The sequence below is a fragment of the Thalia democratica genome, chromosome 5, assembly GCF_965202585.1.
Source record: "Thalia democratica chromosome 5, ktThaDemo2.hap1.1, whole genome shotgun sequence".
Classification (NCBI taxonomy): Eukaryota; Metazoa; Chordata; class Thaliacea; order Salpida; family Salpidae; genus Thalia; species Thalia democratica.
In genome coordinates this window covers 76,126,486-76,198,574 of record NC_139169.1, presented here as the reverse complement: position 1 = coordinate 76,198,574, position 72,089 = coordinate 76,126,486, and the positions used below count along the sequence as shown (strand labels likewise).

The 72,089-nt window shown below is 25.0% G+C and overlaps 7 protein-coding genes across 7 annotated transcripts in view; 5 read left to right on the top strand and 2 right to left on the bottom strand.

The window, feature by feature from the left end:
* LOC145836193 (synaptotagmin-1-like) overlaps nt 1-2,594 on the top strand; it is a 15,023-nt gene extending 12,429 nt beyond the window's left edge. Inside the window, exons 8-9 of the mRNA XM_082944011.1 lie at nt 972-1,076; nt 1,601-2,594. Of these exons, the coding sequence (XP_082800137.1) occupies nt 972-1,076; nt 1,601-1,783 (288 nt within the window). The 3' untranslated portion in view covers nt 1,784-2,594. The remainder of the gene's footprint in view (nt 1-971; nt 1,077-1,600) is intronic.
* Nucleotides 2,595-12,436: 9,842 nt separating this feature from the next.
* On the bottom strand, nt 12,437-27,296 carry LOC145835825 (uncharacterized). The gene is made up of 21 exons (XM_082943555.1): nt 27,178-27,296; nt 25,139-25,227; nt 24,997-25,058; nt 24,604-24,708; nt 24,069-24,179; nt 23,672-23,842; nt 23,150-23,282; nt 22,589-22,741; nt 21,939-22,041; nt 21,305-21,419; nt 19,755-19,890; nt 19,301-19,568; nt 18,785-18,961; nt 18,279-18,415; nt 17,457-17,539; nt 16,824-16,954; nt 16,508-16,601; nt 14,507-14,639; nt 14,068-14,152; nt 13,311-13,450; nt 12,437-12,714 (listed from the first exon to the last, which is right to left on the bottom strand). The coding sequence occupies exons 1-21, from the start codon at nt 27,292-27,294 to the stop codon at nt 12,603-12,605; spliced, it is 2,655 nt and encodes an 884-aa protein (XP_082799681.1). The 5' UTR covers nt 27,295-27,296; the 3' UTR covers nt 12,437-12,602.
* Nucleotides 27,297-28,884: 1,588 nt separating this feature from the next.
* Nucleotides 28,885-39,577, bottom strand: LOC145836913 (transmembrane protein 26-like). Its single transcript, XM_082944686.1, has 12 exons — nt 39,543-39,577; nt 34,568-34,688; nt 33,902-34,092; nt 33,451-33,589; nt 33,026-33,224; nt 32,630-32,715; nt 31,665-31,845; nt 31,166-31,251; nt 30,814-30,969; nt 29,931-30,062; nt 29,530-29,665; nt 28,885-28,991 (listed from the first exon to the last, which is right to left on the bottom strand). The coding sequence occupies exons 1-12, from the start codon at nt 39,575-39,577 to the stop codon at nt 28,885-28,887; spliced, it is 1,569 nt and encodes a 522-aa protein (XP_082800812.1).
* A 6,977-nt stretch (nt 39,578-46,554) lies between these two features.
* LOC145836912 (14-3-3 protein sigma-like) lies at nt 46,555-47,319 on the top strand. The gene has a single exon (XM_082944685.1). It carries the CDS (start codon nt 46,555-46,557, stop codon nt 47,317-47,319), a length of 765 nt encoding a protein of 254 aa, XP_082800811.1.
* Nucleotides 47,320-54,707: 7,388 nt separating this feature from the next.
* Nucleotides 54,708-57,927, top strand: LOC145836911 (14-3-3 protein beta/alpha-like). Its single transcript, XM_082944684.1, has 3 exons — nt 54,708-55,342; nt 56,447-56,574; nt 57,341-57,927. Exons 1-3 carry the CDS (start codon nt 54,708-54,710, stop codon nt 57,925-57,927), a joined length of 1,350 nt encoding a protein of 449 aa, XP_082800810.1.
* An 8,582-nt stretch (nt 57,928-66,509) lies between these two features.
* Nucleotides 66,510-67,193, top strand: LOC145836910 (14-3-3 protein beta/alpha-B-like). Its single transcript, XM_082944683.1, has one exon. It carries the CDS (start codon nt 66,510-66,512, stop codon nt 67,191-67,193), a length of 684 nt encoding a protein of 227 aa, XP_082800809.1.
* Nucleotides 67,194-68,570: 1,377 nt separating this feature from the next.
* LOC145836909 (uncharacterized) lies at nt 68,571-68,987 on the top strand. The gene has a single exon (XM_082944682.1). The coding sequence runs from the start codon at nt 68,571-68,573 to the stop codon at nt 68,985-68,987; it is 417 nt and encodes a 138-aa protein (XP_082800808.1).
* Nucleotides 68,988-72,089: the final 3,102 nt, after the last annotated feature.

Genomic DNA, 72,089 nt, shown 5'->3' with positions numbered 1-72,089 from the left:
TAATAGTTTGAAAAGAATCTAAAAGTGCACCAAATGATAATTTAGAACTACCTTTCTTAAGTTGAAACACAATACAGCAAAAAATGTTAAAGCATAACCAAAAAAGTAACACTTATTTTTAATGTAAGATGTTAATTTTAGATTTTTTTTTCTGTTACAAAGTTGTTTTTTAGTACGAGAAAAAGTACGTGTTACTAAAATGATAATTTCAAAATGTAGTTTTAATAAAAAAGTGTACTTAATTAAACCCAAAATATTTTATCAAAATTTTTTAAATAAAAGTTCAACCTTTATATAGAAAAGCTACACAAAAGTTAATACTTTAAATGCCAACAAAAAAGAAATCTATTTTATTTGGTCAATAAATACTAGTTTTAATCGATTAAACACGTCAAATTAAAAAAAATAACAAACAGTGTAAGCCGATTATAACATGTTGTGCAATTTTCGACTAGACTCGTACAAATTAATCAAGGAAAACTTACTTTAATTATTCAACTTATCGATTGTGTAATTAACGTTTAACTCTGCTAATTCACCGGATTAAGACTGAATTTCCAATAATCTGCTTCTTGTTCTTCCACCTTCACTTTTGATTTATTTTATTTCACAAGAACTCAAGTTGTAAACAAAAGTTTCTCTGAGTTGCTACAACAAATTATCAAGTTTTTAGTTTTTTTGATCCGTTATTTTCAAACTTGGCAGCAAAAAAAAGTTCGTATCTTCAAATTTTAGAAAACTTTTGCTCTTTGTTTGTTATTAAACTTTAACAATTTTCAACTTAGTTATAGGATTTTTTTAATCTTCAAATGAAAGTGTATACCCAATGTTTTAAATGTTGTTTTAAAACTTCAAAAAAAATATATTTTCGTTTCTAAACTTTGTTTTTGTATAGTTTTTATCACAAATTTTTCTAACAACCTAAGATCATGCTTTTTAAAAATAAGTATAAAGTTTGAATAATTCTTCAGGGTGGCAAACGACTTAAGAAGAAGAAAACAACAATAAAAAAGAACACTCTATGTCCTTACTACAACGAGTCTTTCAGTTTTGAAGTTCCCTTTGAACAAATACAAGTTTGTTCAAATTTTTATGTAGTTTTGTAATAAAATTGTAAAGAGATACGTATATTTTGAACTTGTAAACCAATATTATGATTTATTTTAAATATTTAAACAAGTTTTTCGTTACAGACATGTTTTATTTTCTTGCAAAAGCAAATAAAATTTTTTAAAACTTAATACAGAATTTTTAACATTATTAAATTATTTATTTAACCTGCTTTTTTAACATGTTGTTAAATGATCAAAACATGTGTTTTATGTAACAGAAAGATTTAACAATATAAGTTTGCATAAATCACAGTAAATTTGAAACTTAGCTGCTTTTTTTTTCATTCAAACAATTCCTGTTAGCGAGAATTTCACAATACCATACAAATATTATTAAACATTTCATAGTATATTATTTTTATCAAATATAAAATAATAATTTTATAAATATACAAAAACCTTTAAAGTCCGTTCTTTCAACTGCTGCACCTTGTTGAAGCTTATCAGCTTGGAAAATTCCAAAAAAAAAAAAATTAATCAACTTTCAGAAAGTCTCTCTGCTCGTGAGCGTGTTCGACTACGACCGGATGGGGAAGAACGACATGATCGGCAAGATACTGCTGGGATGCAACGCGTCCGGGACCGAGCTCAGGCACTGGTCCGACATGCTCGCCTCGCCCAGGAGGCCCATCGCGCAGTGGCACACCCTCCAGCAGGCCGAGGACGGTTAAAATGGGGGCAAGCGGACAGTTGTCGTGCCATTTTGGCGTTTTTATTATAGCTTTTTTATGGCGATTAAGAGAGTTTGTATATGTTGAAGCTTGATAACAGAGCTTCATTTACCTTCGTTTAAAAATTCAAAAAACAACTTTTTTTATGTACTAAAGCTTGAAGACAAATATATATTTTTATTTTTTGGGGCTTTAAAAAAAACATGTTTAGTATCAAATTTTATATATGCTTTGAAAAACGCTTATAGCTTTGAATGTAAACTTTGTTTCAAAGTTTAACTCGATATATCTATACATAGTTTTTCGATTTTGATGTGAGAGGATACTTTAATCTTGCATAAATACTTTTAATAAGCCTTTAACTCTATAATCTATAATCTATAAGCTTTAAGCTTAATATATATGCGTGTAAGACTGCTTGAAGAAAAATATACTAGATTATTAGTTCATAAAAACTACAAATAACTTTGATACAACAAAAAGCACAGTAAAAATATTTAACTTTGTTAAATTTTAGTTACAAAGCACTTATCGGATTAAAGTAATTCCGACACATTTTAACTTTTCTATTTGCTGTTATCATTTAAGTGCGGTATTCTTGCAATTGTTCGATTATTTAAGGGGGAGCTATATTTTGCAATACAAATAGTTTTGTAAAACTATTTTTGTAAATAGATTGTTTCATTTTTTATTCGTCGTTTTCACTTTTAGCTTACTATTGTGCATGTTTAATTTTACAAAACATTTAAAATAACTTTTATAAGTTTTAAAATTTAATGTTCTTGCTTATTATAATGTTTTATACTGTAAGAAATCCATTGATTTGATAGACCGTTTAAATAAAATATCTTAAAATTTCTTATTTAATTTTACTGTATAAAACTCTTTAAAATGTAAGTATTTTCTGTTTGTTAATGTAAATATGCATATATGTTTTTTTATGATTTATTAAAAGGAAACTTGCAAATTCTCACTCCATTATTACCACTATCAAATGGTAAAATTTGTAAATATTTTCTCTGTGTTTTTTTTCTCAATCATCTTTCATTTTTGTTTTTTAGAATTTTAGACGTAAAAAAATGTTTACAAATTTTAAAATAAAAATTTTAGTTATTTATGTCACCTTTATCTTTTGTTCAATAGCTTTGTTAACTTCTTATAAAATTATAAGTTTATTTAAAGAACTCTTAATAAAAACTATATATGAATAAAAACTATTTTTTAAACTGTTTTCTTTTTTTCTTACAAATGTAAACGTCGTACATTTTAGCATGTTTGTGAATTTCAACATACTTGGTCTTTGCACAACCATCTTGCTTAAAAGCAGGTGGTATTTTTTTACTGTACATTGTACTTGCAACAGTTTGTTTTTTGCTTAGAGTTTTCAAGTTTTGTCGATTTTTCACTCAAAACAGTTTTACATTTTTGTACTCTTGTATTTATGGCTCACACTTTTCGGTCTGTTACTTTTTTTATTGTTACTCTTAAGCTTTGTTATAAAAACTCACTTAATAAATGTCATACGTTTTTTCAAGGTATAGATATGATTAAACATTTATAATCTTGTTTAATAGATACCATGTATTTTTTTTGATTTTAAGGACGTTTGTAGTAATAACTTTACCTAAAACTAGAATTTTTAGATTTTTATATATAAAAATCTAGTTAAGTTAGTAATCAAGTAAAATAAAACATTGTCTACAGTTGACAGTATACTTTTTAGAACTAGTACTTAGCTATAAACATTTAAAACAAATGACTTAGTTGTGATGTTCAAAAAAGGTGTTTGTAAGTTGATGAATGTAAAACAAGTTTGGTGTTTGCAAACAGAGTTAAGGTTTCTTGCAGTGTTTAAACAGCTTAAATGTGTTATAATTTATGGAAACTAAACAGTGAAAATAAATCCTCAGATTTGCAACATCTAAGTATCAATCTTTATTATACATATAATAAAAATCCTTAACCTTTAGTCGACTATTTTTTTGACGTTTGCCTAATCATTGCCTTATATCAACTAAATACTAAAGTGAAAGCAGTTAAATTTATGTAAACTAGTTATTATTTTTAATAAAAATGTATGAGTCTATTTAAAACATAACGATCAAAAATAATAGCTTAACACATAATGACTACAACTTACTTTCACAACTTTTTTCCTTCTAACTAGTAGTCAGCAATTAAGACTTTACGCACATAAGTGATTAGTAACCGAAAACTTAAGTGGTGTATTTGAATATGCTATATGTTTTGTTTTATATCATGTTTTATGAATCTATATCTCAAGAACAAAAACATTCATCATTTATTTATCAATATCTGAAGTTAAAAGGGTAACTGTATGTACATTTTCATCAAAACAATAAGGAAAATTGTATCACTAACTAACAAAATTTTAGTAAAAAAAAATTAAAAGTACAATGATATTGTAACAAGTAAAATAAATTTAGAATTTAAAATTATTATTTAAAATAATTCTTGCTATCGCTGCAAGTCCAAAAATAAAAATTGCTAATGTACAATTGAGAAAAAACTCTTTGAATTGTGCTGATCAGTAAGACGCTTCTTCTTACAAAGTTCGACACCCAAAACACATTTTTGTTGCTACTTGGGGCAGTCCCCTCGAAAGTGATTTGGTACAAGTCTTTGTTTTGGTCGTAGTAGAAATAAGCGATGTTGCTTTTTGCTAGACCGGGTTTGTATGGTCTGTAACATTTGGCGGCTGAAAAATTTAAATGTGGGTTAAAAAAAGTTAACTGCGAAGCTCAAATAAGCACTCCCGTGATAACATTAAGGCAAAGGTCGGCATTAGCGGCGAGCAGAGTGTTTTCAGCCAACACAACTAGCAGAGTTATAGTCAAGCATGTAATTTATGATAGAAGCTTGTGAACATACATTTTTTGATTGTGAGTAAACCGTTTTCTACATTGTGTTTATAATGACTTTTATTCATGTTATTTAACAGTAGTCACTCGTGTATATTTTAATGATTTTTTTTTAATTTGTATGTACCACAAAAGAAATTTTTTTAATTTAGCACAGAGAACTTTGTAAGTAAATCTTATTCGTTCCTCCTAAAAAGCTGTCGACCCTTGCTCTAAAATAGTTAATAAACAGATATACATTAACCTTTTTTCGTAAACAGCTAAGCTTTATTTCAATTATGGTCTAAATCTAACGTTAAATAAATATGATAAGCCTCTACATATTGTTTGCTAATAAACTAACTTAAAAGTTAAGTTTAACATACTAAAAAGTTTTGATTAATAAAACTAAAAAAGTACTTTCAATTTCTAAACCCGTCTTCCGTGTATAAATAGAGTAAAAAGTAGAGATTTTACTATAAAAAGTTAAAATACTAGAACTAAAACGAATGAGTTACTGTAAAATTGAGCAGAAGAAAAAGTGTGTTAATTTTTTTTTTCAGTAGCAAGAATAACAAAAGCCCTTAACTTCCTTTTATCCAACAAATATAACTCTTTAGTTCTTATTTTCAGCATATTAGCTTTAAACCTCGTTTTTTCTCAGCCTTAGAAGTTTCAGTTATTTTCTATATATTTTGAGATTCTACACTACCTTGAAAAACATAAAAAAAAAGATATGAAATACTTATTTATAACAATATTAAAAGAGGTTTTTTTAGTTTAAGCATTTAATAATAGATATCAAACCACCTTCAGTTTCAGTAACAGGTTTAGTTGGAAAAATATCTTCATAGTTGTGCCTATCAGTAAGACATTCCTTATTACAAGATTCTACATCCCAAAACACATTTTCGTTTCTCTTTGGGGGAGTTCCCTTGTAAGCGATCTAGCACAAGTCTTTATTTTAGTCGTAGTAGAAAGAAGCGATGTTGCTTTTTGCTAGGCCAGGCATGTATGATCTGTAACATTTGGTGGCTGTAAAAAGTTTCTAAGATAAAGCTAAAACAAATTATATAAATAATGAAAAAAATGATCTTTTTTAAAACAAATGTTTTATAGTACTTATACACCATTTGCAACTTATTATTAACAGATTACTCAATTTGTTTTTTTTTATTTCACAAAGCTTTTCAAAACTATACTAGATTCATTCTCAAGTGGTAAATGTTAAATGAAATAAAAAAAAAAAAAATATTAGTAAACAGCTTAAAAATAACTTTAAATTATGACGTATGAATAGATTCAAATTGATACAAAATTTTAGAGATTTAGCAAGTAAAACTAAAGTAAAGGTATGTTTATTAATAAATTGTTAAAAATTTTTCTTTTTCATTTAATGCTATTTGTGTATTTACGTTAGGTCGCTCTTCCTCAATCAATGTTGATTCCAGGCTGTAGAGTTCGCTTTGTTTACATCGTTTCAACACTTTAAAATTTTGAACTATGACAGAGTTTTGACAGGATGTGCAATAAAAAAGATGTTCAATTTAACCTTCTTAATAATATGTGTTTAAACGGCTATAATTATTTTTTTTCAGATTGTCAATATTTGTAAAATTTGGCCTTAGTTGGGTTTTTTTATGAACTTCTTATTTTATGAGTTTGAGTTCACAATTCATAAAATTTATAAAAAAAACCCAAGTTTATAATATGTTTTTGAAGCGTTTTTTTTTTCCTGTATTTTTCCTAAATATTTCAACTTTAGCTGGGTTTAAGACAAATCTAAATTTTGTATGAGTTTTTTTTTTGCTATTTCTATATGGAATTGGGAAAATTAACTGTATAATAATGAAATTACTTTTCCTCACTTTTCTCCGGTTTGTCAAAAAACCTGGAATGCTGGAAAAACCTGAAATTTGGCAATTTGTGCTAAAAAAAAACCTAAAATTTGAGTATTTTATTATTTATCTGTAATGGATTATATTACAGGTTGAAAGTACACTATAATCGTACCTACAATTCTATATCGGATATAGCAGTTTTTAAATTTCATTTTTGTTTATTTACTGAATATAACAAATTACAATCTAGTCAACAACATATTGATTTGGTTATTTTTGTTTGTAACTATACAATAACTCTTAGTTAATCAATAATCATTCAATTGTGTACTTATAGTTACTGGGATGTAAAGTAGTACTTAAACAAAAGATAATAAACGATGTCATAGTTTAACAAACAGTTTAAAACAACTTTAAATAACAGTGAGTTGGATTAGCTTAAGGATTGGATTAGCTTAAGAATAAGTAACTAATTAATGTCTTGCATATAAAAGAAAATAATTATTGACTTCCAACAGAATAAGAAATTATAGAATGAAGAAGTTAGAATTAATTTTTCTTGTATTGTTATTTGCTTTTGGATTAATTGCTGTTACATCAGCAAAAACAGGTAGACTTTGTTGTTACTTTGATTTTTTCAATATTTTTTTATTATTACAATCTATAAAACCTATGTAACTAATTTAATTCTATAGTTAGTTATATAAAATGTTACTATTGATGTACTGATAAATTCATTGTTTCAATAGATAATACTAAAGCAATAAATTGTCTATAAACTGTTGAATATTATAATAAACTGAAAATTTTAAGTTGTTTTTTTTTTTTTTGCTTTGCACTTGATCTTCATGCAACTAATGCGCAACTTTTCTCCTTTTTTAATTATAAAAAAAGTCAATTTTAAATTAAACAAACATATACATTAGCTTTTACCAGAACAAAGACTTTCTACCTAACAAGTTTTTTACTTTCAGTGTACACAGTGCCGGACTGCGACAGTTATATGCCAGTAGTTTTGAAAGGTGACACGTTGTACCATGACAGCTAGATGTTTTGTGACTTTTGCGTCCCCAAGGGAACCTCAAACAACCTTTATGAGAGCCAAGAAAAATGTTTAACCCATCATTTAGGGGTAGTGTACTGGTATGGGAAGGCAGAAGGTGGGCCAGTAGATAGTTTGGATTGGTAAAACATAGAGTGTACAATTTGAAGTTCTTATTTATTATTTTTTTAAGAAAATAAATTTCTTTTCAATTCTGATTTTGCAATAAACCGTAATAATTGAAGAGTTTAATTGTTTAAAATAATTTTTTTTTTTGTTTTTTATTATTTTTTCAAAAAATATGTAAAACATGTTAGTTTAATAATTACAGTGCGAATCTAAAACAATCGAAAATAAACAACACACCGTGTTCAAGTCTAAAGAAATTATAATCGGTTTTACGAAATTGAACCTTTGTGCTACTACTTACTGAATTTTACTTATTTTAACATTGTTAAAAATGTGTATCTTATAAACAGCTACAACGTCTAATAAACTTATCTATCATTTAATTCAAAACTTCAGCTTGAAAAAGTTAAAGTTTTTTGTTAAGTTTTTCATATCAGTTTGTGTTCTCAAAATATTCTCAAAATTCTATCGTGCTATTGGTTACTTTTAAAAAGTAGTTTTATTTTAAGTTTTAAGACAGCAAAAATTTTGAAATTTAAATACCAATTAAATTAAAAGAAAACTTAATTTAAATCCAAAAAAATCAAAGTTCTATCCATCAATAAAAATAAACCTACCCCTATTAACCTTAACTGAACTTAACTTTTATATGAAAATATGAAGATAAGTAATGTAAAATTTATCCTTTTAATCAGAAAAAAAACAATACCTATAACAATAATGATATAGAAAACCACAAATTTCCTTCTATTTTAAAATATACTCTTTTTTTTGAATACTTGTCCAATTCTAAAACTGTAATAATAGAAAGTAGCAACATTTGCAAACACAAAAATTAAAATTTTTTTCTTTGATTTCCTTAACTAAAAAAAAGAAAGAGATTTTTTAACTTAAGATTGCTTGGAGCAGTTATCTTAGCTTACTATTTAAATGTTTTCTCTAAAGTAAAAACATATATAACTTTGTTTTTACATGTGCTTGCTAAAAAAAAATGTAAGCATAAGAAAATAAAAGTTTGTAAGTATTTTAAACTTAATTCAAAATAGTAATCTTAAAGAATAATCTTAAACAATAACCAGATAGAAAATGCTAAAACCTGGACTAAACTAATGTTACTGTTACCAAGCAAACCAACTTTCGAACAAAAAAAAAAAAGATATTAAATAATAAATACTACTAACTCCTTAAACAAAAGAAAATAGACGAGTAGGAATGGTTACTAACGACCTTGAGAATAACTATTTAAAAGATAACTTTTATGTTCATCCTTGAACTTTCCAAAATGAGTTATATTTTCCAAACTTAATGGTAGCTTAATCCATAACTTACTTTCTTGGTAGAATAATGGTTTATGACCTAATTTGCTGTTGAATCCAAGTAAGGTTTGTTTCTGAAGACCTTGTATGATAGTTATGGACACTTTTTACACTTTTGTAGTAATTTTTAAAGTTATCTGGTAAAAAGTTATTGTTAAACATAAACAGACCTATTTCATATAGATACATACTTTCAACATCTAATATCTTTTTCTTGGTTTTTAATTCTCTTACTTACACTATTATCGAATTTCTTATGATGTATGCATCTAAGAACTCGGTTTATGAGAACATTGATATCATTTATACATTTTTTAATTGCTCTTCTCCAGCACAACATTCCATATATAACATTAATCAGAAACAAAGAATTAAAGATTATATATAATACTTTTTCATTTAAGAAGTTTCTGGTTTTATATAATTAACCCAATGTTTTATAAATATAATATCCCTAAGAATAATTTTCTTCGCTACGATTTCCCCCTACAGATTATAAATTTCTATATATAATTTTTTTTAATGTGTAATCTTTTATAGTCAAAACAAAAGTTTATATATGTAAATTAATTCTCTTTTATTTTTGTGCATACTAAGTTGTATTTAATCATACAGGATTGTTTATTTGTAATTTGTTTAACAATGCTATTTTTAGTTTTATAATTTTCATTGAATGAAATTTGTTTGTTTCTTTTTTAGTGTGTATTGTTTCCAAGAATAAAACTCCAAGAATAAAACTGACTGTTTGTATGATCTCTGCAATATGCCTTATAAAAAGCAAAACGCAAAAATTATGTATATAAATAAGTGTTCTAGCCACCAAAAAAGTATTATAAAACAAATACCAAATATATAATTTATCAACGATTTAGTAAAAGATCAAGAAAAAAAAATACTTTTTTAATACAAAGTACAATTACGAGTTATTAATGAAAAAATGCGATTACAATGAAAAACTTAGTTTTGAAACAACGGAGCGAAATACTAAAACGAACAATAAAAATAAAAGAAAGCGTAATATAATTTGGTTTAACCCCCAATTCTGTAGTTCGGTCAAAACAATTATCGGAAGAGAATTTATAAATCTAGTGAAAAACAATTCAACAAAAATAACCCATTATCAAAGATCTTAACAAATATAATATGCGAATCAGTTATTCATGTATGACGAATTTATTATTATTAATGTTATTATTGGAGTTTATTGTGCAAAGATGGAATCGGGCATTAAAGCCTGAGCCGCTTAAACAATACACAATAAAAAAGAAATTACATTCAATGAAAATTATAAAACTAAACATAACATAGTAAAAAATTACAAACAGATAGTCCTGTATGATCAATATAACTTAGTATGCACAAAAACTTGGAGAGATTAATTAAGTCACACAATCAAAGGATTTTAAACAAAAGTAATTTAATCGAAAATCATTGTAACTGCGCTTGTGGCTGTAAATATGATTTAAAAGGGTGCAATTGCCGTTCGGAGAACATAATTTACAAGGCAACAGTTAACTCTGACCTTGGAAAGATGTTCGACATCGACTTATGCTCAACTCAGTTCAGATTTCGTTATGCTAACATAAAAATCTTTTAAAGGTGGTGTATACGAAAATGAGACTGAGCTTTCAAAGTGTGTTTGCAGCCTAAAACGCAAAAACATCGATTTTAAATTAAAAAGGGAGGTGATAAAAAGAGTACAGGTATAGCAGATGGTAATAACCCTGTTTGTAGGCTGTGCTAAAAAGAATCAACAGCCGTTGTGTATGCGTTCTAATAGGAAGGTTGTTTAAATAAGAGGAGTGAGTTCAGTCGTCTTGTAGACATATGAAAAAGCTCCTTTTAAAGTACAATAAATTTTAAAGTGTTTTATGGTCACTTAACTGTTGTTTTTTGTGAATTTTAGCTGTTTGATTAGTTAGATGGAAGTTTAATTTTTTTACCGAATTTTTGTAATGTACAGTATTCAAATCTTATGTCGTAATGTTTTTTGTTTTTTTGTAGAATTTTTGCATTTCTGTTTACCAAAGTCTTTTTTATATTAAATTGAACTAGCTGATGATTAAAGAATTTAGTTTTATGAAACATATGTACTAGTATCTTTAAAATCGTATTTTTCTAATAAACTTTATATATTTTCTATATATACAAATATATATAGTTTTGTAGATTAGTTATAGATATATATATATATATATACATAAGTATAAACATTTATGTAACCTGTAATTTTACTCTATTTTTTAATTTTAATATATAACTGTTTATTTTTATCTTATTACTTAATTTTTCTTATATATTTAGTAGTTTAACACTAATTTTTAGTTTTATTGCACAGTTTTTTTATTAATAATGACTGATGAAAAGTTAAAACGGCGTCCAATAAACTATAAGTTTGCAATGTGTATCTCTTTAAAATGGTTAGAAACTCAAATATCCCCTCTTGTACTTTTTATGATTTAAAACAAATTTTGTAACTTGATAAGTATTATCCAAACTTTTTTTTTTGTTCGAGTGTAAGAAAATTAAAAATCAACGATGCTATATTTTATTCTCTAATTATGCTTAGAAGGTCATCATTTTATATCTCTTAAGTTTCTTTTTTTATTAGATATGTATAAGAAAATACAACCTTGTTTTAGTTTTTTCAAAAAATTTTACATTGCTATGTAATTTTTCCCAAGTGTTAAAGAATTTTTCCCAAGTGTTAAAGTGGGTAGTAAGTAAAAATTTTGTTTAAATTTATTATGTATACTTTTTTTTTCACAAGCTTTTATAATTATAACTTGTTTATAACTATGAAAACAAAATTTCCTGTCGAATAAATATTATTATTAAAAAAAATATAATTTAATAAATTATGCTAGTTTTACGACACAAAAAATCGAGTTGTTTAGATTTAATTCAGTTATCGTTAGATCCTCAATGTGATTTTACATGATGAAATTTAGTTTATTTGTCGATAATTTATTGTAAACTAACAAATAAGATAAAAACAATATTCGTCGATTTGTTTGCTTAGAAGAGCAATAAAGTAGTAAGTAAAAGTAAAAAAAAAAGTTTAAAATTTAATATTTTTTTAAAGGAAATATCATTTCTCAACATTTACATAACTTTACAAGAGTTGGAAATTTCACTAAACATTTAAAGAAAAAAAGTTCAAAACCAAATAGTTTAAATTTGCCTACAGAATTTAACACAAAGATCATTATGATTATACATTTAAAAATGAGCTTTAAATCTCAACTTTAAACGAGGACTTAAAAAGCAGGTCAACAAGTTATTTGTTTATATTTAAAGCTTAATATTTCAAAAGTTACGGATATTTTAGTAAAATGTGTTTTTAAAAAATAAGTAAACCGAACAAGAAATATAAAATGAAGTTTTTTAAAACTAATAACTTTATTTTATTTAAACTCGTTTTAAGGCAACTTTTGTAAAAACTCTAGACAGTGAGAGCATAAATTATAACAGTTTTACATAAATTAATTTGGTAATTTCATTTTAACAATCTACAGAGCGAAAATGTTAGTGTACAACACCAAAAATTTAAAAGATACCTTAAAAATAAATTTCAAAAGAAATAAAGTTAATAAATACAAGTGTTACCTACAAATTTTAACAAAATTGTTACAGAGACCAGCTAGTAGTTAATATCATTATTGAAATTAGTGTGAACAATGAAATGTTTATTTTTGTTGAATTGTTTGGGCAGCAGTAGGCACTTTCCTCCACTCTAGATCTGTAAGTAAAAAACAAATTAGTAAAAATAATGTTAAAATTTTGCCTACTATTAAGAAAAAAATTACTTAGATTTTTTCTACTGGTAGGTTGTTTAGATGATATTTGGTTAAAAATTTTAATTAGAACTGTTAAGTTTGAAATAATTTTTCATTGTTCTATCATGAGTTCTTATAAAAATATTTTTTACAGTTGATGTTTTAAATATTCAACAGCTTATAAGTGTTGTATAACTAGTGTATGGTACATTAACTGTAAAAAGTACTATTTAAAAATAAAAGTATCAAATTTGCTTCACAGAGATAATTACAAACAGTCCCTCATGGCTCTTACACGAAAACATTTTATTAACTTTATTATCAATTTTTAAATACATCTTACAGGACTAGTTACTGTTAAATATAGATTTTTCAAACCTGACAATAATAGTTTCAAAAAATTTGTATCCTTATTTTGATGACATTTGTATCCTTATACTATAAATTTTATTAATTTATATATAAATATATTTACCTCACAGGACTTGTTTCAAAAAGTTACTCATCATACTTATATAATATTTGTAAAGTTTATTAATATTTCTACAATTTTGTTTACCTGACAGGACTAGTTTCGAACAGTCCCTCATGGCACTTGTACCCCTGCCACGGCTCGTCATTCTCATTGCACTGTTTCGACATCCTTATCATCTTATTCTTCTCGTGGAACCATCCCCAAGTCATGTCCTTGTACGTTGACTGTGGAGAAAAATATAACATGAGTAGTGTGACAAATACCTTTTAAAAAAAACCTACTTTAGTAGGCTTTAGCCTTTGAAAAAATTAAGTGAGAAGTCTTACCGGTTTATTAAAAAATTCGATCAAATGATGATTATACTATCATAAACTTAACTTTATGAGACAAGTCTCGTTTGAAAATATAAAACCGGAAAAGCCAATTAATTTTTGTTTGAATTACTAAAATCTTATAAGCGTCATGTCCTAGTATATTTACTGTTTAAGACACCATGATGTTTGATTCAATAAAAACGGAAATTTATTGAAAAAAACTAATGAACATTAAAACTGCAAAAATCTTTTATGAAGGATTTTAAAAAGTCATAAGAAGACATTAAAAAGAAAATTAAGTCAGATTTTTATTTAAAAATTATGCAAAGAAAGTTTTGTTAGAATGGAGTGCTTAATATAGTTTTATTAATTTGCAACAACTGCAATTGTTTAAAGTTACTACACTCCAAAACATTTTTTACATGCTTACTTACGTACTTTTTTTTTCGAAATTTTGTGTAAATTTATACTGAACAACAAGCAATAATTTACTTTGTCTGTACATAAATAGTTACTAAAATACTAACATGTGTGTACACGTCAAACATATCCGTATAAGTGCACAAATGATGATCGTGTTTCCTGCATCCCACGTAAGCTTCGTCGTGTGTCCTGTGCAAAATAGCTTAAATAAAAAGTTTCTTGATAAAACTAGTTGTCAAATTAAAACTTTGCAATACACATATTTTACCAAAAAAATTGAAAATATTGTTATCTGTAAAAACTGCTTGATAAAACACTTTGTAAATAAAAAAAATTATTTTTATTTTGTTTATAATGCAGTAATTTATATCTTATAGAGTTCATTGTGTTGTCAATTAACAATATTTTACGCACTTATTTAGACTTGTGTATATTTAAAGTCTGAAACAAACGAGTTTGTACTATAAGCTAAATATAAAATAACAATTTTCAAAGGTTGTCAACTACTTGAAATAAAACAATAAACACTGTATAATAACGTACATGTATTTATCTTTAGTAAGGATAGCATCATTCACTGTGGCGCAACAGAAAGATTTGAAAGCGTGGTTCTTTCTGATCGGAGTGTGGATTATGTCCCCGTTGAAACATTCCATTCCCTCAAATTTAACATTTCCTGATGAAATAAAAAATACTTTTTGTTGTGTTTGGAAACAATAAGTATATATTAGACTAAACACAAAAAAAAAATCTTTAAAATAAAAGTATCTATGATTTAGCTAAGTATCTAGTTTGAAATCTATCTGGTTTGATAACTTTTTAAATAATAGATCACAAAGAGTACTCATCAATAATACGCTTTCTGACTCTTTAACAATCTACAGTGGAGTACCACAAGGTGGTGTAGTTGGTCCCCTTCTCTTTTTAATTTATATTAATGATATTTGTTCAAACATTGATATTAAAAGTGAGTTAAGCTTATTTGCAGATGATGCCAAAATCTTTAGTCAGTCAAATACTTCATTACAACTATCTTTAGATAATATTTACATATGGTTAAAAACAAGAAAACTAAACTTAAATCCTAGCAAATGTAAAATTCTAACCATTAACAAAAAAGAATCTTCTCCAACTGACCTCTTAATCAATAACATCAAGTTACCAGAAATTAAAGTTTTTAAAGATTTAGGAATTTATATTTCCAAAGATTTGAAATGGAATGAACATATCAACTATTTATATAAGATTGCAAAAACTACATGTTATCAAATATTGAAAAGTTTTAAAACTAATTCTGCTTCAATTCTGACAAAACTATTTAAAACATACGTTCGCCCTAAACTTGAGTTTAGTACCCAAATTTGGTCACCCCATTTAAAAAAGGATATTAACAAAATTGAATCTGTGCAAAGGAGTTTTACCCGTCATATTTGTAATCGTTGCAACATATCTTACACGTCATATAATGATAGAATGATTAAATTTGGATTGAAATCACTGGAATATAGAAGATGGGAATTTGATTTATTAATTCTTTACAAAATTATCAATGGCAAATATAAAAGTTTTTTTGACCAGTTTTTTAATTTTTCCCAAAATAAATATCAACTAAGAGGAAATAATTTGAAAATAAAATGTAAACATGATTTTCAAAACAGTCAGTGGCAAGGCGCATTTTTTCACAGAGCAAAAGCTATGTGGAACAGACTACCTCAGGATATAGTATCTTGTGAGAGGGTAGAACAATTTCGTTTAAAGCTAAAAAGATTTGACTTAAATACGATAAATACCAGTAAAATTAACTAATTTTCCACTGTAACAAAAGGAAAAATATTCGTTTCCCTACGCCTCCCCCCTACAAACTATTAGTTTACTTATATATTTTGTATTTATGAATATTGTTTTATAAGCCATGATTTTAGACAAACTTCTTTACTGTGTGTACTAAGCAAATTATAAATTTGAATTTTTTGAACTGAATTTTCAATTTAGTTCATTTGTTTATCATATTGTGTTTAACTTTGTGTTTCCATTTAAATTATGTTTGTATATATATATATGTATAATTTATCTTAAAGTTTTGAATATAAGTTTATTTTCTTTTTCTCTTTTTGTGTGTCCTGTTTAAGTGGCTCAGGTTTTGATGCCTGAGTCCAACATTGCACAATAAACAATATAATAATAATAAAAAATGATAGAACAATATTTTATAGTTAATTAAGCAAAGTTGCTTAACTTGAGTTAAAGCTATTGAAAATGAAGTTTTGTAATTACTTTTAAATCAGAAAGTCTTTATCAAATTCAGAAAAATTTACTTTTTATACTTTTTAGCAAATCATACTTTTCTCCAAAAACTGCTACTTTTAACTTATTTTATTTTTAAGCCAAAGATATTATTAGTTTAACACAAATATACTTTATTTCAATCCTCAAAACCTTCATCCGTTTCACTAAACTTTACTTTTTATAAACTTTTACTTATTAAAACATTCAAAATCATATTACCCGACGCAATATTGATAATTATAATTCTACTTGGCTAACCTGGCACACAACTCTCCAGCTTGGCCGCCCTCCCCCCAACTTCGTACCATCCCCACACGGTGTCGGGTATCACGTGCTCCACAGTAAGCGCGTACTGAGAAAAAATTGTATAAAAATGTTTAAATACATCTATCATTATATTTATTTTGTGCCTGCTTAGGAAGGGCGAAATTTATTTTTGTGTAACATCAAACAAAACACTTAGCTGATGAAAGCGTTTCGATGCAGAAACAAATGTTCCAGGCAAAAGTTTATTTATCTTAAATTAATTATTTCTCTATATATAAATGTTTTAGATATAGTAGAACTTTTTTACCTGCAGCTCCTTCAAACTGCACAGTTTCCTGTCCATAGCCTGACAACTGACAACCGCTATGTCGTGAGTCTCGTACAACGCGTTGGTCAGTTTCAGGTACTCCGGTCCTTTCTTGATAGCTCTGTAGTCCGCTGTAGATTTTCATAACTACATTGATAATAAAATATGTAAGATGTTAAAGACAACTATCAAGTTATTATTTAATAGTTTTAGGTATTCAGGCCTTTTTTGATGGATTTGCGGTCCGCTGTAGTGTTAGGTTTTGATCTATTAAACGATATGATACTTTAATAAGGTACAATAATAAACGAACAAAAATGCTATATCTTAAGTGTTTTTTACACTTGTATCTTTTTATTATGATTGCCTTGACAACTCTTTTTTAGGTTTTCAAATACTAATCTCAAATTAACTTTATCTACTAAATTTTTTCGTGTATTTTCAGGTATACTTTTTTTAACTTATATTATAAGATACTTTGTCTCGGTTATAAAAGCTAGAGCTTAATTGCTTGAAATGTTTCAAAGCTTTTGTGCATTTTCTAAAGTAAAAACTACAATTTTAATGCTTACTTAGTTTCAAGAACTTACGATTGGTTATTAAGTCCAGATAAATAAGCAACATCAGTCTTACCTAAATTAATTGCATCAAGAAAGTTAGTCGTTCTCTCTTCTGTAGTTGTGATCGGTGTTGATTCAGTTGCTTTAGTAGTGCTCCTGTTATTCAAAAGTTTTTTTAGTTCTATTGTCACAAGGCTCCAAAAAATGCACACTGCTGACCAACACACCGAAATATGTGTGGTAGAAGACAATAGGTACACAGTAAGATCAAAAGACAATTAAAAATTGCAAATAACAGACAATGGCGAACTTCTTGAATTTATAAATACTACGTGCTATCTATCAAGTAGTAATAATAATTAGTTTTTCTAAACAGAGTACACAATTTATATATGCAAGACACTTAATATACTTTTATTCGGTACCATTAACTTTTCACGTTATTTGAATGTAAAACTTGATAATAGCTATCTAAAGTTTAGTAAAATGTTTTAGTTGAGTTTAAACTTTGAATTTTTTATCAATGTTTTGTAATGAACTTCCAAGCTGGAAAAATACAGGAAAACTAGGTTTTAAATTCTAAATGAATGCACCAATAAAACACTTAAGTAATTAGAACAGTAAAATTAGTATTATTTGCTTTAAAAATTTAAGCTCTATTTACAAGAGTAAAATCTTTGGCTGTTCTCTAAAATATGATTATATATGTGATTTAGTATAATTATTAACAATTATAAAAACAGTTTTATTTACATGAAACATATTAAAATCGGTTTAAAACGCAAAAATGTAACAATAGTAAAAAAGTTAAAAGATCGAACTGAACTAAACTACGCACAACTATCATATAAAAACCGCTAAAATATTTCATTGTATATAAGTAATTAAAACAAACTTGGTAGTTACAGGTGTGACCAGGCTGGTCGAAGGCGGGACCACGTAAAACGGTTGAGGGACTATTTGGGGTTGCATCATCTGTCCGAATGGGTTGAAAGGGTTCAAGAACGGGTTCGGCATGTACACTGGTTGTGGCTGGAAAGAAGAAAAACAAATTATGTCTTAGGTTGTACATGTTTGATTAGAATTTAAATATGATATCTGTAATTATAAGACGATTTTAAAAGTTTCAAATCAATACAAAAAAGCTTTGTCTGAAGCAATAGTTAATTGGAGTTGTTTTTTGACCCCGGATTACGGCTTACCTGTTTTCTTTCTTTTCAAATCAATACTTTGCTATGTGTGAACTTAGTATTAAAAATAAAAGAATTAACAAAAAAATCATTACAAAGTATTTGGTTTTGTAAAAGTCACTACTTGTTAAAGTTTTTGATTGACACTGGTAAATAACAAATTTGTAATTTTTTGAACTTATGGGTTTCTCCAATGATACGATCAACTGACTTGAACATAGGTCGGCTGCTGGGGAATAACTTGAAACTGAGAATCAGGTTGTAATTGGTTGTTAGTTTTATTGGTTGTTGGTGCTTGGGTTGGTACGATTGGTTGCGGGTTGGCTGTTTGCTGGTTGACCACTATAAATGGCTGCTGATTAGAAGCACCACTACTAGCTGTATCTACCTGTTACAAAATTTAAAACTTTTAGTTGGAGAAGTATTAAGTGATTAGTAACATTGAGGAAATAAGTTTGACTTGTAAATAGCCATCTCCTTATAATCAAACTTTTAATGTTTTGTTAATGCAGAATAACGAATAAATTTTTTTTAGCTATTGAAAGTCTAGTATATAACATTTAGTTTAGATAATAGAAATCTTTTTTATCTTGAATATTTAATGATAAAAATTAAGGTTTTAAGGAACAGTTAAGCAGTTAATGTTCAGATTTAAAAAACTTAGCTAGTAATAACATTTGTTATATTATATAATTTAACAAACATAACGAAAATATTAACTAAGAACCTGATAAACAATTTGTCCGTTTTGCATCCTACTGTACGGCTTAGCAACTACAGTTTGTTTTCCATTGAACAAAGTAACTGGTATGTTCGGGTTTGCCTGATAGCTGTTAGATTGGACTGGATTCTGTATTTTGTTCAGAACTTCTGTTTTCACTTCTTCTTTTTTAACCTCTTCCTTTTTGGTTTCTTCCTTTTTATCCACACCAGGCTTTTTAGTTGCTGTTTCTTTTTTATCAGCCGTTTCTGCTGGCTTTTTCTTTTCTCCGCCTCTAAATATTTTAGTAAATGTGTTTTCTATGCTTTCAAATGGTTTTTAAAATACATCTATGCACACTTTAAACAAATAATAACTAAAGATTGAAAGTTTACATATTTGAAATGTTTTATAACTATAAAGAGTATTGTAAATATGAGGTAACTATAGTTTAAAATATTATTAATCAAAAACAACTCACTGAAAAACAGGCCCGCTACTAATGGATGGTCTGTAGTATGGAGGTCGGTTTTTGATTGGTTTATTTTTAACGGGTTTCGCTGAATCGTCATCGACCAATGCTGACGCGGGCGGGTCCGCCGCCGATGTTACGTAATCTGTTTGGAAAAAATCAGTTTAGTATTTGTTTTTATAAAATTACCTTTATTAATTTCTAATACCATAAATTAATGGGACTAAGGCGACAAAAAGAACATTTACGAAAAATAGATTCTTTAATTTTAAGCAGAAGATATGCGTAATCCGTTCAAAAGATGTATTATTTTAATATTTTGTTTCAATTTGGTTGAATATTAGTCTTGAATTAAGTAAAATGAAATTTGTGTGATAAAAAGAACTTTTACAATGAGCAGTTACTAAGATAAGCAAGCTGCAGATTTTGAGTTTGAAATATAAAAGTATGTTAAAGTTGTTGCCCAACAAAAAAGGTAAACACTTTATATAATAAAAAAATGAATTTTTCATAGTTTAAACTTTAATTTTGCTGAATGTAAATCTTTTATGTTGAAGAATTGAGTTTAAAAACAAAGATGAGACTTAAGCAAGACAATAAACAGTTAAGTATTTCCAGTTTGACATAATAGACTTTTATTGATTATTACAAAATATTCGATTGAATGTTTTATGTTTAAAAGTTCGATTAATTTGAAAGTATAGAACACTTATGCAAGACAATTAAATTTCATACTAAACAAGTTTGTAGTTTATTTACAGATTAAAAATTATTTTTGTCTTCAACTGGTAGAAACAAGTTTGAAGCATTATTTGGTGTTTCAACCTTAATAAAACGTATTTTTACCTAAAACAAGCTTTATACTTTTTTTTTGCACACTACACATATATTGAACATTAACAAACGCATAATTGAGTATTATAAACGTCGTATTATGCTACTGTTTGAAAAAATATAATCAAAAAATCAAATTCTACTAGTTACACTACTAAAAAACACAGCTAAACGTTATGAGTATTTTTTATCACAGTTGAAATCACTAATGAGTTTGTTAAGTATATTGCGGTCTGAACTGATACGATTACAAACCGGTTGTACTAGAAGTAAATATTCTTTATTTTAAAAACTTGTAAGTATATTATTAAATTTGATATTTTAAAACCACAAACTTGCCAAATAGTTTAAACTTTGAAAAATTAATTTATTTTTGAGTTTATCTTAAATAAAATGTATAAAAATAAACTCTTTTAAGTTAGTTACCTGAGTGGAAATTATACGTTAATTTTAAAAGTTTTTTAATTTGTTGGAATAAAATAATTATTGCTTTACTTATGTACGATAAAGTTTCAAAACTTCTGTCGATCTATAACTTACAGTTTTTTGATCAATTTGTAGAAAATCAGAGCTTTGAAAAAAGTTTATTGACTAAAAGTATACTGATTGAAAAAAAAATATATAAATTGTAAGTGTATTTATAAAATATGTTTACAAAGTGTTTTTCATTGTCCCAAGTTAAAATTATTCAAGTACAATTATTTTATTAATCAAATAACAGATACCATAAGCGTATATGTGCAGCTTGTTTCCCTGGGGCACGAATATTTCCGGGTACGAATCCCCATTCAGGTCACCGATCCAGGGGATACCAACAGCTCCCACTGTTGCTACTTGCATCTGGATTGTTATTTTTTTTTTTAGTTTCAAATTATTTATCAAGTTGTAAGTTTAAATTTTTTTCATAAAATTGAAAATACTGCAGTAAAAAGCGCACAGTGTTGAAGAGTTTTTGGCTTTAAATTATCGCACAAACATCATTTTTAATGGAGGTTAGAAGCTTATTTACTAAGAGAAAGTAGTTTCATATATTTCTTGCAAAGATTTAGTTCGAGCAATGTATATAAACTTGTTTTTTTTTTACTTGCTAGTAGCACAAAATATTGAATTGTGATGTCTTGCAGTTTTTAAGCTTAATATAAAATAAGCACAGTGTTGAAAATTGTTTGAACTGATTTTTTAGAATTAAGGTTAGAAGGTTACGTAGTAACAAAAAGTAGTTTCTTTTTTTTAAGATTTAATTCGATTAATGTACATAAATGTTAGCTAACTTGTTTTTGTTTTACTTGCTAGTAGCACAAAATATTTAATTGTGATATCTCGCGGTTTTTACACTAACAATATATAAAATAAGCTCACATATGTTTTAACGTAAGTCCACCCTTTGGTTTTCGGTTTAGGGGAAAGAATGAAGAGTTTACCCGAAGAACCGCCCGTCAGGAATATAGAGGGTCGTTCGCTTCTGAAAGAATAAATAAAAGTTTACAAACCAAAGTAATTCATCAACAAAGGTTTTTAGTAAAACCAAGCATTTTCTGAGTTTTAAAAAATTGCAACCGAGCTTTTGTTAGATGGTTATGTTTTACCAACTCAAGTACGAACTCGTTTTATTTAGATTATTTAATGGTAAGTGTTGCAATACTGATAAATGAAAGTTTACAAACCAATATAGTTAATTAAAAAATTTAAAGTATGCCTTATTATAAAAAGTCGAGTATTTTTGCTGTATGAAAGAGACTTTTGTGCAAATTTCCTAGTGATAGCTACAGCTAATTTTAAGTGGCTATTTATTAGCTTAAGATTAAAAAGCTAAAAAATTAATAAATAACTTTGATAAAAACACTGCTCAACATAATTTTTGTTATTATGTTATAAAAGTACTAGTAAAATTTCACTTTTTAACTTGTAAGGAAATTATGCTTTATCTTGTTTTGCAACCTCACAAAAATTTATGAAATAACTAGACAGTTAATATACTACAATTAATTACACGATTATAACAATCTCACTTTTGTCTAAACTTGTTGGGAAAATATGCGATCGCCTTTCCTGGCGAGTAAGCGCTGTCAAACCCTGTTGCCAAAACCTTCCTTTTCCACTTTCCGTACCTAAGGTCGTCAGGAAGGTCGTAACCCAAAACCTGACCCCTAGCGTCCGATACCCTGAAAGTGGTTTGAATATTTCTTTAGTTGTAAAACTTTAAAATTATTTTTATTGACGTTGTGCAAAAGATATACATGCAAACTAACATTTGAGTTCTGTCTATGTACATTTACAAACAGTTGAAATAATGAGCTTTAAGTTAACGTTATATTTAATTATAGGCTTTTTACACTCAAAAAACTTGTCAATAGTTAGTTATTTCAAAAATTAGAGAAAAATAGTTTTTGCTACAAAAAAAATAGTAAGTTAATTTAACAATGTAAAGTTTTAAAAAGCGTTATATACTTTTAATTCTACTTAATATTTGTAGTGATCATGTCTTTTCTTTTATTTTTATTGTAGATTGTAAAGCTTTCTTAATAGTTTTACTGAATATTTTTTGTCATATATAAACATGTGAAGCTAACTTGATAGTAGTTGTCAAAATGTCTTTTCTTTTATCATTGTTCAAATCAACATGCTGTACATCGTAATATTTTCCGTAATTATCAACTACATTCTTCCTTAATTTCTTCTCATCTGTCCATTTGCCTTTTGGATCTGAAATACAATTTATATAATTTTATTACCAAATTTTATCATAAACTTATGTTTTTTTACAATCCTTAAAATTTGAAAATACTGCTTATTAATAACAACTCAGAATATTTTTTTTAATAATTGTTCATCAGAGACGGGCTATGAAAAACAAATCCTAAAAACCTTTTATGTATTCTAAGCAATTTGAACCTTTTAAACTCATCATGACTATTTTTAACCACTACAATGTGCTATATGTACGAAAACTCAAGTTAAGAAAACAAGGCACTAACTAATGGTCAAGGTTTTTTAATGAGTTCAATTAGCACCAGTTAAACTTTCAAGTACAAACTGTACCAACTTTGCACTACTGGTGTATAATATCTCATTAAAAATATAAAACATCTCACCAGTGGTCCAAAACACACTTAATGACGAGAACTGATTGGCAGCCACAACTATGTAGTTCCTCTTGTAATGCTGTATAGTTTTGAAGTTGCCGTCCGCTTCTCCCTCATTTATTATCTTTTGGTTCCACACCCCCTGACCGTTTGGTTGCGTGAAAAATAGCAGCTGACCGACTGAAAACAAAATTCAACATAGTACTGAAGTTTTTACTCAGACTAGATAAAGTAACCTTGTAATGTCAACAATTTAAGCTTTAAAATTGTTTCTCTAACAAATCTGATAAGAAACTAGTTATTGCAATCAAAAAAAAAGTGTAGTATTTTCGTAGTAAAGCAGTCAAACGATTTGTTTTTTAATAAAAAAATAATAAAACTAAAACTTTAGAGTTTTAGACATTACCTCCATCCCTGTACCTAGCAGTGAGGCAATCTTTCAAACCATCTCTGTTCATGTCAACCCAAATTGCCCGATCGTAACTCCAGCCAGATCCAACATCCACATTCCTGTATTCTGTAAAACAAGCATGTAGTATACATGATGATTTTTTTCTTTTAAAAGTGATCCTATACAAATATTTTTCAGTTGTTTTTTTTTCAACAGGTTAAATCAATATTAAATATGGTATATCAAGTTTTAATATATTGTAAAACATATTTCAAAAAAAAAACTTTTTGCTTGATACATTACTATTTTACAGTAGTTAAAAACTACTTGTAGGTAAACTTAATGACTATTGATAATTTCAAGAACAATTTTTTGCATAGCTTAAGCTTCACTATATTAATGTTAAATTATCACATCGAAAAAATTACAGTTAATAGGTTCTTTTTTTTGTAGAAGTTTGACATCATTAAACAGTTTATGCGCTAAGAGAGCTACTTAAAAATGTTTGAATTCTTTACAATAACAGATGTTTAGCATCATAAAAATAAACCTCCATAGCCATTAGCTGTTCGCATAATGGCAATATGTCCGTCAGTGTCATTTGTGGCCCACGAAGATACTGCATACAACAACCCTTTTGTTTTAAGTGTGCCGTCTGTGAAATGTTTATGAAAATTATTGAAATTTTTAGACTTTTAACTTACAGTATAAGTAAAACTTTTACTTTTTTTTTACACACAACCGTTAATTTCGGAGCTAAAATAAAAAAACGTTTTAGTTTGAAAAAGTACAATTGTTTGTATTAATTAATCAATTATACTTATTAGACGTTTTTTTGGTAAACTTTGAAAGTATGTAAATGTTTGTTAGAATTTAAACAATAAAGTTTAATTGTAGTTGTTCACAGTTATCCATATAATTTATAACATTTAATACAACTAACAAGGAAGCTTATCAACGTATCTCGGGTCGGGTATATCCGTATTGATCACATCAATCTTCATTCTATTCGAATTTAGTTTATTTATTACTTTTATCAAGTCATAATCTAAAAAAACTTGAAGTTTGCAAGTCATATACGTTACCTGTTTGGCTGGGTATACTTCCACTGAATATTTTCAATAACCCCGATGTAGTACGTACCCGACAAAACCAACCTCGTTCCTTCGACCACCTGTTACGGTAGTTTTGGGATTTTGACAGTAACGGTAATACAATATTTATAATGGAATTAATATCATTACTAAAAATAATAATAACATGAAGCATGTTTTTCTGAAGAATTAAGCGAAGTTGTAGTGTATACGGAACATTTTATCTTAAAACTCATAGTTGACAAACAGTCAAACAGCTGTAGGGTAACCTATAAAGTTTTCAATGTAAGTTTTATAAATAGTTTTCAGAAATTATAAAGTGTAGTTGGTTGCTTAAATTAAAATCAAAGTACTTACAAAGGTAAACTAAATTGAGCACCAAAAAGGTTTTGGTTTTTTTTTTGGAACTCCTTCGGTAAAACTTTTTTAGTGAGCAAAGCATGAGATTATTAAATTTTTAAACAACTTACTTTTCACGAGAAATAAACCTTAAAGCCTTGAGCCTGTTAGTTTTACCTTAAGCTTGTTTATTACAATGTATAGACGTGTAATAAGCTTTTTGGTTTGTATAAACCCAAGTTATTATAAAAGTTAAGTAAAACACAGTAAAACTATTGATAAAGAGTGTTTAAAAAAATTTTTTTAATCAACGATAGAGACTAATACATCGTAGCCGAAGATAACGGAAATACCAGAAGTATTAAACTACGGATTTTATCGCATTAACACAAGAGTGTGATAACATAACGCTTGGTAGTTACACTTACATAAACTGGTGAAATATTTGAAAATTAAGAATTTGTAAAACTTTGAAATCTATTTGATCAAATTTTATTTGTTTTAATAATCATAAGTTTTATTTTTTTGATAAGACTTCTTTTAACTATAAGTACTCGTTTTTCTATTTAACACAAGTTATTTGGAACTTTTTATTGCAAATTCTAAAAGCCTTTTGAATACAGTATTCTTAAATCATATTTTATCATTTAGCAACAGGTTTGAATATGTTTTTTAAGAAAATTTTAATTAAATGTATTAAGTTTACATATAATGTGTTTTAGTATTTAAAATTCATTTTCATAAACATCAACTTTGTAATGGCTTAAGTGTAATTTAATACGAGTTAAAACCACTATTTTTGTTTATGGAAATAATATTTTTATAATACTTAAAAATAGAATCTAACATATTTATTAAGATGATATATTAAAAGAATAGTTTTTTGTACAGTTTACAAACTGCCTAGTATTAGATTTGTGTTAGAATTTAAGCCTGTCTTAAACATGTTCATTTTTCATCTACAATTTAAAAACAAATTGAACTTTACTAACCCAAAATTTATTTTAATTTCAAGTTCAAGCTAGTAAAACATATTATTTAGGCTTTAAACATTTAACTACTAAGTAGTTAATAAAACTAGACTTTTGAAAATTATTCACAATAACTAAAAATGTACTTTTATATAATGAAATAAATTTTATCAGTTATTTTAAGTAATTTTTTTGGATAATTTTCTAAAATTTAAAGGTGAGGAAACATTATTCAATTTTTATTGTAATCAAGTTAATTTTTTAATCAAATAAATAAAATTTTTTAAAGATTAGAAAATGATATTTGTTAAAACTTAAAGCAATTTACTTTTTAATAGTTGAAATAATAAAGCAGTTTTGTACGAAAAAACTAGTTTTTATATTATCTTTATTTTCAATGGTTGTTTACTATTTAGTACTAACTTGTGTTTTTTTAACCTTAAACTTTTTTAAACATTCATAACTGTAAAATAAAATAAAAATAAAATGTAGGAATTGCTCATAATAAAATCTCAGAAGTGAAACAAAAACTTAGAAAACTTAAATAACTAAATGCACTATATTTTTATGCATTTAAAAAAGTTGTAAATACTTCTGTTGTTTTATGCATAAGAACTAACAATTTTCTTTACTTGTTATTTTAAATATAAAATGTTATAGAATTAAATAAACTAAGAGTAGTAAGTAAACGAGTTTTTTTTTTGTAAATAAAAAACTAACATTGACTGAGACTAGGTTTGCATCTACTTCTAAAGTAAACAACTTTCTTGGACCAAAAGCTGATGAAATCCCCAAGTTCAACGAAATTAACAAAAACAAATAAGCAAGTTTGAACATACTTTGTATTGCACTGCTGGTAAATGATTTGAAATAAACGATAAGCGAAAATACTCACATGTAAATATTCCTTCAGGCTATTGGAGAACGCATTTACTATGAAACTAGTTTTCTCAACACCATTTGTACATATTTTGTTCAAAAATACTTGATTTGAACACGTTTAGTGATTATAAAAGTTATTAGAGTAATAACAAGTTATGACATACATTTTGGTAAAAAGGCTTGGTAAGTAAATGTATAAAAATTATAAGTACTTATTTCAGTATGTTTCTTTATAAAAATCGAACAATTTATCAAAGTTGAACTGAGTATCCTCAATATTTTAGAAAATGAAAGAAATTATATAAGTAAAAGTTACATTTACATAAGTCCACAAAGCTGTATTATATGTGTTAAGTTTTATTTTGTAAACTGAAACTAATGCAACTTTTTTTTTAAATAAAGGCTTTACTTAATTTTAAACAATTAGCTTAGAATTAATTAAGAGCGTTAAATTTCTATTAACAACTATCTGTTTTAATAAATGCGTGGTTTTATGTGGTCTAATGGTGAACGAACAACTTTCTTAAACTGTTTTAAACTGAGTACATACTAAAAACAACTACTAAAAATTTACAGAAAAGTGTTAAAATCAGTTTTTAACTTACTTTTATCTTATTAGTAAACTTTTATTTTGTTACAAACATGTTTATATTGTTAAAAGAGCTTAATTCATAAGTGTAAGGAAAGTTATCTGAAAAACGTAGTTATCTAATGTGTTTTTTAACTACGTATTTCCATATAAAGTTATGTCGAACCCTGTATATAGCTACTAAAATACACATTCTGATGACACAAGTACAAAAAGTTGTTGTTAGTTTTGAAAAATATAAAACTTTTTGATAAAAGATGAATAATCAGTTTTATTTATTAAATTTAGAAATTTGTTATTATAACTGTAGAAAGTTTTGACAAATATGTCAAACTGATACACGTATAGTGATTGAAGATTTACTAAAAACTTTAAATGTTCTATTTCTAACACGTGTTTTGATATATTTAGAAACATGTTAATATATTTTATCAAATAGAATACTGGTTACATTTTTTGTGAACGTTTTAAAAGCAGTCTTTTAGTAAATTACTTATTATATGACATAACAATCTTAATAAAAAAATTTATTTCTAAACTTCCAGTTTAAACAAACAAATAAAAATAAACCATTATCTTGAATTTTAAACTATTTTTAAGTGATTTCTACATATGTCTTAAGATTTTACTGAGAGCAACAAAACTATTGTTTAAAGTTTTAATTCTCCAATAGTATAACAATTAAAAAAAATACGTTAAAACATTAACAGTCATTGTTCATTAAAAACACTTAATAATGTTGTCAAGCTATCAAACATTATAAAATTGGAAAAATACAACGTTTTTTACTATGTTTAAAACGTCTCAAAAGTATTAAATATGTTGAGATAGATGTAGTTTAGTAACTTCTATTCGATAATTAACACAAAACTATCAACTTCGTTCTAGTTAGTTAATAAAAAAGTATATATCATCGATTTGAATGTTTTATTAGGAATAATTTATAAACTCTTATATTATTCCAGTTTATCATCGAAAAGTTTTCCTTTTTTCCCCATAAGTTTTCCGTCCAGCGTCATTTTTATTATGACGTCACCGCTGCTTTTAGTTTTGAAAGTTGCATCTGTATGAAAATTTGATTTTTTATTTTTCTCTGATAAACTAATGAGAAGCTATGCACTGTACTTATATAAACCATATTAAGTTAACTTTTTGATATTTTTTTTATTATAAGTACTGTATTAAGCCCCTAACTAGATTAACATTGTTATTAACATTAGTTTTACGAATTTTCCAGGTGTAGATTTATCGTTGAAACTGTTCAAAGAATTAAATTTAACCTGCGCACAAAAGTCAAGTAATTTAAAGATTACCACATTCTTTTGAACAATTTGCAGCAGTAAAATTATTAGGATTGTCACAAATATTAGTTTTATAAATTTATCGTTTATACTACTTGAAATGCTAAATGATTAAGTTTCAACATTTTTCTAAACAATTTTCTACAACAAGGTATTTATAACTTTCATAATCGTGTTAGACATAAATCTATCGTTCAAACTGTTTTTATCACTACAAGTTAGGTCATTTGAGTTTCTTTAATTTTTTATTTTAAGCATCAAAATAGTTTAGCATTATCACAAGCAATAATATAAACTAACTGGATATGATTTTGTCGTTTATACTGTTCAAAGAAATTTTATTTTGCATTGTAAGATCTTGAAGGACCCCTCTCAATGGAATCAGTTCGTTATCATAATTTGATACTTTCTTTCTGTCTGTAGTTTTCTTGTCCAGCTATTAAAAATAAAATTGGCTTATCACTAATTATTATTGACAGCAATTAAGAAACAAAACAAATCACTTGAATTTATTTAAGTTTCGCAAAATTGTCATCCTTTTTTATGTCATTGTAAACAAAATCTAATGTGAACACCAACAGCTTATGTAGACTAAATTAAACATTAAAATAACTGTTTACTACTTAAAACAAAATTTAAACTAAAAACTAAAAAATGACCGAACCATAGTTATTTCGTAAATTAAAAGTTTTAACACTAACTTTCAGGACAACAAGTCTATACAACTGCAGCACAATAACAAGTGCGTTCTTTCCAGTGAAGAATATCATCATTTGTTGTACTTCCTGGTAAACCAGTATCATGTACAATCGGAACGAAAAGAATGGTATGTCCTGTAAAAATAATTTAATTATTGCAATAATTACCAAGGTGTTATTATGTCATAACTAATAAACAAAGTTGAAGTTATTACGAACACAGGTTTCAAAGGTTTATCTAGTGTCTTTATATTTTTACGGAAGTTGTTTTTTAAACTGTTTAATTTTATATTATAAAACTAGTAAGATAATGAATCAAACTAAGCTATTTTTTTCTTTTTTAAGAAATAAGAAATATTTTATCTTCTTTTTATTTTAAGTAATCCAAATTTTTATAACTTTAAAATAAAATTGAGCTTAAGATTTATTTAGCTAAACGAGTTAAGCAGTCGATATAGCTTACTACGAAATTATGTAGAAGCTTAGTAGTATTTTCCAACAACACTTAGAGTATACATTTTACAAACAAAAATGTTTTAATAAACTAAGTTAACTTACCTGAACACATAAAATGACAACAACGCCCTTTATTTCAGCCAAGTTGAATGTTATTTTAGAAAGTATATTAAGTAAAGTTAACTAATAGAGTTTCATACTTATTATATATTTACCTGAACACACAAAGTGACAATGATCGCCACACTTTAGACAAATTGAATATTTTGTTATTTTTATTGATGTAAGTTATACTTATTTGATTATACCTGAAACGAGTCAAGCAGTCGATATAGCTTACTACGAAAGTATGTAGAAGCTTTGTTATGTTTTCCAACAACACTTACAGATATATTTTACATACTATTTTTTTTCAGCCTAGTAAATTTACCTGAACACACAATGTAACAATGATACCCCACACTTCGGCAGAGTTGAATATTGACCTGGCACAGCAATTGTTCGCCCTGCTTATTTTGGTCATTCCGCTTTCACCGAACCCTATGCGGGTCTTGCGTGACTTGCTTGCCGTCATCACTAGTGTGAACTGGTAAAGTAAAAATTAAAAAAAATAGTTTGTAGTTTTTACTGTTTACTTAACCGAGAAAAACATATGGTATATTTGAAACAAAGTATTTTAACTGTTAAAACTTAAGAGCTAAAAGCACTTATTTGCACAAAGATTTAAATAAAAGCAGTTTAAATGAATAAGTAGACTTTAACTATTTCGTGTAATAACTCACTTGAAAGAGGCTGACTGTCCAAACCACATAGAGAAAGTAAACCAGAAAAAAATTACAATCGTGAATTTTGTCTTCTTCTAAAGTTTCTGTAAAATTTTTGTAGTTTTAAACGCTTACAAAAAGTAAACAATACAATTAAAATAAACTATCAGTATTGCTAACAAGGATTGTTTGTAAAGTATAAAAAGTAGAACATTTAAAATACTACTTCAAAAGTTTAAAGATAATTCGACATTTATAAATCTATATTTAATTTTATGAGTAGCGTTTAAAATTATTTTCGTAATTTATAATAACATACTTTACAAACTTTTTAAACGTAACAAGTTTGAAATTAAGCTTCAGCATTAAATTAAATACAACTAAGCATGAAATAAGGAGCGCATCTGCAAATATTTTATCTTTCTTCTTGATCTCACGCTTGTACAAATATAAACGCGAGATCTATAAAAATAGATAAAATACTTGTTTGTAATTTCAAGTTTTAAAAAACAATTACCAGTAACAAATTCCAGTATATCTCCTCCAATCCCAATGAAAACCAGCAGTAATTGGCTCAGCTCATCCCTGGTAATTTCATCGATGGGGAATAACCATCTGCACAACACTAAAACGAATATCAGGGTCTGGTGGATTGCTAACTTCCAGTTTCGCGTTCCCAATCGGTTGATTGAAGATAACTAAAAAAAAATACATTCTATTTTAATGATTAATGTTAAGATAACTGGTCATACAAAAATTAAAATAAAAAAGAACAGTTGTTGTTTTAAACAAGTGTATATTATGTTATTTATTAAAAAAAACTATAACAAATGAAGAAATTTAACAATAGTTATTGTTTTAAATAAAGTGTATATTATGTTATATATTTCAAATAAAAACTACTATAAATGAGTTAACTTAATAAATGTTAGTAAAATGACTGTTCATACTTAATAACTTTAATAAAATAACAATATATTGTTTGTGCTACAATTAAATATTTCTTTGCTATCTTTTTAAGAAAATTAATCGATACAACTGAGCAAATTTACTTATAAGACGGTTTGTACTTAGTAAATAGTTAAACAGGTTTTAATGTTTTATTTTATCGTGACCTTAAGCGTTTTTTTCACTGTTTCACGAAGAATACTAACGACTAAAAACACACTGATGTTTTTTTAGATCACAAGAACCTTTAAAGTTCTTGATACTAATCTAATTAAATGTTGTTGTTTTAAAATACTTTTTATTTATACTTTTAGTTGTAATGAGTTTTAGCACAAAAACAATGTTTAAATTTAAATAAATTTTGCTTAGTATAGGATTTAACATCAACAAGCGCGTGTTTCAAGGTATTTCAAAAAAGTTAGGTTATAAAAAAATAAATATTCTTTTTATTCAGAATAGACAAGATTTACTTCATACTTTTAGCATATTAGTATAACGAAAAAAATATACAAACTAATACTAAAACTCACTCACGAAGTTTTTAACTTGCTTGACCATTTCGTCTTTTGTTTGTTTCAAAACTTGAACAGTGTCTTCAAAAGTGCTTTCCATACGCTCAACTGTTGTTAGTTTGTTGTTAAAGTTGTTGTTATACATCAAGTGTCTTATATTTAGTCACAAAAAAAATCATAAATTTTATATTGATAATGCTGACAGTTTTTGATATAGTTATTGCTTTTATAAAAACTATAAATTTTTATATATATAAACACATTTTTGCTAAACGTTACGAGTAAATAATCTGAACTTAATTTTTATAACTTTCTTCATAATTTTATTTAACCATTAATACTAGTTTCTTTTGAAAACACTTTGTTTTGAATAACAAATAGTTTATCAAACATAAAACAGGTTTAATATTACACTTACCAAACGTTTTATCTTTTACTTTTTCTGATGTATTAACTCCAGTAGGTTCAGAAGTAACTAAGTTAGTAGTGTCGTTTAATTTGCTGTCAGCTTTTTTAGCATACCCACCAACATTGTTATCAACAGAAAGTATACTTCTTGAATGTATGTCTGATAAAACAGAACTCTTATGGTGTTCAGGTGTAGTATGGCTGTTTTCCTGTTGTTATAAGTTTTTTTATAAATGTCGAAAACTTAAAATATTTTTGAATAGTTTTATTATAAGATGCTATTTAAATTAAAATTTAGCTTTGTACATAAACGAACTCTTTAATTCGTAAGTAAAAGAATTATTTAAAGCAACTTTTATAATTTTATTTTCAATTTTCTTGTTCTTTTATAAAAGAGCAAATTGTTTTTATTTTAAATTTTGTAAACAAACTTACAGTAGTATTAGAAATGTTCATAAGAAAGGTGTGATTGCATTGTGGAGAGTTATCTACAATATGCTGTAGTTCAGCTATTTCAAGAAACCATAAACAAGGAATAATACTCAACAGGTAAAAGAATACACTCGGACTGAACCTTTTAATAATTTATTCTTATTTTTATTAGTTTAAGATTTTTAGTAAAAAAAGATTTGTTCAACAAAATTAAAAAAAAATAAACTTTTTTTTAAACTTCATTTTTTTTTTTGATTTATCACACCAGTATAGTAGTTAAGAGTTTAGCTAGACTCTAGTAGAAAAAATATTCTACATTTACCTTTTCAATAGCTAATTTTAATTTTATTAGTTTTTTTAGTTTAAATAAAAAGTTTAACTTGATTAAAAACTACGTTGCTAAATAAATAAAAACATTAAGAAGTAATAAAACTTTTTTTTAAGTATACTTTACCATTTCATCTCATTTCCTCCCCTTACAGCTAATGTGACGATCATTTCAACAAGCAGCATTATAGCACCGATAGAAACGAAAAACAAATAAAATTTGTCGTAATTAAGTGAAACCCTCCATATTGCTACTGCCAAGTGAAGGAGTAGCAGAAATCTTGTCAGAATTGCCGAAAACTTCTTTGTTGGCCCTACCTGTGGTTTTGATAGAAACTAAAAGATAAAAAAAAAATACCCATTAAAAAAGATATAAATTAAAAAAAGAAACAAACAACTAAAAGCTGAAGGTAATTTCAAAGCAATCTAAAAATCAGATTTGCTGAATAAATCTATCTGTGACTATTTGTTTGTTACCCAAGAAAATTGCTTTACACACAACAAAATATACAAGTTTTAGTTTGTATTAAATATATACACAACAAGCTTATTTTATTTAGAAACAAAAGGTATGTAATAAAAAGTTTATAAAACAGACTAAGTCTAATTTTTTTTTGAAGATAATAAATTATGTAAACAGCTTTTAAAAACAGCAAACGAAAATTACTTAAAAAAATTTTTTTATTCAAGAGCTTGTTTATAAAAAAATCCTTCAATCAGTTGATGAATGAAAATAATGAGATTCTCTGTCACAATTAAGTTCTTATTGAACAGAAAACTTTTAAGTAGTTACCTTTTTATTATCCTTTTTATTTTTTTTCTTCTGGTCATTTGAAGTTTTGCTTTCAACCGGTTTGTCTAGTTCATTTTCGCTTACATTATTTATTTCATCTTTTTTACTTGGTAACTCATTGCTGTTTATAATAAATTATGTTTATGAACAATAAGAACATTAACAAAATATAAAACTTAGAGTGTTCTTAGTTTAAATTATTGAGTTAATAGTTTACAACAGTTGGTTTTTTGAAAAAGCTAACAACAGAAAGATTATTATTGAAAATTGTTTTAAAACAAACCTTTTTGTTCTTTTAGGCACTTTCAACAAAATTAAACATTTTCTTCCCTTCAGTCCTGTATTCAACAGCAATTCCTGGCTCGGATTTTGCATAATAATTAAGTTAAGCGCACATTTGAATTATTAAACTTTCATGCCTACAAAATTACCATAAATGTTTATCATTAAATTAGAGTTTATTTAAGAAAATTTGTTAACAAATCTTTAAATTGGCCAATTTTGTAACTAGGTGATAAAAACGTCACTTTTGAAAAATGAAGAAATGTGAAACAAAATTAGAAATAAAAGACTTTTTATGTAAACAAACAACTTAAGCCAAATACAGATAATATAAGCTTCTTGAAAGAGAATATTAAATAGACAAAATATAAAAACAAGGATGGAAAAACTGCGGCCCGCAAAAGAAAAACGTTGAAACGTAGATTAGATATTATGGGGTTGGATGTAAAAATAAAAAAGGTCTAAGGCTAAGTTTAAGGAAAATTCTTCTAGGTATTCTGGGTATTTTATGTAAGTTAAAAACTGAAAATACGATTGCGGCCAGCAAGTATTTTATTTTTTCCCGCGAATTCCAAAAACCTGCCGACCCCTGTTTAAATACGACCTTATTAAAAGTTAAGTTAAATAATAAAAGGCTTCATGATAATGACAATGTAGTTATAATGATTTAATAACTAAACAAAAACCTCTTCCAATATGATTTAGTTCATTTGATTTTTTATGTTGGTATATTCTCCGTTTTTTAAGGCCTAACTTGTTTTTATCTATTTACTTTACTTTTAAACTAATGTTATGTTATTGAAATCTAAGTTAAAAGTCCAAACTGGAATATTTAATAATAAAAAATTATACAGTATATTTTCTTTATTACATTAACAATTGTTTCTGTGTGTTAACGGGTTAACACACTTCAACGGAGCTATGAAAATCAAGAAACTACTCTTCTATGTATTTTCTTGGTTTTCTTATCTCCGTTGAAGTGAATTAACCTGTTAATACACAGAAACATGTGTTAATGTAAAAAGAAAGAATACTGTTTAAATTTGTTACTATTACAAAGTTTCTATGGATATGAAATTAATTACTAACAACTATTCCATTTACTATAAAAGTCAACAACTACATGTTCCTTTAAATATACAAGCTTCTATTGCAAACTTTTACATGCAATTTAGGCTAGAACTATAAAAAGCTAGCTATCTCCACTTTTGTGTAATGAATGAAGAGTTTTTATATATACTTTTTTATGTACACTTTGTCACCTTTTACAGCTATTATAAGTTTATAGATTTATAACTTACTGAAACACTTAGAAGTTTAAAAGCTGACAATTTTAGCCTAAAAAATATGTAAATCAAAGTCTCCTGATTATCTCCTATAAAACAAAAGCAGTTCATTAAAAAGGACAAAAACTAGTTAAAAATATACTAAACTTGTTTACTTCTTTATATGCAAAACAAAATGCTATCGACGACGCTTTTTTCTGCAATCAGTTAGTAAAAAAGTACTTTTATAACTTCCGTATTACTGTATACTCGAAACACGCCTCGAAATAAATTAACAGGATATAAGTAACATATGCGATAAAGCAAGCTATTTTGTACTTTAGGTTATTATGGTTCGTTTTTGTGCCCCTTGATTAAGAGAATAGCAAACTGAAATCTAAAAAACAAAAGTTAAAAAATTTTCATCAAAAAATGTCTTTGTTTATTTATTTTTGTAAGCTTTAAAACTTACTGATTAAATGTAAAATAAATCTAAAAAAATATAAAATAAAGTTTTGTTTTTGTTAATTTTAGTTGTCTTACTTAAGTAAATTTCAAAATACAGTTTGGAATTACAACGAAATGAAAGTTTAAACATTTTACTGGTATACAGACTATTTTAATGGAAAGCTCAGTTTAAACTTTAACTCGAACTAAGATTGAAAAAAGTTAACGTTAATAAGTTTATCTTAGTAGCACCTGTACTTTTATCATAGCGAATTATACGGGTTATATTAAGTGTTATTTATAAACCGGTTTTAAATACTTCATAAAATAACACAAATAACCCCAACAAGCATTAAGCGGAATGCTTTGTTCAAAAAATTTTAGTTGCTTTTAATTTTAAAGTCTTTTTTTAACTAGAAAAACAATGTACACACTGTGTTTTTAAATGCATCTATTTTATTGTCACAGTTCATTTAAATTAATTTTTGATGGTTTTATGCTAATGAAAAACTTTAAAATAAGTTTACAGTATTTTTTAATTTACAAAAGAATACATGATAAAAACGTGCATAGAATACAACGTCTCTTAGTAACTCTTTAAACTTTATAAATCGTATTCTTTTTTTAAACTGAATGCACAGATTTGTATATTACTTTAAACGTCTATTAATATTAGCAATTTACGTTAATTTTTCAGAGTGATTTGAGTATTGTAGAGTTTTGTAAAATAAACAAGTATGTTCAAGAAAAGTTTAAAAGGCAACCTATGATTTTAAAATAATATCATGGTAGCATAAAATCTTTTGTTCATCAAAGTAAATATAATTTCTTTATTAAGTGAATAAATATTAAGGTGAGCAAAGTTTAAGTTTTAAGTTTAAAAAAAGTTAGAATGATATAATTTTTGCTTTTTTAAATTAATTTAGTTAAATTTACCCCATCAGTTTCTAGTAGAAAAAAAAATTAGATTTAAAAAATAACTGTTCAAAATTTAGGTTTAATTGTTTGCTAACAAAAGATCCTAGTGAAGTAACTTCACTGGACTATAAATAAAACAAATTATACAGTAATCTTCCTTTATTCTACCAACATATGTTTCTGTGTGTCAACTAATCAACACACTTCAACTGGGTTGTTAATAGGAAAGATAACTATCTTTCCTATCAACAACCTAGTTGAAGTGTGTTGATTCGTTGACACACAGAAACATATTTTGGTAGAATAAAGGAAGATTACTGTATAATTTGTTTGATTTAAAAAATATATATTAAAAATTTAATTTGTTTTTTTTTTGTTTAGTAGTACCCTATAGAAAAAATGTTTATAACTAAAAAGATATGACTAGTAACTTGTTCAATATTTAGTTATAAACATATTACATTAGGAGTTGCTACATCAGTTTGTAAAAAGTTACTAAATTTCAAAGTTATTTTATAACTTTTAAAACAATTTAAGTCATTACTACCCTACATAAATAGTGTTTGGTCTCCAAACTGAAACTATAACTGAAAGTAAGCCATCTTCTTTATGTTTAGAAATCAAAGAGTGTTGTATTTTCTTACTTTCCGGATCGGGCTATAATTAGTTAAACCAGTGTATTGATAGTATAGCTAACTTAAAACAGCTTATACAAAACCAGTATTCGTTACTTTAAAAATTCCTTTTAAAACAAAATATATTTTTAAAATACTTTAAATCATTTGTTGCTGTTTAAAATTCCAAAAAAAAATCGTCTACAGATGGTTATACTTAACTTTTTCCTTATCTTTCAAAACTAACTTATTAAAAAATATTGAGCTTTTTTGAGACTCCGTAGATCTGTTCTTAAATTTATTTGAGAGCAGTGAAACGCCGTTAGTCGGAATAAAGTTTTGACACAAAAATATCTGTGGTATATATTCCGATAAGCTTAGCTTATCAGGATCTCCAGGATTTAACGCCTTTTAAAGTTACATCTTAAAAAATATTGTATAGCTGTTTAGCTTATAACAAATATAATACATACTTTTGATCTATTTTAGTTACTAAATAAAATGTGAACAAAATTATAATCAAATAGCATAATTCAATAAATTTCTATATAAGCTAAAATTGTTTAATTAGAATTATTGTAACGCCTTGAATGAAATATTTTGATTAATATTATTACAAATAATTTCTTTTAAAAGTTGTTAGCTAATATTCATAAATGGTTTAAAAGTTTAAATCAAAAAAAATGTTAGAAATAAGTTTCTTAATACTTTTTAGTGGTAGTTATAAAATTTATACTAAATTTGAAACTTGTGCTAGATATTCTGGAGTTGATGATGAAGAGCAAAAAATAGGTCTTAGGTGGTTTTTATGGTCGTTTTTTGAGAAATCTCTGGGAAACCCTGCAATAGATTTTACGGGAAATTTGAAACTTATACTAGGTATTCGCACAATGGGGTTTACAGAACTTTAGTTTTTTAATTTAGGGTGCACATATTTTGATAAACTTGTAAACCAAAAGACAAAATTTTACTTCTAAAGTTCTTTTCATTCAAAGTGTTAATTTTTTACAAACTCTATTATTTGCATTACAAATTTAAACATTTTTGTCAAGACTTATTTTTAATTTCACAGAAACTTTTATTTTAAATATGTTTTAGTTGATGATTTTTTTGAAGCTTTTAATAAGCTGCTTGTTTACATTTTTTAAACCTAAAATTTGTTATTATTGTTATATTAGATTTATTTAGGTTTCAGAACTTTACGGCTAAATGTTTATACTATCAAAAACTTCAAAATAAATGTTTTTAAAACTTTTTAATTACGATAAGTTATGAAAAAGTTTGAAAGAAGAACATCTAATTTTTTTTAACGTTCCATTTTTCATTTTTTCATTTAAAATTTTCAATTCAGATTCTTATTTACTTTTTGAATCAGCGCTTACTTCTGATAATTTAAGGTCCTCATTTAAATCTTGCAAACATTCCGCATAAGCTTCCTTTGCAATTTACCTTTCACTAGGTAAACCTAAATTGTAACCCTTCATTTCTGAATGTGCTCTTGCAATAGAAAGTCTATTTGTATGAGCTGGGTTAGAAAATATTTCGCTACTTTAGATGCCTTTTTTATTGGCAACATCTTTTTCACCAAATTCCTAGCTCAGAAAAACTTTGAATTAACACTAGAGGGCTTTGAAGTACTTGTATAAAAACGGTTTTATGATTTCCGTCTCTTTTAATCCAATAACTATTAGTCAGTTCTATTGCGTCATCGCAAATTTCGGCATGCTTTAACTTAATTTTATTTTTTAGTTCTTATACAAAATGTTCGTCTATACTCATGGAATTAACCTTTTTCGAAGAAGTATCGAGAAAACATTTCATGTGTTCGTAACTAGAAAAGAATAAAACTGCTTCCTTGCTACTTAATGGAGTTGCTATTTAAATGATTTGTTTCATACAGTCAATTGCATCACTGTAGACTCTACAGTAGGGGTGGGCAACGTACGGCCCCCGGGCCGGATCCGGCCCGCAGAGTGAAAATGACCGGCCTCGACCGTTTATTAAACTTTAATGGGATCCAGCCCGCAAATGAAAATGACCGGCCCGCGAGAAAATTTATAGGCCTGCAAATGATCAATATTACAATTTTTTTACAAAACTTTGTATCATATTTTTACAAAACAAACCTGTAAGAATTTGACTTCAACAACATGCTAAAAAATTACTTTATAAATTAATGTGTTCTAATAAATACACCATTTTGTCCTAATATTTTGTGCTGTTCTAACTTAGTTTGGATGTCTTTTTATAAAATTACCCCAAGCAAAGTGATTTTATTAAGTACGATATTTTACATACGTACCTTTGTCAGTTATAATGTCAATACTATTTATAGACATTATTTAAACATCTGACATATCTCAATATACATATTAAGTTGTCAGACTTGTGAAAGTTTTTTGAATTTGAAGGATTTAAAAAAGTGATCATCTGTATCCATAAATTTATATTCCGGCCGGATCCGAAACTTTTATTTACATTAGAATCCGACCGGATCTGTATCTCGACTTAAAACTAGTTTCCAGTCGGATTCGGATCTAAAAAGTCATTATTCGGCTTGTTCCGGGTACTGGATCCGGTAAATCACTAATTCGAAGTGCTCCGGCCCGCAAAAGACTAAATTTTTCCGGATCCGGCCCTTTGATAGAAAACCTTTGCCCACCCCTACACTACAGTGTAGAGGCCTAATTCATATGACATTGTAGCTAGAGAAGCCAGATATTACAAAATTTCTAATCCATTCAATTTTATTTTACAAAGTTTTAAAATGTTTTAGTTTTTTTAACATTTCAATTCGTTTCAAGTTGATAAATTCCTTATTTATGTAAGGTTTTATTTAATCAGTAGATTTATCAGTAGCTTTATTTAGTAGTTTATCAGGCTTCATGCTACAGCATGATAAACCGTTTGTAAATTGAAGACGGTTGTGAATGACGAGTTCTCAGAACCGGTCACAGTCTACCGAAGATTGCAGTCTGATAATCGAGTTGTTATGATCAACCCTTTTGTTAAACTTGAGCTTGTCTCACGGTATACGAAAGTCCCGGCTTCTGCTCTGCAGTCTTTCGCCGAAGTTTTTGTTAATCAGTAGCTCGTATTTTAAGCAAGTAACTGCATATACTTATCATTTCTAGTTTTTTATAAAAAAGTAAAAATTACTTAAACTACAAAAGTTACTTAAATTTATATAGTAATTCTTTTATACTAGTACTATATTTTACACTTTATATAATAACAACTAAATTTTTGCTCTCCAAATTGAAAAAATAAAAAGTTAAACTGTTTATTGTTTAACATAGTTTAAGATGTATCTTAAATAAAATTATTCAAAGAATTGAAATAACAAGGTATATTTATTATAGTTAATTTTAATTAGTTAAAAATAGTAGTATTTAAAATAAAAATTGCAACAAGTTGTTTCGTTATTTGAATAATAACGTAAGTTAAAATAATAAAAAATCAGAAACTATTTTCGCTACATTAATCAATCTTTTATGAAAATAATTTACGAAACTTACAAAATACATCTACCATTTTAACTTGTTGCTTGTTTAAAAAAACAGCTAATATTTTTTATTATATTTTAACATAAAAAATAGGATATTTAAATATTAAAAAAACATGTTGTTTTGTTTTTTGTTATATTGTAAATTTACAACTATGTGCTTAATATTTTTAATGAAATGTATAAACAACACTTTTATAATTGGCGTGACAAGTACTAGATTTTTTCAAACTAGTTTTTTTTATGATAATTAATTAATTAAGCTAAACAATAGAAAATTAAGAATATATATTTCGAATGAAGTTTTCGCTTGACCTTATGATTAAAATAAAACTTGTGAGTTAAATAGGTTTAAAATTATAACAATTTACAACTTATAAGTTCCAACATTTTTGTTTAATAAAGGTTACAAACTATTTCGAATATAATATCTCTTTTTTATAAAGGTTTATGAGGTTATTAAAATTTATTTGTTTTGTATAAGTCTGTTTATGAAAACTGTTTTGTTATTTTGAAGTTAGTTATTGTTCTTTGTTGTTTAAACATAATTTTATTAAAGCTATTTAAAAGAATTGTATTAATTTTTGAAATTAGGCTCTAAATTTAACAGTAAGGTTTTAGTGGTGTATATTTTTTCACTTTCTACAAATAGTAAGGTTAAAAGTTGTATCTTAATATTAAATAACAGAACTGTTTCAAACAAAACCTGCCCGAAAAGCAACTTTTTCTAAGAAAATTGACCTATAACTTACTTAAGTCTGATGACAGCTGTTCTATAATAATAATTCTTACCTTTGATGTTACTTTGCTTAAAAAAACAGTATAAACTTAAATTGATATGTAGTTTATTAATTGACATTTTGAGTAATTTAAAATGTACTTGTAAAATCAACTTTCAGTATTTAAAAAAAAATAACTTAGCATTTAGATGAACAGTATTAAGACTACTGTACTTAAGCTACACCAAAAGAATTAAAAGTAGCTGAATAATTTAACTGTATAAAGCTTATTGAATTAAACGCATAAAAATATATTAAAATTTTTATGAAGCATATAGAAAAAAGTCTTGGAAATGTTTATTTTAACTATAAAGCTCAAGCATGAGTTCAAGCATGAGTTTTATGGGATTTAAATCTAACTGATTATAAAGTTTGTTACTAGTGTTTTATTTAATTTTTAAATAACATTTAATTGTGTTATAAACTATTGTTGTGTTGAACTGTGAAATTAATCACAAGTTTATCTTCCTATTTAAAAAAATTCAGAAAAAAAAACATTAATTCAGATGTATAAAGTTTTTTTTTTAAGTTTACCTCAGACTTTTTCGAGAAAAAAAAAATAACTGCTTAGCTTTTAATTGTTTTTTTTATTTAAACATTTTAGTTAATTATTTTTAAAATTTACTATTTTGTTTAGTTGTCTATCTTAATTAAAAAATATTATTTCTTTTTAGTTTTCAAAAGTTATATTGCTACCAATGATTAATAAAACAAACAATACACAACTTGAAACCTTATTTCACGTTACTTTTCGACCTTTGTTTTTAAAGTAGGTATAAATATAAAATACAACAATTGATAAACTAAGCTAAATAATAAGAAAACAAGAATAATTATTTTGAATGAAGCTTTTGTTTGACCTTAAGATTAAAAAAAAAACTTTAGAGTTAAATTGGTTTAAAGTTATCTTATTTTAGAACTTAAAAGTATCAATTTGTTTTGTTTAATAAAGATTACAAACTATTTCGAATATAATATCTCTTTTTTATGAAGTTTTATGAGGTTATTAAAGTTTATTTGTTCTGTACAAGTATGTTTATGAAAACTTTTTTTTTATATAGAATACAAATTAATTGAAAACTACCTTAAATCTATTCCTTCCAGCACAATATTTTCTTTATTGGATTTCTTTTTCTTATTCGGAATAATTTTTTTCGAAATACACTTAAAAAATTGCAAAAGTCTGCAATACTATTTTGCTTAAAATTCTACAACTAGCTTCGATTAAAGATAATAAGCATTTTCAAGTAGTTATTATAATTATGAACAGGGCATTTTTAAGTTAGTACAAAAAAGTGAAACATATAATATAGTGACGTAACATAAAGGTTGAATAAAGTACAATGTTTCTCTTTATTATACGTTTCAAAAAAATGCTGAGTTCTTTAAAATCTATAAAAATAGGCGAGTTCTTTATAATTGTGTATTTTTTGATACACAATTATAAAGAACTCCAGCACACAAAAAATACTGTGCTGGAAGGAGTAGATTTGAGGTAATTTGTGTTCTGTAACTGATTAAGACTACAAAACTCCGTTTAAAATAATACACAGTTGTAAAGAACTTGCTTATTTTTATAGATTTTAAAGAACTCAGCATTTTTTTGAGATGTATAATAAAGAGAAACATTGTACTTCAATCAAACTTTATGTTACGTCACTATATTATATGTTTCACTTTTTTGTACTAACTTAAAAATACTCTGTTCATAATTATAATAACTACTTGAAAATGCTTATTATCTTTAATCGAAGCTGGTTGTAGAATTTTAAGCAAAATAGTATTGCAGATTCCTTTTGTTATCTAGAAGTTAGTTATTGTTCTTTGTTGTTTAAAGCATAAAATGCTTAATATTAAATTTTAATGGTTTATAGCTAACATTTAATTAAACTATAAAGTTTTACCAATATTATTTGATCATGTATTTCAAATAAATGACAGTTTTTATTTGTTAGTTGCTTATTCTTTCTACAAATATCTAAATAAAAAAATTATTTTCAACTTATTGACTTTTTATAACCTACCGTTAAAAATAAATATAAATATTTAACTACATGTTAAGTTACTTTTTCTAATTTTAGAGAAGTTTAAAAAACGTCGCGTGATTATTTTAAACATTTTTAAACGAAATAATGCAACAAGTTGTTTTGTTATTTGAACAATGACGTAAGTTACAATAATAAAAAATTAGAAACTGTTTTCGCTACAATAATCGATCTTTTTTCAAAATAATCTACGAAACTAAAAAAATACATCTACTGTTTTAATTTGTTGCTTGTTTAAAAAATAAAAGTCATAGTTATTTTCTAGTATATTTTGAAATAGAAAAGAGGATGTTTATTTTAGTTTAAATTAAAAAAACATGTTGTTTTATTTTTATATTGTTGTAATTTTACAACTATGTGCTTAACATTTTTGAACAAAATATATAAACAACACTTTTATTATAATTGGCGTGACATAGTACTAGATTTTTTTTAACTAGACTTTCTTTTATCAGTACAACATTAAAAGTTGTAAAGTTTTGTAAAAGCAAAAAAATGTTTAAATAGCTTTAACACAGTACTTGTTATGTTAGTAAAAGCACTTTCAGAAAAGGTAAGATAGATTATACAAATAAAAATACTTTCATCTAAATAACAATAAATTAATTTTTCGGATGAATATTAATTTATTTTTTTCAGCGGAAATGAACTTCAATAATTTTACAGTTATAAAGTAATTGGTAGGTTAATTAAGTTCGGTGTTTACTTATTACTTAAAAACAATTTTCTTACTTGTTTATTAAATGGTTTGTAATATAATTATTTGTATTGCACTTCAGCTTAGTAAGTACTTAATCTAGCTCAAGTTTTTTTGTTGAATATTAAACTTAAAAAAAAATATTTAAGTAAAGAAAGTTTAAGTGTTGTTTTTGCGAATAAAGTGTCATACTTTGCTTTGTTTATAAAAAATTAAACCAAAAATCTGTAAATACTTTTAAATGATGTATAATTTACTGCTATAAAGTCTGAAAACAAATCTTTTAATTCCAATTTAGATCAGTTTTAATAAAAGAAAAAAACTACAACTAATTTAAACATGATTTAATTGAGCTGTAAAAGTAAGTCTCACTTTTTTTTTAAAGATGACAACTAAACGAGCAATATAATTTGATCACCAGTCTCTCAATTTTTAAAAAGAAAAAAGTTTTTTATTAGCATGATTTTAGATAAAAAATTAAAAAATACATATTAGTTTGTAACCTTAAGCAAATGATACTTTACTAACAATTTAAAGTTTTTTTGTTTATTTTTGTTTTTTTAGTATTAAATAGAGTATATATGTTTTTTATAAGTACTGTCGTATATAAAAAACACGAATTAGAAAATTTTAAATCCGCCGTCGTTTTACTTTATGGCTTCTTTTCGTAAAGTAATTATTTTTGCTAGATTATAATATTTTATTTGATTTAGTACTCATTCTTAGTTTTAAATATATTCTGTTTTTTCTATCTATGTATTGTTCCTTTAACTTAAAAAAAACAACAAAAGTTAGTGAAAAATTAATTTTGAGAATAAAAATTTCAACTCTCATGTGAGTTAAAAATAGTGTAATAAACAAAAAAAAATAATGAATTCAAACAAACAAAATAAAAATAAAAAACACAAGCAAAATAAAGAAATAAATTTGTAAGTTTTAGATTTTAAAAGTTTAAGTTTTTGATAGAAAAGATCTAACTTCTCTAGCAAAATTTCATTAGAATTAGGTGTAAAAAGTATTAAAAAGTTTTTTTTAAAGTTACTTGCATTGAAAAATTAAATAAATGAAAATCAACTTTAGTAATTTAGTGTATATGTTAGTACTTTCTACAGTGTTGAATTTAGTATTTTACAACCTTATTTTACAAAAAGGCTATCAATAATAAAATAAATATTTTATTTCACATTTATAGAGTTTTTTTTGTGCAGACTAATAAAACGATTTATAATTTTTTTTAAATAATTAAAATGGTAATTAAACATAAACTAAAATAAACTTTTAGTTATTTATTAACTGACTGTAAAAAAGTTTGCTAGTTTTTCATTATCTATAAAATATTATATGACATGACTTTAATATATTTATTAAGAAGTTAAAAAAAATTCTGATAAACAACAAAAAAAAACAGTTTTTAAGTTTTTTTAGATTTGTTATAATGTCACATTTTGATAGAAAAGAACTAGTATCTCTGGCAAATTTGTCACTTGATGTAGGTCTCTACAGTGATTCAATCGACTATATGAAGCAAGTAATCAAAATGGCAACTCCTTTAAATTGTGACGAAAGATGGTTGGTACACTTAAGTTACAGTCGTATGAAAAATCATTTTTCAGAGTGTTTTAATTCTTTGAAACGCGTGAGTGTTGAAAATCACCTGCGTTTGTATTTAAAAGAAAAATTAAAGTCAAAACATGCCAAAATATGTGACGAATTTATCGAACTTATTGAAAGTTATTGGATAAAAAGAGATGATAACCCCAAAGCCGTTGTTGATTATAAGGCTTTCAAAGCTTTTTGCTATTTGAAAAAAGCATTTTTTGCTTTAGAAGACGATGAAGAAGACGAAGCAGACGAAGAAGAAGATGAAGCAGAAGATGACGAAGTAGATGACCAAGAAGATGATGACGATGAAGATGTTGATGATAATGTCAAAAAATCAAAAGAACTTTTTGAAGAAGCGTTTAAATTAGCTAAGGAAAATTTAAGCCCAGCTGACTTTATTAGACTTTCTATTGCAATGCACCTTTCTGAAATACACTACTATCTTGATTCGCCCGATGATCTATCCATCGCCAAAGAAGCTTATGATAATGGAATTTCTCACTTTCATGAATTAGATGATGATTTAAAAAGTGATTCAGAAGTTGTACTGGAAAGTTTAAAAAAGCAAATTGAGCGATCGAGCAGTGAAGATAATTAGTTGTTTTTCATTCTAATTGTCTCATAGTTGATCTTTGTTTTGTCTTAACTAAGAAGTCTTAAAAAAATTGTCTTTTCAAATTTGTTTAACATTTTATGTTTAAGCTACAGCTAAAAATTATATTTAATCTTACTAAACAAAATTGAGTATATAAACAATAATAACGTTTTAATTAAAAGAAGTCTTAACAAGTAGTTTGTTTAAACCTTCAAAATACTGCACAGCTAAAAAACAATTTTGACATAAATTTATTGTGAAATGTATAAAAACATTAAGAAAAATATTTTATTTTTGATCTAAATTTTATTGATTTTGTTTAAAGCAAATATTAAACTTAATTTGACTCGAAACAGTTTAAAAAACATTTAATAGGTTAAGTTGGTTAAGCATTATCTAACGTTTTTAACCTTGCGGTTTTCTTTGATTTTAACGTTCGTACTAAATTGAATGTAAATGTGTTAGTGATATAATAGTTAAATTATTTCTCGTTTGATGTACATACAAACTTTTTGAATTAAACTTTTGCAACATCTTTCTTAATTTATTTTGAATGAAAGAAAGCAAAAGAATGATAATTTAGTCTTAAAAATTAAATACTATTTAATAATTTTTATATTCAAAATACACGTTACGTAACTTTAAAAATACTTCTTAAACTGAAGTACAATGAATGCAGATCAACTTAATAAAACAATTAAAAAGTAAGAAAAGTTTTACTTAAATAAAAAGTAAACACCGAACTTGATTAACCAAACAGTTGTTCCTTTATTAATATAAAGTAATTTAAGTTCAACTAAGAACAAACATTAACTTTTCAGCTGAAAAAACATTATTTTATTTAAATATTTTTCTTGTTTTTGTAGAACTTAAAATATTTTACTGTTGTTAAAAATTAATAAAAAATCAATTCTATAGTAAATAAACGTCATTTATAAAAATGTACTTTATATGTAGCTGTACAGTATTAAACGAAGAGTTGTAAAGCTTAACACAAAAAAAATATTTGAAAACTATTTTTTTTCTATATTGTCTACATTTATATAGTTAATTGTCTTAAATAAAAAACATTGCTCAATTTACTGAAATGTAAACGTAAACCTGGTAGTAAATAGAATATTAAGTTTCTACTTTATTGTTTTATATTAAAAGCTTAATTTTCTCTACGTCAATGTATACCTTAAATTATAATTTTGACTTTTATGTTTTAAAACAAGCGATAAATTTCAAATAGTAGATAATTTTTTTTTAACTTTTATAGAATATTTTCAAATAAAGATTAGTTTGTTTAGCTATAATAGTTCTTAACTATTTTAATTTAAGTTATTTTTGAAAAAACAAAATAAGTTGTTGCTTTATTTCGTTTAAAAAAAATAAAAGTATTTTTTATCATTCTAAAGTGTAAGAATAGAAAGTTATTAAAACGTTTTAAAATTATATTTTATAAACAGTAAGTTGTAATAGAATAAATATGTAAAAATTAGATAGCTTTCTTTAAGATACTTGTATTTAGAATAAGCTACTAATTAATAAAAAATACGATTTAATTTCATTTAAAAAAACACAATCAAATACTGTTGGTCAATCTTCATTTTTAACTAAATGTTAGCTATATCATGTTTTTAAATTTATTGATTCTTTCAAAGTTAAAAATAAGTAATCACAAAACTATGCTTCAAAATAAAAAAATATAGTTTTAATAAATAAACTAGTATAAAAAAATCTCAAATAGCCTAATAAATCCTCATAAAAAGAAAACATACCAAAATAGCCTATAAACTAAATTAAATAAAAAAATTACAAACTTATAAATGTAAAGTACAATTACACCGATGTAAGTTAACTTACTAATTGTTTTTGTTTTGTTAAGTTAATCAAAGCTTTGTATAAATAAAACACTTTTGTTTTTTGTTTTGCAGCTACATTTATTAACAGACTTATTTAACTTTTACACCTACTTAAAAACGATGCTAGATAATAAGGTGAAAAAAGGATTTATTTTTGCAACATTTGTTTTTTATTCACTGATAGCATTAACACTTTCAGAAAATAATGAGAATAATGCTTTTAAGTAAAATTAAAGACTAAGTTAAACAAAAAAACATGGAAACTTATTTAAGAAAAATAACTTAAAGTCAGCATACTTTGAAATAACTTTTCATCTTGAGTATTGCTAATAAAATAACAACATTATATTTGTGAAAATACAAAAAAAAAACTCGTGATTAAATTTTATAGTTCAATTAATTGTGACATAAAAATGAAATAAAAATCTCGTGGCAAACTTTTATAGTTCAATTAATTGTGACCTAAAAATAAATTAAAAATCTCCTGACAAACTTTTATAGTTCAATTATTTTTGGTCACAATTACTTTTATCAGTTATTTTTAATTTAATTAATGTAGTTTTAATACTTGAGTAAGAGTTTACTTCATTTTAGTACTGAAGTGTTTTTATCGTCCTTTTGAATGCTGAGTTTAGTAACTAATGTGATAGAAGAGAGATAGAAGCTTTTCTGTGATAGAAGAGAGTGTTTTATATCGGTTATGCATTTAAATAAAAGCTAATAATGTTTGAACTTTTAATATAAAGTTACTTAGAGTATTTAAGTAAACTTTAGCTTGAAAAAACTAGAAAATTAAACTACACTTAAGTTTAAACAGCTTTCTTTTATCTAATATGTTACTATAGAGGTTAGTTTTTATCAGTTTACAACATGGCTCGGCACTTTTCATAAGTAACGAATTACAAAAAAAATCCGGGCTTTACTTTTAAAAAAGTTTATGTTGGCCGCAGTAATTTAAAATAATTGCAGCAACTAATTGTAAAATATTGCTTTGAACACAACACGTGATAAATGTAGAAACGCAAACACTGTCAGTTAATAATGAATAAATTGAGAGCTTGTTGTAAAACTTTACTACATTAAAACAAATTATTTAGAGTTATATGTTTTTAGCTGAAGATCTACATTGAAGTCATTAATTTAAATTAAAATAAAACTTTTGATACGCGTTTTTATTACTTAATTAAGTAACATTTAAATTGATATCAAAATTCAGTATGAAGTAGTTTTTTAATAGAATAAACTTAATTGAACTGTAAAGTTTGTTTACAAGTTTTGTGTTTTAAATAAACAACCGAAGCGATGTTTTAAAACACTCGTTTTTAATTAAAAGCTAAAAATTAATATATGTTTTAAATAAAACTTTTAAAGAAACATTTTTATACAGTTAGAACTATATTAGTGAATTTATTTAAAGTTTGAGAAAAACGTAATAAAGAAACAATTAGTAGGTTAATTGAGCATGATGTTATTTAAGTTCATTTAATTTTTCATTTGTTTTATTTAGTTTATTAAATTATTTTGTTTTGCAATGAATTATTTTAGTCGTAAAATTTAATAGTCTGTAGTGTTTTTTGTTCTATATTGTTAAAAATGAAGTGAAATGATTTTTGTTGATGCTTTAGTATTTATGTTGTTTTTTTCAATGCTGAGTTTATTTGTTTAAATAAGTTGTAGTTTTTTACAGTTACTATAACTTGGTGACATTTTAGTGTAGCATTTTTGAATTTGATAAATTCTAATTAAGCAAGTTACTACTTAAGTATAGACAGCTTTTATTTAGTATTTGCAAGTAAACATATCTAGAAATATTTATTGAAAATTGCACAACTTTTAAACAAAAGTGTGTAACAGTAATTCAATTGCATTTTACTCAAATTTAAAACTTTTAAATATTTCTATAGATTAATTACATTAAACTTAATCTGACTACATAGTCATCTGATGAGTTATACGTGGTTAACTGAAATGAAATACAAAATTTTAATACAAGTACTTCTATGATGTTATTTTGTTAGTAGTCTTTTAACATATATTTGTCTCCGTTTGAGCTATTAGATTTAACCTTAACCTTTAGAACAGCTGTTTCAATTAAAATATCTTTGTTGGTATAATGCTTTTTTAATTTAGTGTTTTCTACTATTTTTTAAGGTAGGTAATACTAATAGTTATTAATAAAAACATCTTACAAAACTTGAAATAACAGCATACTAAACATGTTTTTAAGTAACTGTGAACGAGACAATTTGCCCATGACTACTGATAAGCTTAGTTTTGATAAGATACAAAAAAAATATTTGTTATACCTAGTTTGAGAGGATAGCTTTAATAAACACTTAGTTAAGCTCTTTATCTCATACTAAGTTATCATCTTATGCATTTAACTGTGTTTATTTTCAAAATAAGTTGTTAAAAAAGTTATTTAAAAAATAGTTGTTTTAAATGAGTTTCACCAACATAAACTTTTTTTTTTTTTACTTAAACTTAAATAGAATAAAAACAGTAAGCTTGTATTTAAGTTTAAATAGCTTTTATTCCGCACTTAGTAGAACGTTAAGCATTTTTAATAAACTATATAAAGTCTTAAAACCCTTTACTAACTTTTAAATTACATTTGATAAAATCAGTTAATTGTAATTAAAAGTTTTCCAACATGTTTTTTTTCTTTAATCTTAAATTAACCTTGCTTAGTTTTTAGCCATATTTTAAAGTCACTTAAGTATAATAGTTAAAAACATTTTTTGTCTTAAATCAAACTATTTTTTTTAATAGATGTGAATGAGTCTTTTAATATTTATTTATAATCATATCAAACTACAGTGATTAGAATAACATTAAGAAAACTTGCATTCATGCAACAGTTAACTAAAATAAAATTCTTTAAAGTTTTGCAGAACTTTAAAATAGTTACATAAAAACAAAATTTAGTAAAACACTATAATTTAATTACTAAATATATACTTTATACATTAAAAGACGATATATTTACAAGTTAAAAAAAAATTATGTAGTTGTATATAAAGTGATTTAATTTGGTTTTGTATAAGTTTCAGTAACGTGACAATTCAAATAAGAGTAATGGAAATTTCGACAACTCAAATTATTTAATTAATGTTTAAGATGGTATATCTCAAAAAATAATATAGACTTGAAAAAAAATGTTTATAGATCTAATTTGTAACACTATAACAGTAAAACTGCAAGAAACATTATTAAACAAAAATTTAAAAATAAACTTGAATTAACCTATTTAAAAATTTATTTTAGCAATGTTCTAAGTAGTACTTAAAATATTTTGTTTTTGGACTTACTTTAGCTATATTTAAAAAAACACTAAAATTTTAACAGACATTTAATAAGGTTACAACCTTAAAGCACACTTTTATAATTAAAGTAAAACTAAAGTAGACTGTTTCCTTTATTCAAAAACATATTCTTTTGTTTTCTTGTGAACTGAATAACCTTAACATTCTGAGAATAACATGTAATAAAGGAACAATAATTGGGTCGATTGAGTTCGATCAACTTTCGTTTCAACCTTAAACTTGTTTCTTATTCTTTTAATTTGCTTGTTTTTTTGAAAATATACGTTCAAAATCAGTAAGCTTCAAAAGATTTTAATTTTCAATTTAGTTTTAGCTCTTCATATATTGTTAATGCTACCATTTTAATAGGGAGTTTAATAAGTTTTTAGAAGTTACTTAAGGTTTTTTTCAGAACATCTTTCAGTAAAAGCATCTAATAGTTAATACTTTTAATTAGACACTTTTATTTTTTGTAAAATAATTTAGTTAAGAATTAAAGACGTTTTATTACATACTATTTTTACAATATTTCAATTTATTCATTTAACTTTATCATAATTTTTAGTTTTTTATTATACTACATTTGATTCAAATATAAAAATTATTCTCAAGTACTTTTTCTTTCCAAAATACACTTAATTTAACTATAAAGTTTGTTGATTAGTGTTTTGTTGTATAACAAACCGACGTTTATTGTTAGTAGCAGTAGGTTATTTTTTACATTTTACTTCTCTTGTCTAGAATCTCTAAAAACAAGTTGTTTTATAAAACTCAAAATGATGTTGACACAGTAAAAATTGTTTGTATATATATTATTTTACTTTCAAAACTTTTTTTCTAGAAAGAATGTTATCTGTGTCTAGTAAAATTAATATTACAAAATCTAAAACTAGTATAAATATATTTTTAAGTCACTGCAAATATAAAAAACTTTATTCAGTTATTGATAATCAACTTTTTTTTAAAGAGAGAACGAGAACATTAACTTTTTTTGTTTTTTAGTGTTGTTTGATGTAATAAAAAAAAAAAGCAGTTTTATCTTGATTGAGTTCATTGTTGTTTATCACTTACATTTTTTAAATTTAGGTTTTTCTAATAAGCTGTTATTTTAATATAACTATGAACATGTTTTAGATGAGTTTAACAGGTAAACTAAAATTCAATTTTTTATGATGTTTTGAATGAGCTTCAATATTTTTTAATTTTCTTAATTTTTTAACTTAAAAAAAAACTTAAGTACAAACATATAACAGCTAGTGTTAAAGTTAAAATAGATTTTCTTTTGCAAGCTAAATAACATATTTGAAAACTAGTGTTTTAAATATACAAACTTTGAATTTTTACATTTAATTTTACATTAAATTAAACTTGGTTTCATCTAAAAAATAAAGTAATAAGTTTTATTTAAATAAAATCTTAGTCTTGTTTGTAAGTTAGAGTTATTTACAGTAGTGTAAATATGAAAATAATTCTTAAATTTGAACTGTTAAAAAGTGTATTTTCATATAAAACTTTCAATTTATGTTTTTCTACTTTCAAGATTGTAAATTTTTAACTTAAGTGTCTGTTTTTGTTCTCAAAATAATTTTATTTACTTTTAAAGCTTCAAAATATATAATGCGATAGGTTTTATTCTGTTAAAAAAGTAAATTACAAGAATTGAAACACTGTCTTAATTTTTAAGAAGAATGTAAATAGTAAAAAACATAATTGTTTTTATCTAAAGTTTTAGTTGTCTAGAAAATCAATTGTAGACATTGTTTGTAAAATAGAACGTTGAAAACTGTTTAGCAATTCAATTCAGTAAAATCAATTTTTTATTTTTATTTTTATTACTTAGAAATTTTGCACGAACATTTTTATTATTTAAAATTATAACTTACAAAAATACTCCGTACATATACTATTCTAACATAATGTAGTAAAACAACTTGTCTAAAATTTAAATTTATACGACTATATTTTAAAACTGTGACAATTTATTTATGCAAACCCGATAACAAAAATAGTAAACTTTAAATTATTAAAGGTATTAAGTTTGCACAAAATGATTTAAACCTTAAGATAATTTCAAAGTTGTTTATTGTTTGTTTTATATTTTAGAATTTTTACAGTGCCTTCATAATGTTTATGATAAAGTTAGATTGTTTAATTTTAAAAAAATTAAAAGAAAGGTGATTAAGTGTATAACAAATAGCAAAAAAAATAACTAGTTTACATGTTTTTCAGAAATTTTATAATGTCAGATTTTGATAGAAAAGATCTAGTTTCTCTGGCAAAAATTTGTATGGAATTGGGTCTCTTCAACGATTCAATTGACTATTGGAAGCTAGTAATTAAAATGTCAACTCCTTTAAACAAGGATGAAAGATATTTATTGTTTACCTGTTATATTCGTATGAGAAGAAATCTTGACAAAATTCGTTTGAAACTATTGGACAAAGAAAATGTTAAAGAAAGCCTCCGTTCACAATTAGTAGATAAAATTAATATGAAACATAACAAAATATGCGATGATTCATTAGAATTACTCGACAGTTATTGGGTAAAAAGAGACAAAAACCCTGAATCTGTTGTTGACTACAATCATTTCAAAGTCTATCAGCATTACAACAAGTTGGTTTTTAGTGGGATAAAAGGAGATAGTGAAGACGTCAGAAAAGCAATAGAGGCATTTGAAGAAGCACAGAAAATAGTGGAAGAGTTTTTGAAGCCAGATGATCATGTCAGACTCACAACTGCAAGGTATTTTTCTGAAATATACGGTGACATCCTCGACTCACCAGATGAAGCTATTTCCATTGCAAAGGGGGCTTATGAGAGTGCAGTACATGAAATATACGACGACTTTAAAATTTCACGAAATTCTGATCTGTTTAAGTTAAGAAAGAATATTGAAAGATGGAGCTTTAAGCAAAACTAAACCAGTAGACTTTGTTTTTAACTTTTATAAAATTAATTATAACTTTGTCGTATACCAGTTTTTTGGAAAATGATTTTAACCGTATTTTTTATAAGTTTGTAATTAGCTGAGTCATGAGGTTAATAAAAAATAACTAAGAATATTTTTAACTTTGAAAATCTCTTAACAAAAAATTTCAGCAAACCTTCAAAATATTTTACATTTAAAAAAAATTAGCTTTAAATTATGCTACAAAGTCTACAAAAACTTTGAAAAAACTAGGTTTTTTTAACTGTAAGTTACAGTGTTTTATTTCAGATAAACTAAATTAATTTTAAATAACAAAATGAAAAATAAATGTCTAACTGGTAAAGTGAGTTCGGTGTTCAACTTAGTAAGATTTTGATTGTTTTTGAAATTTCTTTTATCAAAAACAAAATCTGCTAAAAAGAAGCTTTCTCTAAATATTTTGTAAAAAGTGCCGGTTTTTAGCATATTAAAATTTGAAAAAAATTGTAAATTCTAATTAGTTCTAATTGATTAATAAAACAAACCACTTTGAGTAAATGTGAGTTGTAAAAATCGAAATCGGTTTTCATTTTTTGATATACTTTAAAAATAGAAGTTCAAAGTTGAAATTTTTTTGTTAAATGTTATCTTAAAAATAATAGTTTTGTTTTTATTTTTTTTAACATAATTTCTTATTAATTAAGTTTTCATGGCCATTTGAAATTATAACTAACAACAGTTCTTTTGACAATTACTGTTACAATTTACTTTTAAAAAACAACATGTAACAAACCATAACTTTTAAAACTATCGTGTAAACCATTAAAAACGTTTTATGCATACTACAATATATTTAACTAATACTTTTAAATTATTTAAACAATTAATGTACATAGACTTGTTTAAATCTTGAAATTATATTAAAAGTTGTTTAAAAACTGTTTTATAATATTGTTATATCATGCAAGATAAGGGTATTTAAATGTGTTTAAACTTCGTAAAATTAATCAGAAAGGTAATAAACTATATTACAAATAACAAAAAGTAATTAGTATGCTTAATTTTAGAATATTTGTAATGTCAGAACTTGACAGAAAATATGTGACGTGTCTTGCAAAAATATCACATGGTATAGATTTCTACAACGACTCAATTGAAAATATGAAGCAAGTTATTAAAATTTCAACTCCTATAGGTCATGGCATTAAATTTAAGTTTTGTTTATTTTTTAGAGTTTTTACCACTTGTGTAAATATTAAAACACTTTTGAAGTCTAACTGTCAAAAAGTTTATTTTAATCTAAAACTTTGAATTTATGTTTCACTACTTTCAACATTAAAATTTTTAACTAAAGCTTCTGTTTTTGTTTTCAAAATAATTTTAAATAACTTGACTAGCTTCAACAGTAAGTAATGCAATAGGTTTTATATTGTTAAAAAAGTGGATTTCAAGAATACTTTCTACAGTGTTTACTTTAGCATTTTACAACCTTATTTAACAAAAAGTTTGTAAAAAAAATTAATATTCTTTTTTTAAATTTTTTGACTTTATTTGTGCAGACTAATAAAACGATCCATTAACGTTTTGAAAACTATTAAAAAGATAAAGATAACATAAAATCAATTAAACTTTTAATTGTTTACAGCCTGTGAATTTTTTGCTAGTTCTTCATTATCTTTAAAATGTAACATGCCATGACTTTTATATGTTTATTAAGAAGTTAAAAAAATTTCTGAAGAACAACAAAAAAATCGTGTTTTACGTGTTTTTCAGATTTGTTAAAATGTCATATTTTGATAGAAAAGAACTAATATCTCTGGCAGACTTGACACATGTTATAGGTCTCTACAGTGATTCAATTGACTATATTAAGCAAGTAATCAAAATGGCAACTCCTTTAAATTACAATGAAAGATGGTTGTTATACTTAAATTACAATCGTATAAAAAATAATTTTTCAGAGTGTTTTGATTCTTTGAAACGCGTGAGTGTTGTAAATCACCTGCGTTTGGAAGTAATAGATAAAATAAAGTCGAAACATGCCAAAATATGTGACGAATTTATAGAACTAATTGAAAGTTATTGGATAAAAAGAGATGATAACCCCAAAGCCGTTGTTGACTATAAGGCTTTCAAAGCTTTTTGCTATTTGGAAAAAGCATTTTTTGCTCTAAAAGACGATGAACAAGACGAAGAAGATGACAAAGTTGATGACGAAGTAGATGACGAAGTAGATGATAAAAGAGATGATGACGATGAAGATGTTGATGATAATGTCAAAAAAGCAAAAGAACTTTTTGAAGAAGCGTTTAAATTAGCGAAGGAAAATAAAAGCCCAGCTGACTTAACTAGACTTTTAATTGCACGGAACCTTTCTGAAATACACTACTATCTTGATTCGCCCGATGATCTATCCATCGCCAAAGAGGCTTATGATAATGGTATTTCTCACTTGCAAGAATTAGATGATGATTTAAAAAGAAATTCAGAAGTTATGCTAGAAAGTTTAAAAAAGCAAATTGAGCGATCGAGCACCGAAGCGAACTAATTGTTTATCGTTCTAACTTTCTCGTAATTGATCTGAATTTCGTCAAAAAACTGTCTCTTCAAATTTGTTTAACATTTTATATTTAAACTACAGCTAAAAGTTTTAGTCAATTTTACTGAACGAATTTAGTATATAAACAATAATAACGTTTGAATTAAAAGAAGTCTTAACAAGCAGTTTGTTTAAACCTTTAAAATACTGAACAACTAAAGAACGATTTTGATATAAATTTATTTTGAAATGTATAAAAACATTAGGAAAAATACTTATTTTTTGATGTAAATTCTATAGGTTTTGTTTAAGAAAAGTAATAAACTTAATGTAACTACAAAACAACTAAAAAAATTAAATAGAAAAAGTGGGTTTAGCCAACAACGATTTTAATCTTGCGGTTTTCTTTAATTTTATCGTTGGTAACAATTTGAATGTAAATGTGTTAAGTTAGTGATATATTGGTTAATTGATTTCTCGTTTGGTGTAACATACAAACTGTTTTAATCAGACTTTTGCAAAAACTTTGTTAATTTATTTTGCATGAAAAAAATCAAAAGTATGACGATTTAGTAGCAAAAATTAAATACTGTATAATAATTTTTATATTTAAAATACACATTACGTAACTTTAAATTAAAATACTTCTTAAACTGAAGTACAATGAATGCAGATCAACTCAATAAAACAATTAACAAGTAATAGAAATTTTATTCAAATAAAAAGTAAACCCGAACTTGATTAACCTACCAATTGATCCTTTATTAATGTAAAGTTATTTAAGTTTAACTAAAAACAAACATTAACTGAAAACTTCAACTGAAAAAAAATTATTAAAGTTTCTGGTGACATATAGTTCATTGTTATTTAAAAAAAATCTTTTCGTTAATAAAACCTATCCTAGCTTTTCTAAACTTGCTTTTGCATAACAAAATATTTCACTTCTTTAAGCTATTTAAAAATTGTTTTTTATTTTTTTAGAATCTTAAAACTTTTTACTGTTATAAAAGTTTAATAAAAATTATAGTATGTACTAAATAAACGTCATATATAAAAGTTTACTCTAAATATGCAGTTGTAAAGTATTAAACAAATATTTGTAAAGCTGAACACTTAACAAAAAAGTTGAAAACAAAATTTATGTTTATAGTTTACACGTATATGATTGAAAAATAAATAAAAAACATTGTTCGACTTACTGAAATATAAATGTAAACTTGGTAGTAAATAAAATATTTAATTACCACATTATTATTATCATATTTAAACTTAAAAACTTACTCTTTTCTACGTCAATGTATTTCATAAATAATAACTTTGATTTTTATTTTTTAAAACAAGCGATAAATTTCAAATAACAGATAGTGTTTTTAAGTTTTGTAAAATATTTTCAAAAAACAACAATTAGTTTAGCTCTATAAGTTTTAGTTTTTTTAACTATACTAACTTCTGTCATTTTCAAAATAACAAAATAAGTTGTTCTTTATTTCGCTTATAAAAAGTTTAAGTATTTCTAAAGTGTAAAAGAAGAAAATTAATAAAACTGTTAAAAAAACTTTTTAATAAACAGCAAGTTATAAAAGAATAAATAATAAAAAAAATTAAATAGTTTTTGTTAAGATACTTGTAGTTAGAATAAGCTACTAACAAATAAAAACTAAGATTTAATTTCATGTACAAAAAACACGATCAAATAATGTTCGTAAAACTTCATTTTTAACTAAATGTTAGCTGTATCATGTTTTTAAATTTATTTATTTTTTCAATGATAAAAATAAGTATTCACAAAACTTTTCATGATGCCATTTGAGATTAATTTATCATACTAGTCTATTTATAAAAAATATTTTCTGATTTTGCAAATAACTTAAAAATGAGAAATCACAACACTTAACATCGAAATAAGAGAATGGTTTTAGTCGATAGACTAGTAAAAAAAAAAAAATCTCCAATAGCCTCATAAAACCTCATAAAAAGAAATCATATCTAATTAGCCTATAAACTAAATTAAATAGAAAGATTACAAACTAATAATGTAAGGTACAATAAAACCGATGTTAGTTAACTTACTAATTGTTTTTTGTTTTGTTAGGTCAACCAAAGCCACGTATAAAATAAACATTTTTTCTTTGTTGTGCAGCTCAATATATCAACAGACATATTTACACATTTACACTTAAAAACAATGCTTGTAAGTAACATGAAAAGGATTTTAGTTTATCAACATTAATTTTTTATTTACTGATAGCAATAACACTTTCAGGTAACAACGAGAAAACTTTTTTAAAGTAAAATTATAGACTAATCCGAACAAAGAAACATGTGGAAAATTATTTAAGAAAAAAATCTTAAAGTCAGCATATTTCGTAATACCTTTCCATCTTAAGTATTGCTGATAAAATAACAACTTTTTTGTAGACGACAAAAAAAACTCGTGATTAAATTTTATAGTTCAATTAATTGTGACCTAAAAATAAAATAAAAAATATAAAATCTTGTGACAAACTTTTATAGTTCAATTATTTTTGATCGCAGTTGTTTTTATCAGTCAATTAGTTGTCATCTGAAAATATAGTAAAACCTTCTGATTAAGTTTTCTAATTCAGTTAAATTTGACATTACAGAACTCGTGATTAGGCTTTATATTGCAGTCATAAGATATCTAAGCATTATTTCAGACTTTTTTTGTAAGTTTAATAAGTGGCTACATGTTTTAAAATTCAATAAGCTTTATAAAATCACTTTTTTAGTTGATTTTAGTTTTTTAATGTAATCTTAGTACTTAAGAGTTAATATTGTTCATTATAATGCTTAGTTTAATAACTAATTTTAAATTACTTAGAGTCTTTTTTAGTAAACTTTAGCTTTAATAAAATCTTAAAAATTAAAGCAACTTTAAAGTGTTTATGTTTAAACAGCTTATTTTTATTTAACAATTTTAATTAAGGTTAGTTTTACTGATTTTATAACAGGGTTCGGCAAACTTTTATCAATAAGGAATTTTTCGAAAAAGTCTTCCTGACTTTACTTTGTATAAAGTGTTCTGTTATGTTGGCCGTAGTAATTCAAAATAATTGCAGCAACTAATTGTAAAACGCTGCTTTTAACACAACACGTGATAGAATGTAGAAAAATAAACACTGTCAATTACTAATTATTTAAGTGTGAGCTTATTTTAAAACTTTACTACATTTAAAAAGAAGTTTTAGAATTATATGTTTTTAGCTGAAACGTACATCGATTTTTGCTGGGCGCAGTTTGCTTACCCCTAGAGATTACAACTTGTTTTTAATGAAAATCTACATTGACGACTATAACTTTAATTCAATTATGATATTTTATAAAATCTTTTTATTACTTAATTAAGTAACATTTATTTGATATTAAAAGTGATATCAAATAATCTTTTATTAGAACACACTTAATTGAACTATAAAGTTTGTTTACAAGTTTTTTTTTCTGAATAAACAGTCGATGCATTTTCTTAGTAACTTTATTTTAGACATTTGTTTATTTATCTAATATTTTAGGTATAAATATTCGTACAGGTTTTTGTTTTAAAAATTTATGTTATATAAAAGTTTTTCACACTGTTATAAGAACTCTATTTTTATAAAGCTCATTTAAATGAATAAAAATATAAGATCAGTACAAAAAATATTACAAAACTTAAAAATTTTGCTTTGAAATAACTTTTTAGACTGCTTTTGAAGTAACTGCGAATGTTAAAAACTATCTCATAACTGATGAATAATTAATATTTAAAAGAATGATAACCGCATTTTTTGTACCACTTGAAAACATTATAGAAAAGCAAATAAAAAAAAATCTAAGTTTTCTTTTGATGATTTTGTTGTATTTATTTTGAAATTTCTTTATTAATATTTTATAGTTCGTTTTGTTGTATACTAATTATACAAATTACTTTAAAACTTTATAACTACGACTTATACCTATGATAGTTATTTTCGTTGTAGTAATTTTAAACAATTTAGAAGTTATAGGTGAATGTTAAACAAACTATTTAAAAAAAGTCATGAGCTAAGTCGATATCTTAACACAGTTTTTAATTAAAAGATAAAAACTAATATATATTTTAAATGTACAAATCGAAACACTTTTTAAGAAACATTTGTTTTACAGTTAGAATTATACTTAGTTAATTTGTTTAAATTTTAAGAAAAATGTTATAAAGAAACAATTAGTAGGTTAATTGAGCATGATGTCATTTAAGTTCAATTAATTTTTCATTTGTTTTTTTTTTGTTTATTAAAAATTTTGGTTTTGCAATGAATTATTTTAGTCGTAAAATTTAATAGGCTGTAGTGCTTTTTGTTTTTGTTGTTAAAAATGAAGTGAAATTATTTTTGTTTATGCTTTAGTATTTATGTTGTTTATTTTAGTGCTGAGTTTATTTGTTTAAACAAGTTGTATTTTTTTAAAGTTACTATAAGTTGGTGACATTCTAGTGTAGAATTTTTGAATATAATAAATTCTAATTAAGCAAGTTACTGCTTAAGTATAGACAGCTTTTATTTAGTTGTTGCAAGTAAACGTATCTGGTAATATTTATTGAAAATTTCACAATTTTTAAACAAGAGTTTATAAGAGTAATTCAATTGCATTTATTTAAATATAAAACTTGTTCATTTTTCTATGGGTTAATTACATTAAACTTAATCTGACTACATAGTAATCTGACGAGTTATTAGTGGTTAACTGAAATGAAATACAAAATTTTATTACAAGTACTTATATAGTGTTATTTTGTTAGTAGTATTTTGTTATATATTTGTCTTCGTTTAAGCTATTAGATTTAACCTTAACCCTTAAAACAGCTGTTTCAGTTAAAGTATTTTTGTAGGTATAATGCTTTTTAATTTTAGTACTTTCTATTAGTTTTTAAAGTAGGTAATACTACTAGTTATTAATAAAAACATCTTACAAAGCTGAAAACACAGCATACTAAACATTTTTTAAGTAACTGTGAACGAGACAATTTGCCCATGACTACTGATAAACTTAGTTTTGAAAAAATACAAGAAAAATATTTATTATACCTAATTTGACAGGGTAGCTTTAATAAACATTTAGTTAAGCTCGTTATCTCAGATTAAAGTTAACACCTTATGTATTTAGCTGTGTTTATTTTTTAAACAAGCTGCTTGATTTTTTTTTAAATGTGGTTGTTTTAAATGAGTTTCATCAACATAAACTTTTTTTTAAAATTATACTTAAATTCAATTAGAATTATAACCAGTAAGCTTGTATTTGAGTTAGAATAGCTTTTATTACTAACTAAGTAGAACGTTAAGCATTTTTTATGAATTATATACAAGTCTTAAGAAACCCTTTACTAACTTTTAAATTGCAGTTGATAAAATCGGTTAATTCTAATCAAAAGTTTTCCAATAATTTTTATTTTTTTAATCTTAATTAATCTTGCTTTGTTTTAAGCCTTATTACAAAGTTACTTAAATATAATAGTTACAAACATTTTTTTGTCTTAAATCAAACTATTTTTAATAATAGATGTAAATGTGTGTTTTGATAATTATTTATAATCATATCAAACTATAGTAATAAGAATAAAATTAAAAAAACTTACATTTATGCAAGAGTTAAGAAAAAAAAAATATCTAAAGTTTCGCAGATTTTTAGAATGGTTACATAAAAACAAACTTTTGTAAAACACTGTAATTTATTTACTAAATATATACTTTTTACTTTAAAAAACTACATATTTACAAGCTAAGCAAAAATTATGTAGTTATATATAAAGTTAATTGGTTTGGTTTTGTATAAACTTCAGTAACCTTACAATTTAAATGAGAATAATGGAAACTCCGACAACTTAAATTATTTAATTAATATTTAAAAGGAATATCTTAAAAAATAATACAGATTAAAAAAAATAAAAAGTTAATATAGATCTAATTTGTAACACTATGATACTAAGACTGCAAAATAAAAAAAAATTATTAAATAAAAAAAAAAAAAAACTTGAAATAACCTATTTAAAAACTTATTTTAGCAATGTTCTAAAAAGTACTTTAATTATTTTGTTTTTAAACTTGTTTTAGCTATACTTTAAATAATACTATAATTTTAACAGACATTTAATTAGGTTGTAACCTTAAAATATACTTTTACATTCTAAGTAAAATTAAATTTGATTGTTTCCTTTATTAAAAAGCTTTTATTTTTGTTTTCAATTGAACTGAATAACCTTAACATTTTGGAATAGTATGGCAACAAAGGAACAAACTAGGTCGATTAAGTTCAATCAATTTTCATTTCAAACGTTAACTTGTTCCTGTTTTTGTTTCACTTTGCTTGTTTTTAAAAACAATTTTGTATGCGTTCAAACTCAGTAAGCTTTATAAGATTTAATTTATATTGTAGTTTTAGCTTTTTAGAGAGTATTAATGCTATTCATTTTAAAAGGAAGTTTAATAAGTTTTTAGAAGTTATTTAAGATTTTTTTTCAGAATATATTTTAATAAAATTATCTAATAATTATTAACTTTTAATTAGACACTTTTATTTATTGAAAAATAACTTAATTTAGAATTAAAGACGTTTTATTACATACTATTTTTACAATATTTCAATTTATTCATTTAACTTTATCATAGTTTTTAGTTTTTTAATAGATTACATTTGATTTAGATATACAAATTATACTCAAGTAGTTTTTATTTCCAAAATACACTTAATTGAGCCATAAAGTTTTTAGAAATTACTTAAGATTTTTTTTCAGAATATATTTTAATAAAATTATCTAATAATTATCAACTTTTAATTAGACACTTTTATTTATTGAAAAATAACTTAATTTAGAATTAAAGACGTTTTATTACATATTATTTTTACAATATTTCAATTTATTCATTTAACTTTATCATAGTTTTTAGTTTTTTAATATATTACATTTGATTTAAATATACAAATTATACTCAAGTAGTTTTTATTTCCAAAATACACTTAATTGAGCCATAAAGTTTGTTGATTAGTGTTTTGTTGTATAACAAAACCGACATTTATTGTTAGTAGTAGTAGATTATTTTTTACATTTTACTTCTCTTGTCTAGAATCTCTAAATTCTGGTTGTTTTATAAAACTCAAATTGATTTTGACACAGTAAAAATTGTTTGTATATATATATTTTTTTATTACAAAACTTTTTTTCTAGGTAAAATGAAAGGATGTTATCTGTGTTTAATAAAGATAATATTACAAAATTTGAAGCTAATATAAATGTATTTTTAAGTTACTGCAATATAAAAACACTTTTTTCAGTTATTGATAAACAACTTTTTTTAGAAAGAGAGAACGAAAATAATAACTGTTTTTTTGTTTTTTAGTGTTAGTAAAAAAAAGGAAGTTTTAGCTTGATTCAGTTCATTGTTGTTTATCACTTACATTTTTTAAATTGTGGTTTAAATATATAATACAACTATGAACATGTTTTAGATGAGTTTAACAGGTAAACTAAAATTTAATTTTTTATGATGTTTTTAAAACATTATGTTTTGAATGAGCTTCAATATTTTTAATTTTCTTAGTTTTTTAACATTAAAAAAAACTTAAGCATAAACATATAACAGCTAGTATTAAAGTTAAAATACATTTTCTTTTGCAAGCTAAATAACATATTTGAAATCTATTGTTTTAAATATACCAACTATAAATTTTTATTTTTTATTTTTCATTGAATTAAACTTGGTTACATCTAAAAAATAAAGTGATAATTTTATTCAAATAAAATCTTAGTCTTGTTTGTTTGTTAGAGTTTTTTACAATAGTGTAAATATGAAAATAATTCTTAAATTTGAGCTGTTAAAAAGTTTATTTTCATATAAAACTTTCAATTTATGTTTTTCTTCTTTCAAGATTGTAATTTTTAAAGTTTCTGTTTTTGTTTTCAAAATAATTTTATATACTTTGAATAGCTTTAAAAAATTTTATGCAATAGGTTTTATTCTGTTAAAAAAGTGAATTTCAAGAATTGAAACAGTGTCTTAATTTTAAGAAGAATGTAAATAGTAAAAAGCAAAAATTGTTTTTTATCTAATGTTTTATTCTCCAGAATAATAATTATAAACATTTTTTGTTAAACAGCACGCTGAAAACTGTTTAGCAATTCAATTCAGTGAAATCAATGTGTTATTTTTATATTTATTACTTAGAAATTTTGCACGAACATTTTTATTATTTAAAACTATAACTTACAAAAGCACTCCGTACATATACTATTCTAACATAATGTAGTAAAACAATTTGTCTAAAATTAAAATTTATATGACTATAATTTAAAACTGTGACAATTTATTTATGCAAACCCGATAACAAAAATAGTAAACTTTAAATTATTAAAGGTATTAAGTTTGCACAAAATGATTTAAACCTTAAGATAATTTCAAAGTTGTTTATTGTTTGTTTTATATTTTAGAATTTTTACAGTGCCTTCATAATGTTTTTGATAAAGTTAAATTGTTTAAGCTTTAAAAAATTATAAGAAAGGTGATTAAGTGTATAACAAATAGCAAAAAAAATAACTAATTTACATGTTTTTCAGAAATTTTATAATGTCAGATTTTGATAGAAAAGATCTAGTTTCTCTGGCAAAAATTTGTATGGAATTGGGTCTCTTCAACGATTCAATTGACTATTGGAAGCTAGTAATTAAAATGTCAACTCCTTTAAACAAGGATGAAAGATATTTATTGTTTACCTGTTATATTCGTATGAGAAGAAATCTTGAAAAAATTTGTTTGAAACTATCGGACAAAGAAAATGTTGAAGAAAGCCTCCGTTCACAATTAGTAGATAAAATTAATATGAAACATAACAAAATATGCGATGATTCATTAGAATTACTCGAGAGTTATTGGGTAAAAAGAGATGAAAATCCTGAATCTGTTGTTGACTACAATCATTTCAAAGTCTATCAGCATTACAACAAGTTGGTTTTTAGTGGGAGAAAAGGAGATAGAGAAGACGTCAGAAAAGCAATAGAGGCATTTGAAGAAGCACAGAAAATAGCGGAAGAGTTTTTGAATCCATATGATTATCTCAGACTTACAATTGCAAGGTATTTTTCTGAAATATACGGTGACATCCTCGACTCACCAGATGAAGCTATTTCCATTGCAAAGGGGGCTTATGAGAGTGCGGTACATAAAATATACGACGGCTTTGAAATTTCACAAAATTCTGATCTGTTTAAGTTAAGAAAGAATATTGAAATATGGAGCTTTAAGCAAAACTAAACCAGTAGACTTTTTTTTAACTTTTATAAAATTAGTTATAACTTTGTCGTGTACCAGTTTTTTGGAAAATGATTTTAACCGTATTTTTTATAAGTTTGTAATTAGCTGAGTCATGAGGTTAAAACAAATAACTAAAAATACTTTTAACTTTGAAAATCTCTTAAAAAAAAATTTCAGCAAACCTCCAAAATATTTTACATTTAAAAAAAATTAGCTAAAAACTATACTCCAAAGTCTACAAAAACCTTGAAAAAACTACCTTTTTTTTAACTGTAAATTACAGTGTTTTATTTCAGACAAACTAAATTAACTTTAAATTATCAAAAAGAAAAACAAATATCTAAAAGTTAAAGTGAGTTAAGTGTTCAATTTAATAAGATTTTGATTGTTTTTGAAACTTCTATTATCAAAAACAAAATCTGCTAAAAAGTAGCTTTCTTTAAATATTCTGTAAAAAGTGCCAGCTTTGTAGCATATTAAAATTTGAAATAAATTCTAAATTCTAATTAGTTCTAATAAATTAATAAAACAAACCACTTTGAGTAAATGGTAATTGTAAAAATCGAAACCGGCTTTCAAATTTTGATATACTTTAAAATAGAAGAACAAAGTTTAAAATTTTTTGTTAAATGTAATCTTAAAAATAATAATATTGTTTTTATTTTTTTAACATAATTTTTTACTGATAAAGTTTTCATGGCCATTTGAAATTATAATTAACAACAGTACTTTTAACAATTACTGTTGTTAATTACTGTTAATACAATAACTTGTTTAAAACCATAACTTTCAAAACTATCGTGTAAGTAAACCATTAAAATTGTTTTATGCATACTACAATATATTTAAATAATACTTTTAAATTATTTAAATAATTAATATACATAGACTTATTTAAATCTTGAAATTATATCAAAAGTTGTTTACAAACTGTTTAAATACATATATATATATATAATATTGTTGAATCATGCAAGATAAGGGTATTTAAATGTGTTTAAACTTCGTAAAATTAATCAGAAAGGTAATAATCTATATTACAAATAACAAAAAGTAATTAATATGGTTAATTTTAGAATATTTGTAGTGTAAAACTTGACAAAAAAACTTGACTTGTCTTGCAAAAATATCACATGATATTTGATAAATAAATAAATATCACATCTCTACAATGACTCAATTGAAAATATGAAGCAAGAAATTAAAATATCAACTCCTATAGGTCATGGTGAGATAAATCTTTTATTTTTCAGTTATGTTGATCTCTTATGTGAGTACCACCTTGACAAAAGTTATCAGAAAATATTTGACAAAGAGAATGTTCAAGAACGCCTGCGTTCAGAATTATTAGAGATAGTTAAGCTATAACATAAGAAAATGTGCGATGATTCAATACAACTGCTTGATATTTATTGGGTAAAAAAAGACAAAAACCCTGAGTCTGTTAATGATTACAGTCACTTCAAAGTCTATCAGTATTACAAAAAATCGGTTTTTAGTGGGAAAAAAGGAGATAGTGATGACGTAAGAAAAGCAATAGAGGCATTTAAAGAAGCACAGAAAATAATCGAAGAACTTTTGAAGCCAGATGATCATGTCAGACTTACAACTGCAAGGTATTTTTCTGAAATATACGGTGACATCCTCGACTCACCAGATGAAGCTATTTCCATTGCAAAGGGGGCTTATGAGAATGCGGTACATAAAATATACGACGGCTTTGAAATTTCACAAAATTCTGATCTGTTTAAGTTAAGAAAGAATATTGAAATATGGAGCTTCAAGCAAAACTAAACTGTTGACATTTTTTTAAACTTTTTTTAAATTAATTATAACTTTGTCGTGTACCAGTTTTTTGGAAAATGTTTAAAACCGTATGTTTGATTAATTTGTTATTAGCAGAGTCACGAAGTTTAAAAAAAAAATTAACAATACTTTTAACTTTAAAAATCTCTTCACAAAAAATTTCAGTAAACCTTTAAAGCAGGGTTTCCCAAACTCATTTTCTAAATTGCCCCCTTTTCAGAAATTCGGAAAATAATCGCCCCCCACGATTTTACAAAGTAGTTTTTCTCTTGAGTAGAAACTTTTGAGTCGAAAAAGTTGTGTTTGAAATGTAATTTAATCTGGTACTTCTTATGCATGCTTTTTTGAGCTTTGTTCAAAGTAGTTTACAGGGCTTGAGAAAATAAGTTACATTTGTTTTCTTATAAGCCCAGTTAAGTGTATTATAATACTTAATTATTTAAAAGCCTTGTGTAACCTGTAATTAATCCTGTTTAGATATGAACTGTTTTGAAACTAATGAAACTTTTAGGGTAGTGGTGGACAACTTTTGTAGTTATCAATTCATAATTACTAAAATATCTTTTCTAGTTTCAACTCGTTTAAAAAATGTAATTGCGGGCTGCATAACTTAAAAAAATAACATATAAGAAAATTGAAAAACTCGAGCGAAATGATAATAAAATGATTTAGTATTATTGTAATCTAGGAAATACTATTGTGAACTGAAAACCGAATTGAAAGTGTATTTCAAAATATTTAGTATCAAAAAAATAAATTTTGTTTCTTTTGCACAATTAGCTTCCAAGTTACTTAGTATGTAGATATTTGACTGGATCTTAACCGTACGTTAACCATCTGAAATCTTAATTTAAACCTGACATTATAATAATCTCTCAAATAACGAATTTCGGACATTTAGAAGTTAATACTAAGTAACTTGTTTAAACCGCACAAAGTACTAAAATTATTTTATAAATAGGCATATTCTAAAATTACTATACCAGAGATTAAGAAACTATAAAAAAATGAACAGTTTATTTTACACATAATAAAATAAACAATAAAACATAATTTCTGATCTAGTTTAAGGAAGTTTGACCGACTGGTTGATTATCTTACATGAAAAGTGGTTTCATCAACAGCTTCAGATAATGTAGTAAAGTTATTAATTTCAATGCTAAGATATATTATAAGTAAGTTAGTTGTAAAGTTAAAAACTTAATTTTAAACTTTTTAAATTACATGTTTTGTAATAGAATACCATTAAACAGTATTTGACTTGGAATAACTATTAGGAAACTAAACCTTAGTTTTAACATTTTCTTTTTTTTTTAGTTTAAATTCAAAAAAAAATCAAAAGTTTTACAGTTAATTCTGTGAACAGAAAACAATCGATTAAAAAATTCTTTTAATTAGCTTCAAATTTTGTTTTGTAACTGCAGCAGTCTTTTAATGGCTTATTTAATACTGTTTAAATTTATTTTTTCTCTAGTCATTAGCCTATAATAATTTACCAGAAGAAAAGAGTGAAAAACGAAAAGCTAGTGTTTAACTAACAAAATAAACAACACATTCTAATTGCTAATATATTAAAAATTAAGATAAAACAAAAAACATTTGTATTAATAGTTTAAAATTGTTTAATGCATAGGTTTTTTAACAATAACAAATCAAGTTTGAGTTAAAGAATCTTTTAAATGAAAAATTTAAAGTAATTTCAAATAGAGACCTTAAATCTATATACTTTTAAAACCAAAAAAAAACTGAAAATAAAAACTTAAATGGTTATCAAGATTTATTTATTTATACAGATTAAACAAGTAATAACAAAAATAATTCAAAGAAATTTCTTTCAAACAAACACTTTAATCACTATGCTATAAAAACTTTCAATGTAATGTAATACGAAATATAAACTACGAAAATAACCAGGTCAAAATAAAATTAATAACAGATTTAAAACATAAATGATTTAATAAATACAGTAGACTTCCGCTTGAGTTGGCACTTTGAACGAAATAAAAAAGTGAAAACTCAAAAATTATTACCTTTTTTTTACAAAATGATAAACTTAAATATGTTATATGCAATAACGTTATGCAAAAACATAAAATCAACTAAAACATAAAACAAACATTCTTTAAAAAAGTAGATCTATATAAGATATTAAATATTATGATTTTTTTGTTTTATTAATACTTAGTTAGTAATAGACTTTATTTAAGTTAAATTTTAGAAAACATGAATTTGCAATTTTTTGGGTAAAAAGTGCGAACTCAAGAGAAAGTCTACCGTAATTAATATTTATTAGGCATTATGCAAACCTGTTGTAAATAAATAACTTAATAAAATTTTATTATAAAAAGACTATTTAAATACAATACAAACCAGGTTAAATAAAAAGTATTTTTAAAGATTAAATAAAACAAAAAAAATCATAATATAATATCTGCTACTGATGTCTAATGTAATTTGTAGGATGAGGTTCATGACTGCTTGCAAGTTTTTCTAATCTGATTCTTAATCAGTAAAAAAAGCCTCCTTTACAAATATCTAGATTAGATCTTTTGCTCAAGATGTTGATAACTAATCTGAAAGCTTTCTCAACAACATAGCTAGAAGGAAAAACTATAAACAATAATCTATATTACTTTCAAATGATTGGATACTTTTGCCTTAGTTTTTGTTGAGTCCAAAAGATTTCATTTCGTTCTTTGGAAAAATTCACTTTTAGTTCAAGGTCAGTCACTTTTCAAAATACAATTGGAAATATCATGAGGTGATATAACTATCACCTCATGATATTTCCAATTGTTTTTTGAAAAGTCACTAAGTTAGACTAAGAAATAAAACTATACAGGGTTGCCAATTTACCTAGAAACTTAATAATATATAACTAGATTTTTATGAACAATTTATGATCCCAAATAACATATATGTCAGGTTATAAAATGGTTAGAGGGATTCCAATCGTCTATGATCTATGTAATTGTTAAATAAGAAAATATATGAATGAAAATGTGTAATTTACTTGAAAGTAGGAGTCATAAGTACTTGATTTTTTCTCTATATTTTACATAAATAAGTAAAACTTTTTTTGTTTAAGTT

Coding starts and splice junctions, on each gene's coding strand:
- LOC145836911 (XM_082944684.1), top strand. CDS start 54,708: ATGTCAGATTTTGATAGAAAAGATCTAGTTTCTCTGGCAAAAATTTGT. Junction 55,343..56,446: donor ATTTCACGAAATTCTGATCT/GTTTAAGTTAAG, acceptor GCTTAATTTTAG/AATATTTGTAATGTCAGAAC. Junction 56,575..57,340: donor TAAAATTTCAACTCCTATAG/GTCATGGCATTA, acceptor ATAATTTTTCAG/AGTGTTTTGATTCTTTGAAA.
- LOC145836913 (XM_082944686.1), bottom strand. CDS start 39,577: ATGAAGGGTTACAATTTAGGTTTACCTAGTGAAAG. Junction 33,225..33,450: donor TGAACATTTCTAATACTACT/GTAAGTTTGTTT, acceptor TTATAACAACAG/GAAAACAGCCATACTACACC. Junction 32,716..33,025: donor AGTAAAAGATAAAACGTTTG/GTAAGTGTAATA, acceptor AACTAACAACAG/TTGAGCGTATGGAAAGCACT.
- LOC145836909 (XM_082944682.1), top strand. CDS start 68,571: ATGTGCGATGATTCAATACAACTGCTTGATATTTATTGGGTAAAAAAA.
- LOC145835825 (XM_082943555.1), bottom strand. CDS start 27,294: ATGTTCAAACTTGCTTATTTGTTTTTGTTAATTTCGTTGAACTTGGGG. Junction 24,709..24,996: donor ATACGTTGATAAGCTTCCTT/GTTAGTTGTATT, acceptor AACATTTCACAG/ACGGCACACTTAAAACAAAA. Junction 17,540..18,278: donor GTCACACCTGTAACTACCAA/GTTTGTTTTAAT, acceptor TTTGAATAACAG/GAGCACTACTAAAGCAACTG.
- LOC145836910 (XM_082944683.1), top strand. CDS start 66,510: ATGTCAGATTTTGATAGAAAAGATCTAGTTTCTCTGGCAAAAATTTGT.
- LOC145836912 (XM_082944685.1), top strand. CDS start 46,555: ATGTCACATTTTGATAGAAAAGAACTAGTATCTCTGGCAAATTTGTCA.